General features: G+C 35.7%; 6 protein-coding genes across 10 annotated transcripts; 4 read left to right on the top strand and 2 right to left on the bottom strand.

Moving 5' to 3' along the window:
• The first annotated feature begins 22108 nt into the window (after positions 1-22108).
• On the top strand, positions 22109-22708 carry LOC109186233. Its single transcript, XM_019336160.1, has one exon. It carries the CDS (start codon positions 22109-22111, stop codon positions 22706-22708), a length of 600 nt encoding a protein of 199 aa, XP_019191705.1.
• Positions 22709-36021: 13313 nt separating this feature from the next.
• Positions 36022-39042, top strand: LOC109186232. The gene is made up of 4 exons (XM_019336159.1): positions 36022-36655; positions 36745-37177; positions 37496-38146; positions 38847-39042. Exons 1-4 carry the CDS (start codon positions 36022-36024, stop codon positions 39040-39042), a joined length of 1914 nt encoding a protein of 637 aa, XP_019191704.1.
• Positions 39043-39113: 71 nt separating this feature from the next.
• On the top strand, positions 39114-42514 carry LOC109186139 (inositol oxygenase 2-like). The gene is made up of 9 exons (XM_019336058.1): positions 39114-39328; positions 39416-39557; positions 39769-39850; positions 39963-40170; positions 40759-40871; positions 41481-41673; positions 41766-41844; positions 42053-42134; positions 42277-42514. The coding sequence occupies exons 1-9, from the start codon at positions 39298-39300 to the stop codon at positions 42301-42303; spliced, it is 957 nt and encodes a 318-aa protein (XP_019191603.1). The 5' UTR covers positions 39114-39297; the 3' UTR covers positions 42304-42514.
• A 5055-nt stretch (positions 42515-47569) lies between these two features.
• On the top strand, positions 47570-61847 carry LOC109186463. 4 transcript variants are annotated; one of them, XM_019336452.1, is made up of 22 exons: positions 47570-48548; positions 49382-49497; positions 50195-50403; positions 51399-51518; positions 52040-52168; positions 52262-52387; positions 53202-53257; positions 53333-53435; positions 54005-54122; positions 54256-54465; positions 55164-55491; positions 56250-56343; positions 57266-57374; positions 57533-57804; positions 57941-58068; positions 58530-58764; positions 59301-59489; positions 59594-59883; positions 59952-60141; positions 60221-60463; positions 61213-61304; positions 61390-61847. In XM_019336452.1, the coding sequence occupies exons 1-22, from the start codon at positions 47728-47730 to the stop codon at positions 61535-61537; spliced, it is 4326 nt and encodes a 1441-aa protein (XP_019191997.1). In that variant the 5' UTR covers positions 47570-47727; the 3' UTR covers positions 61538-61847. The 4 variants fall into 4 exon arrangements, with proteins under 4 accessions (XP_019191997.1, XP_019191996.1, XP_019191995.1 ...); XM_019336451.1 differs by having other exon boundaries at positions 53157-53257; positions 59955-60141; XM_019336450.1 differs by having other exon boundaries at positions 53157-53257.
• On the bottom strand, positions 58289-70645 carry LOC109186465 (ATP-dependent 6-phosphofructokinase 6-like). Of its 2 annotated transcripts, XM_019336456.1 has the most exons (14): positions 70220-70645; positions 70093-70139; positions 69893-69932; positions 69601-69663; positions 69368-69505; positions 69121-69279; positions 68964-69017; positions 68796-68864; positions 68584-68713; positions 68215-68483; positions 68048-68096; positions 67810-67964; positions 67499-67712; positions 58289-58306 (listed from the first exon to the last, which is right to left on the bottom strand). In XM_019336456.1, the coding sequence occupies exons 1-13, from the start codon at positions 70331-70333 to the stop codon at positions 67539-67541; spliced, it is 1461 nt and encodes a 486-aa protein (XP_019192001.1). In that variant the 5' UTR covers positions 70334-70645; the 3' UTR covers positions 58289-58306; positions 67499-67538. The 2 variants fall into 2 exon arrangements, with proteins under 2 accessions (XP_019192001.1, XP_019192000.1); XM_019336455.1 differs by lacking the exon at positions 58289-58306 and having other exon boundaries at positions 67323-67712; positions 70220-70636.
• Positions 62050-64998, bottom strand: LOC109186466 (AP-4 complex subunit sigma). The gene is made up of 4 exons (XM_019336457.1): positions 64636-64998; positions 63101-63187; positions 62470-62538; positions 62050-62383 (listed from the first exon to the last, which is right to left on the bottom strand). The coding sequence occupies exons 1-4, from the start codon at positions 64774-64776 to the stop codon at positions 62249-62251; spliced, it is 432 nt and encodes a 143-aa protein (XP_019192002.1). The 5' UTR covers positions 64777-64998; the 3' UTR covers positions 62050-62248.
• Positions 70646-71364: the final 719 nt, after the last annotated feature.

Below are 71364 nucleotides of genomic sequence, written 5' to 3'. Positions count from 1 at the left end.
ATAAATTTAAAAATTAAAATAAATAAATAAGATAACGGTATCATATATCCCTAACATAACATAATAAAAAAAAAAAAAAAAAAAAAATATATATATATATATATATATATATATATATATATATATATATATATAACTAACATAACCAAGGTTATCTTAGATTACCTAAGATTGTGATTCCCTTCAAAATCCTATGTGGAGGGAATGTGACATTCCTTGGGAATGTTAGATTCCCTGAGATAATATGAACCAAACACCGGAATGTGAGCTTTGGAATGTCACATTCCCTTGGTTATCTTATATAACCTGAACCAAACGCCCCCTTATTTCTTTGTGAGACTGATTTGATTTTACGGGGCGTTTGGTTGGGAGGACGGGATTAGAGGAAAAATGAATTGTAATTTGGTGGGAAAATATAAAGTGAGAATAAAGTAGGAATTCAAATTACGTTGTTTGGTAAGGAGAAATAAAATTATTGGAATAGAGAAGGAAATAAGTGGTATAAAGACTAAAATACTCTTGTATAAAAATAATAGTAATAACAATCAAGGGTAATAATGTCATTTCATATATTTTTTCCTTTCTCAAATTCATTGAATTGCAATTTATGGGGATACCCCATGAATTGCAATTCACCAAAAGGAGGAAATTGCAATTCTATGAAATTGTAATTTCTTCCAACCAAACAATGTAATTGAGGTTTGCACTGAATTACAATTCAACTACAACTAAATTATAGTGAACCAAACGCCCTGTTGGTACTCTTCTTTTTTTTTTTTTTTTAAGTGATCGAATGTTAATTATTTTTTTTTTGTTAGGTAATGAGAACATTTTATAGTCATTATTATTGATATTATTAGAGTCATTATTATTTGACAAACAATTTACACATGTTTCAATTTAGTATTAAAGTTAATCTTATGACAAAGGTTATAGATTTGAATTTTTGTGTCATTCAATAAAAATAAACTATAGTCTATGGGAAGTCATATAGAATTGAAAGTTATATTATTAACTTGTTTATCAATTGATCTTAGTTACTATGTTAGTATATAGAGTTAATTCCATTTTTTTTTGTTATAGATTTATTGGTAGCCGTTTATTTTTAGTCATTCTTTATTAAAACATTCTCATTTGGTTCTAGTATTATTATGGTATGATTATTTTTAGTCTTCCGTCAACAAAATCGTTGAAATGTCGTTAAATACAAAGACATTTTAATTTTTTTTAATATAAAAAGTAGGTTGAAGGGCTATATTTTTATGTTTATTTTTTATTTTTTTTTAAAAAAATCATAATCGAAGATCAACATTTCTTTGTACTAAATGCTATTTAACCTGTGACGGTAATAATGTTACCGGAAATATAATATAAGAGTAACGAATAAGAGAGTAACAATAGTTGTATTGCCTTTGTCTCAGTATAGAAAGTACAGTGTGTCCTGCTCAGCTGAGGGAAGTTCTGTTTATGCTAGGTCCTAACGGTAACAACATGAAGAGACATCCTTGGGGAGCTGAGCTAACGGCAAGAATATGAAGAGTCATGAATGAGGCGTTGAGGCTTTAACTCTCTCTCTTCAATGGTGGCATCAATGGTGGCTTCAATGACATTAGATGTGACACCTGTTGGAATTCTAACCGTTGGAGCATCCATGCGGTGTCGGGTCAACTATGGTGCCGGGTCAGATGCACACTTATGATCCGGGTCGGGTGCTAGCCCTATTATCCTGTCACCAGTCCCCCCTACTTCTGAGTCTACGAATGTGTTTGAGTTGACTTGGGAGTAAGGCTGAATCAATCGTGATACTGTGCCATCCTGATTGAGTTAGGATATGCGATTTTGTTTTCCAGATCTCTTCCTGCCTAAGCAATTTGAGCACCTTTCTATCAGCTCTTGTCACCATCCGTCGGTTTCTGCGGTTTAACATTACTTTTTTTTTTTTTTTTTTTTTTTTTGCGGAGTGGGCCGGCTTCGGGTTGGGGCGCCGCCTCAGCCTGGCTGAGGCGGGTGCCTCGCTTTGTGGCCGAGGCACTGCGCTTCGGTCACGGCCGAGAGGCGCACTTGGCCGAGGCGTGCGCCTCGGCCGGGTGGCTGGGGCGTCGCCTCAGCCACTTGGCCGAGCCGTGCGCCCCGACCATGTGGATGAGGCGTCGCCTCGGCCACTTGGCCGAGCCGTGCTCCTCGACGCCTTTTTTTTTTTTTTTTTGAGTGGCCGAGGCGTGTGCCCCGGCCACTTGGCCGCGGTGTGCGCCTTGACCACTTTTTTTTTCGAGTGGCCGAGGTGTCGCCTCGACCAGGAGGCCGAGGCGTGCGCCTCGGCCTTGGGCTGAGGCGCGGCCTCAGCCGAGGCGCTATCTCGGCCATCTAGCCAAGGCGTCGCCTTGACCAGGAGGCCGAGGCGTGCACCTCGGCCTTGGGCTGAGGCGCGACCTCAGCCATCTGGCCGAGGCGTGTGCCCCGGCCATGTGGCTGAGGCGTCGCCTCGACCTTTTTTTTTTTTTTTTTTTTCGAGTGGCCGAGGAGTCGCCTCAGCCACTTGGCTGAGGCGTGCGCCTCGACCCCCTTTTTTTTTTTTTTTTTTTTTTTTTCGAGTGGCCGAGGCGTCGCCTCGACCAGGAGTGGCTGAGACGTTGCCCGACCCCCCTTTTTATTTATTTATTTGTTTTTTTTATCGAGGCGCCGCGCCTCGGCCTTTTTTTTTTTTATCGAGTGTAGTGACGGCCGTGGTTGATTGAATGTAGTTTTGAAACCCTTTTTATTTGAGAGCGAAGTAACCTGGGCGGACCATGATTACTAAATATTGTTTACAGGTCTGGGCGGGCCACGACTACATCGTATTACTGATAATATCTAATTAAATTTTCTGAGTTCCGTACCCGATCGATCATCCTTGAAAATGGTGTGGACTTGTGGATTCTTTCCGCCAATCTTTTTGCATGCTTTTACGTAACAACTGCGGGCTGCTCGCTGGTTTCCTCTGACGACCCTTATCCCATTCGGAGTAGGGAACTTCATACACAAGTGTTCCACCGACACTATGGCCTTGAGGTCCTCCAGTGCCGGCCTCCCCAAAATGATGTTGTGCGCATAAGTGAGTCTTACCACGATGAATTCCATGTCAAGTTTGCGAATGTTAGGGCTCGTGCCTATCTCTACTGGTAAGGCCATCGACCCCTCCGTCTCCACTGAATCACCCGTAAATCCAGAGAGTGGGGTACGTACTTCTTTGAGCTGGTTCCTAGGTATCCCTAACTTGGTGAAGGCATCGTAATACATCACATTGACTGAGCTTCCCGTGTCGACTAAGATGCGGCGGATAATGACATCGTTGACGTCCATCTCAATCACCAGTGCGTCACGATGGGGTAGCGGGCCCTCTGGGAGGTCATCATTAGAGAAGGTGATGGCCTCCTGTCTCTGTTTCTTTTCTCTAGGAAGACTCGCCACTTCTCCCACGTATATCTGTCGGCTCCACTTCTTTCTTTCTGCGGGCGTGTCGCCCCCTGTGGGTCCACCATAGATAAAGTGTATGGTGTGCTTCTTTTGTCGTCTGGGCGCCACCTCAGTTTCTTTCTCGCTATCACTCTGCTCAGATATTTGGTCGTGGTCTCTTTTTTTGGCGTTTGAGGTGGACGGCTCGGTGCCATCCTCATTCATCCAGACATTTTTTTGTGGATTGTGTTGCGGCTGTTGCTGCTGCTTGGATCGCTTGACGAAATGTCGGAAGTAGCCCTGCTGGATGAGATCTTCTATTTGTCTCTTCAAAATGTGACACTCATCCGTATCGTGTCCGGCATGCCTATGAAACCTGCAGTACTTTGTTTGGTCTGCCTTTAGGGAGACCTTCATGCACTCCTCGGGGAATTCTACCATTCCCATCTCCTCAGCTTGCTTTAGAATGACACTTACGGGATGGGTAAGAGGAGTTAAATTACGCAAGGGGACCAGGCGAGGTCGTTCGTAGTCTCGGTCCTTCCCTGCGGTCGGGTGGTTCGAGAGTGGTGCCTGGCTGGGCGGACCAGCTTTCCCAGGTTTCCCGTTTTTCCTGTCGTCCTCCTCATCTTTCTTTTTCTTGTCGACGTCCTCTGCCTCGGCATAGTGGCTAGCCGTCCTCATCAAATCTTCGTAAGAACGGGGGTGGTGGGCGTTCAGCTGCTTGTGGAAATACCCTGATCTTAAGGCATGGATAAATATTGGGATCGCCGCCTTGGAGTCGAAGTCGTAGACATTATTGACTTCCTTTTTCCATTTGATCAGGAAGTTTTTTAGGCTCTCGCCTCTATCTTGCTTCACTACACAGAGGTGAGAGAAAGGTTTCTTACGTTGTATGCTTCCGGAGAAGTATGTTAGGAAGCTCTTGGACAACTCCCCAAAGTTTTGGATCGACCCATCTGGGATGGTGTTGAACCAGTCTTGGGCCGCTCCATCCAGGGTGGACAAGAACGCTCGGCACATGATGGCGTCCCCTGCCCCGATCATTACCATAGCAGCCTTGTACCTCGTCATGTGGACACGTGGGTCAGTGGCCCCCGTGTACTCCTTGATAGCGGGCAACCTAAAGTCCCTCGGCAAAGGTACGTCCATGATGCTTGGGGAGAATTGTGCTGTCATCCGTACCTCGGGTTCCGGCGACTGCTCCCGTGCCTCCACCCTTCTTGCTAACTCCTCGATTCTTCTCTGCAGCCTCTCGACCAGGGCCGACTCGTCAGGGTGCCGGCGCGGGGCCGGCTGCCGCTCCTCCATGTGTCGTCGTGGAGCTAGTTCAACAACGCGTCGCTTTCCCGCCGAGTGCCGTCGCAGAGCCGACTCTTCGACGCGTCGCTCCTCCAAGTGTCGACATAAGGCCGACTCATCAACGTGTTGGCGTGGGGTTGGCTCCCGAGACTCGCCCACCTCCTCTGTGGGTGATCTCTCGGCTTCTCTGTTTTCGTGTTGGCGAGGACCTCTGGTAGAAGATCCCTCGGCCCGTGATCCTAATCTTTGTCGCACGGGCGCCCTTTGTCCCAGTCGTTCTGGTGCAGATTGGGAAGGGCCTGGTTGTCGTCTGGCCGGTGCACTTCTTTGGGTCTCCACCCTTATTTCCTGGGGCCGCGGCGGGGGCACTTGACCTTGCAGTCCCACCGCCACCTGATTTAGCGCCGCCGTCACTGCTTGCTGAATGACATCGGCAGTCGCCTGGAGGTTCATGACTTGGTTCGCCCATCCATTGTGGGGTTGGTTTCGGAGATCTCCTCCATTGTTGAGTTGGTCTCGAAGGTCTCCTCCATTGTTGAGTTGATCTCGAAGGTCCCCGGGCCTCCCGTTGTTGAGATGTTCTCGGAGGTCCCCTCCGTGATTGTTGGTGAGTAGGTCATGGAGGTCACCTGAGGCGTTGCCATTGTTCACGTTGCGAGAACCGTGGGAGCTGCGGGACGCCATTCTTTCAAGCTTGCTGTTGAAAGAGAAAAAAAGTTGTGTTGTAGCCTGCTTGAGTATTGGACTCAGGCTCTCAATGAAAGCACCAATGACGGTAATAATGTTACCGGAAATATAATATAAGAGTAACGAATAAGAGAGTAACAATAGTTGTATTGCCTTTGTCTCAGTATAGAAAGTACAGTGTGTCCTGCTCAGCTGAGGGAGTTCTATTTATGCTAGGTCCTAACGGTAACAACATGAAGAGACATCCTTGGGGAGCTGAGCTAACGGCAAGAATATGAAGAGTCATGAATGAGGCGTTGAAGCTTTAACTCTCTCTCATCAATGGTGGCATCAATGGTGGCTTCAATGACATTAGATGTGACACCTGTTGGAATTCTAACCGTTGGAGCATCCATGCGGTGTCGGGTCAACTATGGTGCCGGGTCAGATGCACACTTATGATCCGGGTCGGGTGCTAGCCCTATTATCCTGTCAACCTGTTTTATAAATAAAGGACAACAAATGGTCATGCTACTATAATACTAGGACTAAATATAAATGTTATGATAAAAAATAACTTAAAGTAAAATATCACATATATATCTTAGACAAAAATGAAATTAACTCTATAATATATATCGTAAATATGATTAATTTGTAATTGTGTTATTATCGTATTTTATTTATTTATATAACACTTTAGATATTATTTTTTGTTTGATTTCAAACTATTTTTTAATTTTCATGTTCAAAAGTCGTTTGTCAATCTATAATTTAATGAACCTTTAAGAATAATTCAAGTCCACATTTTTATTCATATATTTTATGACTAAATTATTTGTATTGGCTTGATCAAACCTCATCCCAAGGTTTTGCTCCAAACCATACGCTCACACCAAACCATACGCTTCCCATGTAAGCACAAAATACAAAAACACACTGGACAACCCGGTCAAATTGGTAACACTATTGTCGTCAAAATATCTGCTAAGTTTTTGTATTGTACTATTTTGTTTAATTTAGTCTTTATGAAATATAATCAAAATAAATTACATCTTTATAATTTAAGTTATCAAATAATCACCTACACAAATTATAAAGACGTGTTAAAAGTTTTTTTTTTTTTTCCTGAAATTCCGAAGCAGACAAAGAAGATAGCGGGAATGAATTTCTTTGTGAATACCTTTTCCTTTTTTATACTTTAGTACTTCAGACGAATGATTATTATTAAATATTTTTAACTATCTTAACACAAGTTTAATATGTAGCTTGGTGAGGGAGATCGAGCACATTCTTGCCCTTATTGCTTTTTGGCCCAAAAACCATTGTTTTATGCCACATCACAAAACATGACATGGCAATTCCAACGCCATGTTGGCACATTTAACTGAAAAAACAAACGGTGTTAAGTATTGTCTTTAATTGTCCTAAATCTTAAAGTACATGAATTAAATTGAACAAAATTAAAGTACATGGACTAAATTGAACAAAATAATACAGTACAAGGACCTAACAGGTACTTTGACCCACTATTGACTATGTAATTACAAATTACAAGTTTAATCTTCAATATAAATACTTGGAATAAGGGTCCAGTAGACCATCGAACTGTACATAATAATGCAATTAGGCCATTGAACTTAAAAAAAATAGATGATTGTGATCCGAGGGACCTTATATATATATATATATCAGAGAAGATATAATCGATAAAGATAAACCTATCACTTAGGGACCTATGTTGCAATTAAATGGATGTGAAGGTGAATATATAGATGATTGTGATCCGAGGAGTGGCCTAGTAAAAAAGATGAGGAATTATTCATGTTGGAGGAATTATTATGTGACAAGATTAGACATTTTGGGGCCTTTTCTTATGATTAGTCCGGGATAGTATGGATCAAATTACCAGAGAGATTTTGTATTGTAATGTTTTGTTCTATTTAATTCATGTATCTACAATTTATTTAATTTAATTTTTATATTATAAAATTTAAAATAATCAATCAATGATAATATTTAATATCGTTTATTTTTTTTGTTAAGTCTGTCCACGTGACAATAACATTGTCATATCAAATTTTGTGAGGTGACATATAATAATTTGATCATTATTATTATTTAATGGTAAAAATTAAATGTTAGGATTTGAATACTGACAAAATCTGACTTGACAATATCATTGTTATCTGACAAATTTAACGAAAAAATAAACGGTGTTAAATATTATCCTTGATTATTTTAAATCTTAAACTACTAGATAAAATTAAACAAATTTTAACTATAAGGATCTAAATTAAATAAAACACTATAATATAAATATGTGCAATTCATAGTTTATTTTAGATAGTGGACCACAGGCGGCTCAATTGTAAAATTTAAAGAAGACCAACTAATAAAATAATATATTTTTAATTGTACTTGCATTTAGTTCAATTTGTTAATTATAACAATACACCATTTTATCACCATATATACATCTTTTTCTGTCTTTTTCATGTTAGTTCACATATGGTCATTGTCTTCTTTTGGTCCATGCACAATTCTCCTTCTGGTCCAAGGAACCATTAGTGATGGCATGACTACTACATCAACGACTTACGTTTTTTTTTTTTTTTTTTTTTTTTTTTTTTTTCTTTTTTTTTCTTTTTTAAATTTACGAAAAAACTCATAAATCGTTACTCAGAATTGTCTTAAGTAAAATATGCCTTGTGATTCTAGCTGACAGAGAATTATATTAAAACAAATTAGCAACTAACTCAAACAAAAAGACCATGGATAATTTTTACAGGTAACTGAATTTGGAACCTTGTGATTACTAACTTAATTATCAGACCAACTTGATTAGGTTGCTCGCTACACGACTTATAATTTTAATTGAAAATTTTTAATTTCTTTTAAATAAATATATAAAATTTTGAATTTGAAACTTATTGATCGAGGTATTGAACTCTAGTCTAACTAAACAAGCCCAAGAGAAGCAAAATATGAGAAGAGCATGCCTTAGATGACCCCGAGCAACCCACTGTTTAACCTTAGAGTTGGCCAAACCAAGGCCTGGCTGAGGCCCGACTTTTAAGTTGGCTTGGCTGGGGCCATGCTCGGAGGATATGAGGTCAACGTCAGTTGTGTCCCATTTATAAAAGAAGAGTCTGATTTACACTGTTTATTGTCCGAGCAGTGTTGGAGGCTTCTAGTATAAATAGTTGTAACTTTTTCTAATTAAAGACACATTCTTCCTTACAATACACACGATGAGAACTGATTGTATTATATTTTCTGAACTTGATTACAATGAGATCAGATGATGTGAATATATAGAATAGAGAGTCACAGTGTGACAATGATAAGAAGTAGAGAGTCACAGTGTGAAGAGGATAAGAAGTTCTAAACAGACTCATATACATAGAGTCCTAATACTCCCCCTCAAGCACAGTGTATACTAGTAACCTGTAACTTGTCCCTTAAGGAAGAAAATCTAGGTCCAGGCAGAGCTTTGGTGAAGATATCAGCAAGTTGATCCTTTGTGGAGATGAAGTTGACTTGGATATCGCCCGAAGCTACTCGATCACGAACAAAATGATAATCAATCTCCACATGCTTGGTGCGCGCATGAAAGATTGGATTGGCACTCATATATGTAGCTCCTAGATTATCACACCATAATTTTGGAATTGAAATACCCGGAATCTGTATCTCACGCAATAATGACATAATCCATAGAACCTCAGCACAAACATCTGCAAGAGCTTTGTATTCAGCCTCAGTGGATGACCTGGCAACAGTTCTCTGTTTCTTGCAAACCCACGATATAAGATTACTCCCCAAGAAAACAGCAAAACCACTCGTGGATTTTCGATCGTCAGGACAACCAGCCCAATCAGAATCAGAGAAAGCATGAATGTCTCTAGATGAGCACCGTCGTATGCGTAAACCATGATCAACTGTTCCCTTAACATACCTGAGTACCCGTTTGAGCTGCTCCCAGTGTGATATGGTGGGGGCATGCATATGCTGGCATAACTGATTAACTGCAAAGGATAGGTCAGGTCGTGTGACAGTGAGATATTGCAGTGCTCCAGCTAGACTCCTGTACTGTGTGGGATCATCATATAGATCTGAATTGAAGGGGACAATTTTCGAGACAGAGATAGGTGTAGAAAGGGGTTTGCATTCAGACATTCCAGCCCGTTTTAAAATATCATTCATATACCGTTGTTGAGATAAAATAATCCCATTGTCACTCTTAACTGTTTCAATACCCAGAAAAAAATTTGGTTCACCAAGATCTCTGATTTTGAATGTAGCAGATAGTTTGGACAAGAGCTGAGACATAATACCTTGATCACTTCCCATTACAAGAATGTCATCCACGTACACCAATAGATAAACCAAAGCAGAGTCTTTAGAGTAATAGAACAGAGAGACATCTGTCTTGGATGCTTGAAAGCCAACCGATAGTAAGAACGTATGTAGTCGATTAAACCAAGCTCTGGGAGATTGTTTTAACCCATACAGAGATCTTTTTAACAAACAAACATGATTCGGGAAGTTAGCATCAATATAACCAGGGGGTTGCTTCATATAAACTGTTTCAGCCAGATTACCATTCAGAAAAGCATTATGAACATCTAGCTGTTTGATAGACCACCCAGATGATAATGCTAGAGATAGAAGGAGTCTTACAGTCGTAGGCTTTACCACTGGACTAAAAGTGTCGAAGAAGTCCTGACCTGGAACCTGATTAAAACCTTTCGCAACCAGCCTGGCTTTATGCCTTTCAATAGCACCATCAGCCTTTCTCTTCGTACGAAACACCCATTTACAGCCAATAATATTCATACCTGCAGTGGGTGGAACTAGAGACCATGTGTGGTTATGCAGGAGAGCATTGAATTCTTGGTCCATGGCTTCACGCCACTCAGGATATTTGACAGCTTGAGAGTAACATGTGGGTTCCGTGGGATGCACTTGAGCTGCTAGAGCAAAAAGAGGAGCATCTGCGTTGCTGCGAGTGGCCATAGAGTGAGTACGGACATTGGGCCTGATGGACCGCCCACGTGGACGGCCTCGCCGGCGAGCAACAGGCTCCACATGATCACCCGACGAGGCAGCCTGTCCAGGATCCACGACTGGTTCGAATGAAGCAGGTAGCGGCGGTTCTGGCAGCTCATCATCGGACACGGCAGGAATAGGTGTGCTGTGACTGAGAACAGATTCCACCCAAGGTCCAGAAAACGGAGTAGATAGATCCTGCAAAGAAGTTTTAGTAGCAAAGGGGAAAACTTCTTCATCAAATCTGACATGCCTGCATGTGTAAATCTTATTAGTATGTAAGTCCATGCATCTGTACCCCCTAAAGGACTCAGGATAACCTTGGAAGACACATGGAGAAGACCTGTATGACATCTTATGACGATTATATGGTCGAAGATGAGGGTAGCATAAACACCCAAAGACACGAAGAAAAAGATAGGAAGGAGGGGATTTATGTAACAGGAGATGAGGACTGGAGTTATTTAATACAGAAGATGGCATTCTGTTAATTAAATAGACAGCAGTCTCAAAGGCAAAATCCCAAAATTTCAAAGGAACAGAGGCATGAGCTAGAAGAGCCAGACCAGTTTCAACAATGTGACGATGTTTTCGTTTAACACGACCATTCTGTTCATGTGTATAGGCACAGGATTGTCTATGTTGAATTCCTAATTGAACAAACAAAGAATGCAACTTTTTGTACTCAGCACCTAAATCAGACTGAATGGCCTTTATTTTGCAATTAAAGGACCGTTCAACAAGAGTACGAAATTTATCAAAGATGACATAAAGATCAGACTTTAATTTCATAGGAAAGAACCATGTATAACGGGAATAGTCATCCACAAAGATCACAAAATAACGGAAGCCAGAAGTAGATAAAGTGGGCGCAGGACCCCAAATGTCTGTGTAAATAAGATCTAGGACTTGAGAACTAGAGGAAGCAACACGGGGGAGGGGAAAACGGGCAGATTTGCCTAATTGACACGCATTGCATAAAGAATTATGACAACGAATATTATCACAAGACCCACTAACCAAACAAGAACGAAGTATATGGCTAAGAACACGGTTATGAGGATGACCTAGACGATTGTGCCAAGTGGAAGCCGAGGCACGAGCGGAAATAAACGCTGACGGAGACGAACTAGGTAATGAAAGTGTGTATAGTCCCCCCCGAACTATTGCCCCGAAGAAGTATTTCCTTGGTATTGATATCTTTTACAACAAAAAAGGAGGGGTGAAACTTAAAAAAGACTTTATTATCGGATGCAAACTTCTGAACAGATAATAAAGAATTAGACAAACGCAGAACGTGAAGTATATCAGACAATGTAAATGATCTAGAAGGGGTATTAAAAGAGGCATGGCCAACATGACTAATAGATAAACCCATACCGTCACCGACACGTAAAGTGTCATTACCAGTGTACTTCTCCGATGTAGAAAGGGCAGCGATGTTCGGAGTTGCATGATTTGTGGCTCCAGTGTCCGGAACCCAAGTATGAGAATTTGACGAGGTTTTAGCAACTAAACCATTCTGAAACACCAAATTAGCCTGAGAACCCGGAGCCCCTGAATATCGCCGAAAACAGTTGACTCCCGTGTGACCGAAACTTTTGCAAATTTGACACGGATCATTATAGCGCCAAAAACAATTGGCTCCCGTGTGACCAAAACTTTACAAATTTGACACGGATCATCATAGTGCCAAAAACAATTGGCTCCCGTGTGACCAAAACGTTTACAAATTTGACACGGATCATCATAGCGCCAAAAACAATTGACTCCTGTGTGGCCGAAACCTTTACAGATTTGACACGGATCATCGAAGCCACGTTGCTGACCTCCACGGTAATTAAGGTTGCCATCGCAGCGCTGCATCTTCTTAATTTTATGAATCACGAAACCCTAGCTAATTGATACCAGATGAGAACTGATTGTATTATATTTTCTGAACTTGATTACAATGAGATCAGATGATGTGAATATATAGAATAGAGAGTCACAATGTGACAATGATAAGAAGTAGAGAGTCACAGTGTGACAAAGATAAGAAGTTCTAAACAGACTCATATACATAGAGTCCTAATACACACAATCCATCAATTACAAGCACATAATCTTTGTACTAATCAAACAATTATTTCAATACTACAATCATTCTCGTCCTCTTCCTAACATTATATTATCCTTATTCCTCTTTTGTAGTAATTAACACAAATCCCATTTTAATTATCTTCATCTATCACTCATAAACAAATTAAAGACCTTTTTTAGATCAATTCAGATAACACTTTTTCATTAAAGTAATCAATGTTTACTGTGATTATTAATTATAAAACATAAAATTCCATTTTTATTGAGAAGCAATGACTGAAACTTTGTTTTGTTTTTTTCTCAAACAATTTATATCAACTTTTGTGGATGTAGTACTTATGATTCCCTTAAGATAAGAATCGAACTTCTCAAACCCTAATTCTAGCAGTCATTCAATCCACTTACTTTTGAAGATTGGCTGCCTTATAATACAACGCATGCTTCCATTATTAACACATGCTAAAACCCTATTTGTTTGAAGCTAAGCTTCATGATGAAGACGGGCTTTAACATTGAATTTATTCATTTTTCGCAGATCATAATCATTGCATTAATAAATATGTTGAGAATATAATAAATATATTCAACATACAATTTATAACTTATAATCGGATTTAAAATATTATGAATTATGAATTATGAATTGACGTTGTTAAACTATGAAGTATTTGTCTACTTAGTTTAAAATCCCACTTAGTGAAAGATTCAATTGACAATGGCCCTGTTTGGTAAAAAATTGGCCTATAGGTTAATTTTGGCTTATTTGACAACTATTAATTGTTTGATTTAGTTAAAATATCAATATAAATATTTGGTTAATTAGTTTTTTGCAACTCCAAAAGGTTAAAATTTAAAAAGCTACTATAAGCAACTTTTTCAATTAACTTTTTGAGAAAATAAATTATACCAAACAACTATCAGCTAATTTACCAAACACTTTTCTACAATCAGCTAATGTTATCAATTATTTATACCATCTAATTAACACAATCAGCTAACAGCTAACCGCTATCAGCTAACAGCGATTTTACCAAACAGGGCCAATACCTATTAGTTCTTAACTGTTTCGCCTTTCTTTTTGTAAATTTGATGAAAAATGAGACTTAAAAGTTATGATAAAGAAATAATGCTTAATTTCATCAACAATGATCTATAAGGTTATTTTTGCTAATTCATATGATCAGTTTTTTCTTTTTAATCGTCGAATATAATAATATTTTCATATTCAGTTCTTAACTTAATTTTACAAAATATAATATGTATAATATTTTTTGGCCCTCCCATTATATATGTGTAAGGGCACCTCGGCCCGACAGAGCATATGGGAGGATGTAAATTATGGTAACTCAGCTGAATCACAAAGGATAGACCTTTGCTTATTGCGCAAGGAGCCCGGCCCCTCACTTTGAGAGGTTGTTCCCACATTGTGGCTAATGAGACTCGATCACGGGTCATTCTTCACATACTTTACCCTTATGATCAACTGAGCTGCCCATGCGGGCAATGTGTGTGTACTAGTTCAAATGTGAGTAGTGCTTCCTGTGCGGTTTTACACTTTTACCATTAGATATGTAAAAATACACCACACACCAAAAAAAAGCACTACATCGCACCATATTTAATGGTGCATTTTCGAACACTTTGTGGTGTATTTATGCATAACTAATGGTGAGTGATCACACGTGAAGCACTGTCCGCGCGGGAACTTGACCGTATATATATATATATGGGTGTGGGTGTGGAGTGGGACTGAGATATTTATCCCTTATCCCCACCCTCGCCCATACTTGTTCCCATTATGCAAATTTTGTGGATACTTCACCCATAAGTCCTAATTAGATTAGCGATATGAATAATTCTTTAGGTATAATACAATTGACGGAGCAATAATTCAGCGAGATAATAGTTAAAAGTAACTGGTTGGCATAAATTATATGTTGCATTCTCGAATTAAAGGCTATTTGAGTTGGATAAGCACATAAGGTAGATTAGGCATGTAGGGTAGGGCACACATGCCCGAAGTTAGGCTTACGTTTAGTACATAAAACTGGATGAAAACGAACCGACAGGAAGTGGTATATTATTGATGTACCAAAACATATATATATATATATATATATATATATATATATATATATATAAATTACGTAGTTATTAATGTCTCAATAATTTTGTACCTTAGAAGGAATCAATAATATATACATTTATGGCTTAACAACTCGAACAAATGCAAGTGACTAAGGGGACACGTATAAGGGTTTTCATTGTTGGCTATAAAGAAGCCATGTGCCCCCCGGCAGCCAGTTTTGAAGAGACCAGCATCTCACGTCTTTTGTTAATCTTTTCTTTTTCTTTGTTTTTTATTTTTTAACAAAATATAAAGGGGTATTGCTATATGAGTACATGGAGTACATGCCACCAAGTGTCATTCCATTTATTTACCTTTTGCTACTTCTTGGTTTCGATGCAGTAGATGCCCAACGATTTGCGTAGGAATATATTATTCAGGACAATTTTAGTCAAATTGATCGACAATTGATTTGATAATTACAAGATTTTATGTTTCATTCTCTATATGAGCTGTCTATTCACTTTCTTGATTTGAACTAGTCAACAACGGACAACATCTACTGATTTGTCACATTGTGATATTTTGCTGGTTAAAGTCACAAGACGAACTTTACATAAAGTGCATCTTTATGTATTAGTTGCAGGCTTTTTCAAATTGAAAATCAAAGAATTATATTATTCTCGTCACGTAAAATTATTATTAGGTTTTGACAATGAAATATTCAACACACATTCGGTAATTATCAACCAAATAAGGCATGTATAACATTAAAACAACCCTAAAAGTGAGATTTTTTTGGTAAGATTTTTGTGTCTAACAAGGAGGGACAACCGGACAAGGGGAGGAAAAGGAAAATGGAAAACAAGGAAGAAGAAGAAGAAGAAAAAAAGCATATTAATGCGCTTGTTGGGCGCAGTTGTGCATACGAGGCATACCAATGTAATTTCCTTTTTTTTTTTTTTTTTTTTTTTTTTCTGTGAAGCTCACTAAAATTTCTTGCAAAATCATTTTCTTATCTCTTCATCTCTGGTAGTGAATTCCAATTCCCGTACAAATACTTTTGGTTGGTAAGTATGCTTTAAACAAGCTGACAATTTTGTTTATTTATTTATTTTATTATTATTTTTTACTTTCACTCTGAACTCTCTCAATCTTCCCAAAAAACATTATGAAACATTTATTAACCTTGGAAAATGTTCATTTTCTTTACGTTCACTGATAGCAATATATTTGAGTGCTCGGATATATTTTTGTAGTTCATTGTATCATGGTAATTGACCCTTATATTACCATTGAGAGAAAATGATTAATTTTAAGGAAAATGAGTTTCACACGTCTTGAATTAACCCCTTTTTTTTTTTTTGAATAAATTTTTTTTTTCCCAAATTTCTAGCAGTCAAATTATTAGTAATCTATTAGATGTAAAAATGCTTTCATAATTGACAGAATTAATCCTTTTTAGAATGTTTTTTCAACTTTGTTTCTTGAGGGCCAATGTAATTTAAGTCATATCGTCTTAAAAAATTTATATATTTCTTCTAAATTTTAGTCATATAATACCCCTTTTGTGCAATATTATTTGAATTACAACTATCACTACATTGAAAATTCTGAAATACTTATGGATTAAATTTCTCACTTAAATATTTATATGGATTTTATTGATTTACTAATAGTTTTTTTTTTTTAAATAATTTTTGTACTATGGCGCCAAATTTATTATTGCACATTTCCTTGACTTGGTGTAACTTGTAAAATGGATTTGATCGATTCATTGAATGCTACAAACTGAGTACATACCTAATGCCAATAAATTTAGACAACCATAAATTTAATTTCAACAACTTTATGATTCTGTACGACACTTGACAATTAAAAAAAAAAAATGTTGGTTGTAAAAATTTATAGCGACCATTAAATATTAATTTCAGTATTGTTGAAAATTTATTATAATTGTGATAAATATTTTTTTAAAAATTAAGTTTTCTGTCTTGACTAAGTCTGTGTAGTGGAATTGTGTGAAATGATATCATACATCGATTGCACAAGATATTCTAGAATTATACTTATTTTGGGGTAAAATATATACTTTTGAGTTAGTTCTTGTATTGGAGTTCGAGTATTGTTTTGAGTATCGTAACATTGGTGTTGTTGTTGAAAGGTCAGTACGTGGTGGGAAAGATCCACCTGGAACCTTGATAAGGTTCAAAGGGAATGAAGAAGAGTCGATATGGTGAAAGCTATTATAAAACAAGTTGTTTGCTCTATTCTGGTGCTAGCCTAGTGGAGGGAACGAGCTAGGAAAGGGCTACCAAGAGCCTTTGCGTGGATGTTGGCCAAAACTTCACTCTTGAGCGCAGCTAGCTTTTGTGATAAAGTTAAAATTTTGACTTGACATAATAGATTGCACAGTGATCCGAGAGTACTCAGTAATTAATTTCTCCCTAGTGTAGAATAATTTTGAATGTAAATAATTAAAAATAAAAAGAATAAGTCAATTAGAATTGGAATAATGTTATTATAGTCAAAACTAAAAGTGAACTTAAGTTTTAAATTTCTGTAACAAACAAACAGCAATAATAATAATCCTTTATATAATAAAGCTATATGGTTTGGGAAATAATTAATGTTACAATTAATGCCACAACATCCTTTATTATAAAAAAAAAAAAACACAACATTTAAAAAATAAAATATCTATATATTATATAATCATATAAAAAATATACTTTTGAAAAATAAAATAGCTATATATATTATATAATCATATAAAAAATGTGTTCAATTAGAGTTTAAATTTACACATACAAAATTTGAAATTTGCTTTCCAAATGTAATTATCTTAGTTATTATTCGTATTGTGAAAATTATAATATAGATGAAATACAATTAAGAATAAATCAATGTAATTATGTAAATTCTCGTTTATTTGAATATGCACATAATTAGAGACTATATTAACCATACAAAATTATAATTATAATTATAATTTTAATTTTAATTGTAATTTTGTATTCTATAAAAATAATAAATACTTGACCAATGGAATTATATTAAATAATTTAAAATATTTTAGTTTTTTTTTTTATTTATATTTATAATAGCATAATTTTTTCCCGTGCATCGCGCGGGTGAATTACTAGTACTAATAATAATAATAATAATAATAATAATAATAATAATAATAATAATTTGGCTGAAGTTTGTGTGCTGACTGCTAACTGTAATATTTTTAAATAATATTGATATTTCCATTTTCATTGGTAGGATGTTTTGTTGGTGCAAGCAGATCGAGGATCTATAGGAAAGTGATAGTCCAACCTTAAAGCTTCAGATAACCTTAATACTATGGAACTATCAGAACTGGTAATGGCACTTTTTGTTCCTCCCTAAAAGGAAACAAAACTGTAACTAAATATTGCATAAATAATATAATATATTACAAAAAATTTTAACAGATACGATAGTCAATAGGGGCTTATAATCATCATTTAAAAAAAATGATACTTCTATTAAAAAAATGGTTTAAAAGTTTTCCCATGAATTATAGTGCATGAGTCTCTATAATGTATTTCACTAGTGATTTTTTTGAGTACTTATTTCACTAATGATTCTTTTACCATAGTTGTATTTTATATAGAGACAATTCTTAAAAGGTTGAATTCTTTACATAAAGGATCCCTCACATTTCGGTCTAACAGAGTATTTGAAAGGATGTAAATCATGGTGACTTAATGATTCAGCAGATAAAGTTAAATGTATATTACAGTTATTCAATAACTTAACAGATAAAATTAAATGTCGATGCACACAAACAATCTGTTCACTTTAAATATAATTCATATTCGATCCTTGGTGTAAAAGAAGGAAGTGTTCTTATTACTCAAATGGTTGGTCAAGGAACAGAAAAAGCATAAAAAAAATGGTGAAGATAATGGATTTGGTTGGTCAAAAATAGGAAAAAGAGGGGTTAGTGGGGGCTAGATCACGTGACGAAACCACGAGGTATGTTTATAAAGGATGCCACCAAACGGGGGACACTTGGCCCATTCCCTACACTCTGACAAAACCGAATCTTAGCGCGCCGTACAAGGCGCCTGAGCACAACGTCGTACTGCGATTCACCACGTTTCCACCTTCCCACGTGACCTGCCGGTCCCCTGTTTCACACGTGTCCTTGTTTTCTCTATCCGCTATCTGTTTCTCTTTTGTTCTTTTATGGACTATAATACCAGTATACCACGCTTATTACTACGGATTTCGTATTATTTAATGAATCATAATGATGAAGTTGACAAACTTTTTTTTTTTTTTTTTTTAATTCTCATAATTTTGTATAAATTAGAATTGATTTTAATCTCATAATTTTTTTTTACAAATTAGTATTGATTTTAGTAAAATAATACGTAGTAATTTTGTTTGGTAATGCATATTCATTAATCAGATAATGTATTTTTAAAAAATAAACTTTTAATACAATAAAAACATATTTTGTATTAGTGGTTCATTTTACAAGACAGACCATGGTCCATGATATAATGGTTGCGATCTTGTGATTATATTGGGACCACTTAGCACAACGCAAGCCCAATACTGGAAAATCATAGCACTATAGTTTATGATTACAAACTAATTTAAATTCAATAATAAAGTAACAAAAATAGATATATAAACATAATGACTAGATCAAATGATCAAATCTAATAATAAAGTATGAAAGTACTCAACCAAACGGCACTCAATATTTTTCTTTGTCACATTCGCAAGAATTTTTGTACTCTATTTTTGGATTAATGGAATAACGTATATATAGTCAAAATAAGTTCGAATTAGCTCAAGCCAAGCTCAAGGCCCATTGGACTTTCAACTACTGCCCATGGTTGAATCGTTTGGTTTCGAAGTATAATTGAATCCCTCTCAATTATAATTCAAATTACACTAATTTTATCTATACATTTAATCAAATTGAAATTGAATCATGATCACTTCTTATCTTCTCTCAAATGTACTAGTGAGCTAAACTCGTGTGGGCTTGAATCATGACCACGAATCACCTCTAAAGGTGTGTTTAGTTTAAGATATATCAGAGTTTTATGTAAGTGTTATCTTGAGGTTTTTTTTTTTTTTTTTTTTTTTTTAATTGTAAATTTATTTGATGTGTTGGGTTTATGTGGGTTGGCCTAACATGGACCCGAAATAACATTAAAAAAAATTGGCAAAAAAATAAATTGAATATGAGAATTTTTAGGTAAAAATCATGTGCTTATTACAATATTGTCGAGCTAAATTTATTATATTTCAAGAATTTTTTTTTTTTTTTTACATAAGTTGATGGATGTGATTGAGTGAAAGAGATTCATCTCTCCTTAATCAAATGTCAATGATTCGATTATTGACTTTTAGAGTCGAAAAAAAAAAGACATGGTTTAATCAATAGAAAGATATTAGACATTAATTTTAGGTTAAAATAAGATATGAATAATTTTGTCACAAAGTTAGTTATTTTTTTTTCTTCCTAAATGCTCCCAAATGCTTTGTCGGGCCGGGGTGTGGGGGGCCCTTAGGGTTGGGGTTCAGCCTTTTGGAATAAAATCCAAGGAATAGAAATACCGAGGCATGAGATTCTAATTCTATAAAAATGAGGGAATTGCAATTCTCTCCAACTAAACTAAAGAATTTTAATTTCTTGCCTTCCGAATTAGTTGGAAATGGAATTATAATTCGTTCAAACCAAATGCCACATAAGAAGATAAAACAGCTTAGGTATTCATAACTCGTAACTAACCTACTCAACCGACATGGCGTTTGGTTCACTGTAATTTACCTGTAGTTGAATTGCAATTCAGTGGATGCCCCAATTACAGTGTTTGGTTGGAGGGAATTGCAATTCCACCAAATTGCAATTCAATAAATTTGAGAAAGGAAAAATATATGAAATGACATTACTACTCTTGGTTGTTATTACTATTATTATTATTACACAAGGATATTTTAGTCTTTATACCACTTATTTCCTTCCTAATTCTAATAATTCTATTTCTCGCTACCAAACAACGCAATTTAAATTCCTATTTAGTCACACCTTATTCTTTTCCCACTGAATTATAATTTATTTCCCTTCTAATTAATTTCTTCATTTCAACCAATCGTGTCGTTAAATAGGCTTGTTCCGAGGGTGAAGTTAGAATTGTGAGCAAAGATGTCAATGTAAGTGCAGATACTGAAAATCTTGGCAGGTTGATTTGAAAGGGAGAGGCAGCCGACGACAATGCTTAACTTGTCTTTTCCAAGCTTTCAATTTACTTATTCATTATCAACTTATAGGAATAGGCAGCAAATTGTGAAGGGTATTCATTCCTCAATCTTTTAAACTGGGTAAAAGACAAAATAGGAAACTCTGGGTCATTCATTAATGGAAAAATGGCACTTTTTCCCCTTTTGTTATATACCTATAGCACTTTTTCCCCTTAAATTATTTAAGTGGCAGTTTTTCCCTCCTGATATATTAAATGGACATATTTACCCTTAAAATAAATATTTCATTTATTTTTCTTCTCCAACAAATTATAACCACGATTTGAAAAAATAAAATACATTAAGTGTTAAATTTAGAATAAGAATAATACGGCGAGACTCCTTAGTTACTCAAGAAACTACGTTGATATTGAGGTAACTATGACAGGTAATCCGGCCTGGAGAATGACGTGTTACTATGGTTATTCGGACCGTAATAGGCGTGCTGAATCATGGGATTTGTTGAGAATGTTGGCGGCAAAATCGAATCTCCCGTGGGTGGTGGTGGGGGATTTTAATGATTTGCTATACCAGTATGAGAAGAGAGGGGGAAATCCACATCCGAATAGCCTTCTTCGCCTCTTTAGACGGACTGGATGGTGAAGAAGGTACGACTACCATTGCTCCTGGCAGTACAAACGGGGAAGGCCAGAATGCAAGGACCGATAATCAAAGTGGGAATCACAATCTCCCAAGAATTAGGACAAATCATCAACCTAATGCGTTGAACGCGTTACCCCAGAAGGCACCAGCCATCATTACTACTATGGCGCAACCATTCAATACCCCCACCCCTTCACAAGCCCATCGAGGTGCATTTAGGAGCAGGGGTGGCATACGAGGAACATCGAGGAGAGCGGCCGCCGAAAGGGAACACACGGTGGTTCGCGGCTCCTCTCGAGGGGGGTGCACCACCAGTACGGTGGTCTTTCGTCCAAACATTCACTTGAACGCAGCCCCAATGGAAGTGCTAGAGGAAGGGGAGACTAGTGCCCAACACGAATTCGTAGGATTGCCGACTATACCTCCGGAACCTCCAGACGTCTCTATGGGGCTGGTGGAGGACCGTGTTGGCCAGAATGGCCCTGATACAACTTCTGCTGCTTTGCGCTCCTGAGCGCCCCGCTTCTACGCCCCTGCGCAGATTAGTTCTTTTTCGCTTTTGAGCGTCTCTGCCTTTTTCTTCTTTTTGTTTTAATGATTTGTATGGTATGGAATTGTCAAGGGGCGGCGTCAGCAGGCTTTCACCGCACCCTCAAACAACTCATTTGGGAGCATAAACCTTCCATCGTCTGCTTATTAGAGCCTAAAGTATCGGGAGACCAAGCAAATGCCATTTGTGCAGGCTTTGGTTTTTCCGAGTGGGTTAGAGTAGAGGCTTTTGGATTCTCGGGAGGAATCTGGATCCTCTGGAAAGAGACCTTACTTGTTAACATAATGTTTACTCACCCTCAGTTTGCTGTTTTACAGGTTGGAGAAGGAAGATCAGAACCATGGTTCCTTTCGGTGGTTTATGGTAGTCCAAACCTCCAACTGCGCAGAAGCCTTTTCTCTGATTTGTCTAGCCAGAGCCTCGGTATCCAAGGCCCCTGGTTGACAGCAGGTGACTACAACACGGTAGCATCTCAAAGTGAAGTTAGCAATCCCGGAACGTTTAATTCTACAAGATGCTCGGAGTTTAACGAGTGGATCTTTCGCGAAGGCCTAATTGACCTAGGATTTGAAGGACCAAACATCACTTGGAGGAGGGGTATTAACTCGGAAACATTCAAGGGCGCCCGATTCACCGATTGGATAGAGCACTAGGCAACTTAGAATGGAAATCAAACTTTCCAAACACCGTTGTCCAACACCTTCCGATGGTATCCTCTGACCACTCTCCCCTTTTAATTAATACTAACCCATCTCATGCCAATGTTAGCAGGAAGAACTTCAGATTCAATTATGCTTGGACCACACACCCAAAGTTCGTAGAATTAGTTAGACAAACATGGAAACCAGGAGAAGACTTGGAATACAATAAACGAGCTATGGCCAAGGCATTCTATGAATGGAACATACACGTTTTTGGCAACATATTTCGAAGGAAAGATCGCATCTTGGCTAGAATCAAGGGAGTTCAATGCAGTCTAGGCCTCAGAGTCACCTCAAATTTACTAAAGTTAGAGAAAAAGCTTCAAAAAGAACTAGAAGATACCCTCTACCAAGAAGAACTTCTTTGGTTCCAACGTTCAAGAGAGGAGTGGATAACGTCAGGCGACCAGAACACTCATTACTATCACATGGCTACGGTAGTTAAGAACTGCAGCAGTAAAATCACTAAGTTGATAGATGACTCAGATGCTTGGATAACTGAAGAATCAAGTATAAGGAATCACGTGAAGGACTACTTTTCGAGCCTATACTCTAAGGGAGCAGCCTCACCTCCCCAAGAATGTCTCAGCAGTCAGTTTCCTGCTATTTCTCAAGAAGATTGGGCACACATTGAAAAATCAATCTCCACGGAAGAGATCAAGGCAGCCCTGTTCAGCATGGAACCTTGCAAAGCTCCGGGCCCAGACGGCTTTAGTGCGGCTTTCTATCAAAATTCATGGGGTGTAGTAGGTGACTCTGTTGTCAGTTTTGTCAAGAGATTCTTTGAGGATGATATTATGTTGGACTATTGCAATGACACATCAATTGTGCTCATCCCAAAAGTGACCTCTCCGGAATCGATAAAACAGTTTCGCCCCATCGGACTCTGTAACGTATCATATAAGATAATAACGAAAGTCATGGCGTCTAGGCTCAAGGATATTTCCAGCAAACTAATTGGTCCACATCAGACAAGTTTCGTCCCTGGCAGACAGATAACTGACAATATCATGGTCTTCCAAGAGGTCCTCAATTCCATGAGACACAAAAAAGGAGCTTCGGGATGGATGTTAATGAAGATTAACCTAGAGAAAGCTTACGACAGGCTGAGCTGGGAATTTATCGAAGACACGTTGAAGGATATTGGACTCAGTCATAGCTGGGTCAGGAACATCATGAACTGTGTGACCACGTCAAGGCTTTCTACCATATGGAACAATCATCAGTCCGACTGGTTCAAACCTGAGCGAGGAATTCGTCAAGGAGATCCAATATCCCCCCTCTTGTTTGTACTCTGCATAGAAAGACTTAGCCATCTGATCAAGGAATCAGTGACCTCAGGTAGGTGGAAAGGATTCAAAATTAACAACCACGCTCCTAACATTACACATTTATTTTTTCCAGACGATTTGGTTCTCATGGGGGAAGCTACAACTCGTCAAGCTGAGGAAATGAAGGCCTGCCTGGAAAAATTTTGTGTTAGCTCTGGCCAGAGAGTTAACCTACTTAAATCTGCAACCTTCTTCTCCAAAAACATACCCGAAGATCTACAGCTAGAAATTGTGAATCTAACAGGGATTCCCAGAGTTTTGGACCTGGGCAAATACTTAGGAGTCCCCTCCATTCATGGGAGATTAAAGAATGAGTCATTTGCAGGCATCCTGCAAAGAATCCAATCAAGACTTGCAGGCTGGAGATCCCGAACATTGTCCCTGGCCGGAAGGATGACTCTTGCGAAATCAGTTCTTTCAACAATACCATACTATACGATGCAATCAACTCTTCTACCGGCCGGCGTTATCTCTTCAATTGAGAAACTAGTGCGAAGCTTCTTATGGGGGGGGGGGGGGGGCAACGGGGATTCAAGTAGCTGCCACCTCGTCAATTGGGACACGGTAACTAAGGATAAACGCAATGGAGGCTTGGGCATAAGGAGATTGGACCATATGAACCAAGCCTTTATGGCTAAACTCGGTTGGAGATTGGCGCAAAATGAAGACTCATTATGGGTTCATCTGTTCAAAGCAAAATATGCAGTAACCACACCTTGCTTCTCGGACTGGGCACCGAAGCCGAATATGTCGAACGCCTGGAGAGGTATCCTGAAAGCAGTCCCCATTCTGCAGAAAGGAACCAGGAAAATTGTTAAAAATGGCAAGAATACGAGCTTCTGGTTAGACACCTGGATAGAGGACTATCCATTGCAGCAAATTGCACTTTCTCCCATACCACAATCAGAGCTTCTAAAACCAGTAAGTAACTACTGGGATCTTACCCTTGGCTGGAATTGGGCCACGCTAGAAGGGCTGCTACCAGAGGAAACTCTCAACAAAATCGCAGCCATGTTTGTTTGTCATAAACACGAAGAACCCGACTTTTTAGGCTGGTCGAAGGAAAATAGCGGATTGTTCTCGGTAAGCTCAGCATATAATCTGGCCTCAGACCAGGCTCCACCGCCACAGGCAGCGAAGTGGAACAACATTTGGAGATTGAAAGTCCCCAACCGCATCTCAGCTTTTTTATGGTTAGCTAAACACGAGAGACTCATGACGAATAGCAACAGAGTAAGACGCGGATTCTCAGCGTGTGACAAATGTTGGCTATGCAGAGACGTGGTGGAAGACACGGAACACGTGCTACGAAAATGTCCAGCAGCGGAGGAAGTCTGGAATATTATCTTTCCTGCCCAGATCACAAGCCCTGAGGCGTTTATTAATTGGCTGGATGCAGGAATTGCAGGAAGGAGCAAGGGCAGAATTCCCATTAACACCAATGTAATATTTGCCGTAACGTGTTGGTGGCTATGGAAATGGCGCAACGAGGCTATCTTCAGAAGTTCAATCAAACCGCTAGCCATCAAAGTTGCCTGGATCAAAACTCAAATCGAGGAGATTAACAATGCTTTTGCCAGAGCTAAAGGTGCCAAGTCAAGTCAAGCATCTGCCAAATGGAACTTAATAAAATGGGAAAAACCAGAAGAAGGTCGGATCAAAATCAATGTCGACGGGGCCGTTGATCTAAGCTCAGGTATGGCAGGTTGTGGCGGAGTGCTAAGAGACTGGAATGGGCAATGGTTAGGAGGTTTCATGTCAAGTCTCGGTATTTGTTCACCAGTGGTAGCAGAAGCCTGGGCCTTGTTAAAAGGCATTCAACTAGGTTCCTCAAAAGGCTTTACGAAACTGGATTTCGAAAGTGATGCCAAGGAAATCAAAGAGGGCATCCTTAGCAACAGAATCACAGATACCACTGCCCAAAACATACTCAGAGCATGCAGATTTGAGCTATCCAAGTTGGATGATTGGTCCATTACAAGCATCCTAAGAGAACAGAACCGGGTGGCGGACGCATTGGCTTCCAAGTCCAGAGGCTTACCAAGAGGAAATCAGATCCTTGTAGCTCCACCAGCCAGTATTGGTGGCTTTCTAGATGACGACGCTGATGGCCCTCCTGCTTGGCGATATGCCAGTGTATAAATTGGTTTACTTTGGATTTCCCCCTTCCGATTTAAATAAAAAAAAATGGTTGTTAATATTTTTATAATTATATTATTGTACATTACTTTACAAATAATGCACTATTATTTTTATAAAATTGACCCTTTGTTTTTTTTAGTTTTATATATTTTTTAATTGTCAGATCTATTATATCAATGATTAACATTTGTTCACATTTTTTCCAGAAACCCTTATTATCATGGACAGGGTGACCATACAAGCCCCCAATTTTGTAAATAAATATCATTTATATAATTCATTATTTTCCTCATCAAAAATAGCACCCGATATGCAAATAAACTCATAACACACATAAAATGATTACTTGTTTTGTTCGTCTTAATCAATGAAATACTTTAATACAATGATATAAAAAATTATAGTAAGTCGTCATTCAATTTGCGTATTAATTTACGTATTGATCTTATGAATATATCATATTGAAAACGATCAGTTTTGCTTTATTAATGCTCAAATCTCTTCTAAATATAAAAGCAGTAATAATTAAAGTGGTATGAGAATATGAGATTGATGTTAGATGTGACCAATTAATATAATATGCCCTAATTAAGTTTCGTAATGAGTGTTGATATTGACAAAAAGAATTTACTAGATAAGTATGATGGATACTCTAGCGGCTAGCCACCGTTAATATATGTAGAGAGTTTATATCACTTTCGAGGGTGATTTCACTTGCATGGGTGATTGAACTAGTAGCTAGAGTATGATTTTTTTAATACTAATAATTCTTTTAAAATAATTAAATGTGTAAAAAAAATTATAATTAATGTCTAAATGAAAATGTTTCTATACTCGAGAGGATTAAAGTGAAATAAACTCTATATGTATTTTCAATTTATTTAAAAAAAAAAATATTTGGAAGCAAACTATGTAATTACCTTTATTTTACAAACTAATATAATCTTCATGTGATGAATGGATTTATTTATAATTAATTTATAATGGCTAAAAATAAGTTTATTATATAAATATTATATTATGAATAGATAAACAATATTGAAGATGGCAAACATGTCAAACAGTCATCAACTAACAGCTACAATCAGTTAATTACTGTTATCAACTAGTTATACCATCTAATTAACCTAATCAGCTATCAGTTAACTACCATTTACCAAACACAGCCATTGTGTTAATTGTAATTTTTTTATAGCTAATTATTTTATTGTGCGTTTTTTTTCTCTAAAATATTTTAATTGTAATGGTTATTTTTGAAACATTAATATTGATAAATTTAAATAAGCATTGATTTGTAAATGATAGATGTAAAAATATCTGAATTGCATATATTTTACTTGTTAAATGTAACAGTTCAATTACATACATTTTAAATTCAATGACCCATTTATATAAAAGTTATAATTTCAATAATTTATTTGACACTATATTTTAATATTTATAATAAATACATGTATAACATTTTACACACCGGGCATCATGTGTTAATAAGAAAAGGACTGACAAGCCAATTCTTTCCTTATTTTCTTCGCTTTTTGGAAAGTAAAACGTTTGATAGTATGAATTTCTTTCGCATGCATTATCCTGTCTTTTTTTTTTACTTTTCAAACACAATCCATATCACCTCATATCCTTCCTCTAATTTCTATATGCTATATTCTCCATCCATCCAAACATAACACCTTAAGTTCAACGGTCCAAATATCATAATTTCATTTTCGTTACTGTTATTGATTTTATTTGTATCTTTAAACGATTCAATCAATTTTCGATTCAAACTTGGCCTATTAGTTACTATTGTTTACACTTTAATGTGTACGAGCCTTGGAACAATCTAGCGAGTCTTGTCACCAAAAATCTAGGTGGTGTTGAGTCTACATTATAAGTTGTGTCAATCAAGACTTATTCGTAATACAAATTGTGCATTTTGCATAATGTAAAAGCTATATAATAGACTTTTTGATACATAGGAAGAAAAAAAAAAAAAAAAAATAAGACTACAAGAAAAGTGGCTTGGCCACTCCGCCAAACTCAACTGTCTATATTTTTCGAAGAGTAAATACCTAAAATGGTCCCTCGACTATAGCTAAATTCATAAATTGGCCATCGACTTTCAATTTCAACCAATTAAGTCTTTAACTTTGTAATTTTGACACAATTTGGTCCTCCATCTATTTGACCATTTGTTGACTGTGATCGACGATCTCCAGAAGAACCTTCAGCTCTCGTCGGAGCACGTGGAGGCCTCCAGGATGACGTTGCACTGGTTCGGAAACACGTCGTCTTCTTCGCTCTGATACGAACTCAACTACATTGAATTCAAAGGGATCGGAGGATGAAGAAAGGCGACCGGATTTGGTAGATTGCTTTCGGCAGTGGATTCAAATGTAACAGTGCGGTCTGGAAATGCAACCAGAACCTTAAAAGACCGACGATGGACCATGAAATTACATATATATCTTCAAAAATCACAGTCAACAAACGGTCAAATAGACAAAGGACCATATTGTGTTAAAATTACAAAGTTAAGGACTTAATTGGTTGAAATTGAAAATCGAGAACTAATTTGTGAATTTAGCTATAGTCGAGGGACCATTTTGGGTATTTACTCTTTTTTGAACACCATATGACACGAACTAGAGAAAATAGGCTGACCCATTTTCAAACGGTTTATAAAATACATAACTCAACCTGTTAGGTGGTTGGTTGGCTGGTTAATTGCGTTAGCCTGCCAACCCACTTATAATTTAACAAAATATATAGTTACGAATATTAATTTTAATATAATCTAACACTTAGCCTGCCAACCCACTTATAATTTAACAAAATATATAGTTACGAATATTAATTTTAATATAATCTAACACTTATTCCAATTAAATAACTTGCACTTTTTGGATCAAATTATGTGTTTGTTAACCCAAGGGTCCAAATTAATTAACCCAACAACAAGAGTCTGGAAAGCTTTCAAATATGAAATATAACAAGATCAGTACATAATGTATTTATTTAACACCGGAAGTTTTGGTGCTAAAAGAATAATTTTACTCGTATTGGTTGCACAAAGAAGCCCAATATTCTTTAGCATATTACATATATGAAGCAAATTGGGCCAGTTCGAAGCAAACCAAACGGGTAAGAGAAAACCCATAACAATATGCTAAGGTGATATGATTTAAGTGGCAAATTATTGGTCCAAACATGTTGTGTTGACTATAATAAAAAGTATATTTTTAATATACTAAGTGTACATTATTTGTGTATTGAATGTACATTATACAAAATAATATATTTTCAGTACTCAAATAATGTACTTTCTCTAAATACGATGTATATTATTAATATACTAAAAGTACGTTATTTTATTAAACTTGGTTTTTTATGAACATATAAAAGAAATATTATAAACATACTATAGAGTGAATAAGAATACATATGATGCATGTAAATTTAGTTTAGTGTTTATGAACATTAATATTTATGTTTATGGATATATGGAACACATATTACAAACATAACACAAGTTGATGTTATTAAATATGATGTATTGTTACTATCTTAGACTTAATATAAAACGTCGTTTTAAACCAAGATCCACCATGCAAAGTGGACATTGGTTCACGATATAATTTGCCTATATGGATTAATCTTAACCATTCATTTGAGCTTATCAAACAAATAATGGTTGAAAAATAAAGAGAAAATATAATTAATGAGATATTTTTATAATTATTACAAAGTTTGAATGTGTATTAAATTAACTTTACAATGTATCCACTAATAACTAGTATACTCAATTTTATTTTATTTTTGCAAGATAACATACTACCAGTGGCAAACAAAACTTGTACAAGTTTGGTGCTCGCAAATATCATATCCTACTTGCAATTTCTCAAACGTAAACAAATTGGAATTTCTGCTGAAATAGGACTTGTGGTTTACAAACTCCAAGTTGTAGGAAGATATGGTTTCTCTCATGCAGCTTTCTGCTTTCCACTGTTGGAAAATTAGCTTAAAATGGCACAAAATGACATATTAAGTGGTTATTTTGTGGTACAATTATCAGTGGGGTCCACTTCTGATTTGAGTCGGTCAAAGTGGATTCGGATTCTTCGTAGTAAGACGAAGAGATTGATATATTGTACGCTTAAAACTGATAATGGGTGAATGAGATATTGATTCTCAAAGTATCCCCAACGGTCTGTTACAGGTGTTAGAGGTACTGCTCTTTACACAGTAGAGAAACAAAGGAATTCCAATAGCTTTATCCTCTCAAAACTCTGCTTTAGCCTATCTGTGTTCCAGCTTTGTTTTGTTTGCCGGGTTCTTTGTTTAGGTGCTTAAACAAAGAATCGTAGCACGTTTTATCCTGGAAAACCTAGGCTACAACGCTCCTAGTACTTGTGGGAGGTAGCAAATAAGGTTTTAAGGAAAAGAACATTACGTTCAAACTCGTGCTAACCCTTACCCAGTTTTTCCACCTCTTTTCCTTCCCAGTTTTTCTGTTTTCCCATAGAATAATAATCTTTCCGTAGGATTATTATTTTGGGGTTTTTCAACCATATTATCCAACATCCACTTGCCATGCATTTTTATTGATTTTTTTTTTCACTTTTCTTTTTGCAATAATGACCATTTTACTACAATTAACGGTCACGAAGGTCTATTATTTCACCGTAACAGCTAATTAATTAATTATACATAACCATGAAGTCACAAAGGGGTTAGGAAAAGGCACCCCTCAAAATCAACTACAATATAGCTCTAGAATACGTATTATACATGTATAAGCACACTAAAATATGGCAAAATCTGGTTTGGATGGCAAAATTTGTTTTGGAACCACTTATAAGTTATAAGCCACCTAATTTTCACCACCTTTAAGATTTCCACGCAAAAGTGCCTTTATTTATTTATTATTTAAAAAAATTATATTCATATATTATTTGTAGCATTCATGTTTGGGTTAGCTGTAATAAAACCTACACAAACAATTTAAATTCGCTTTCAAAATTAGTTTCTACTTCCACATCAACTAAAAAAATATAATTTCGTTTATGAATAAAAAAGTTATTCTCTTTTCACCGATTATCATTTTCTAACAACATATAAATTATTTGTAAACATTAAAAATAGTGGATAAAAAGAAATGATAAGATAAGTTCTTACAGATTCATGAAAAAGATGGTTCTTATTTGATTCAACTATGAAAAATATGGGAAAAAAAATAGTAATAAATATGGCTCCATGAAAATCAAGTAAATCCATGGCAAGTGGAAAGCTGTACGACAGAAGTTCAATCTGCCAATGTCACAGGACGAAGATGTCGGCTTCAAAAATGTTCACGTTGTATAAACGTGCGAAAGTTACATTTTATCTGGCTTCTAAGAACCTCACATTATTGTTTTTTTTTTTTAAATTCAAAAACGTTTTAAAAATTTATTTTAAAGCAAATATTACATTTTCAAACTTATAATTCAAAGCACCCTTACCCTAGCTCATTGGACAAATTTATCATTAATATTGTTAAGAGTCTCACATTGTTAAAATAAGAAAGAACTTATGAGTTTATAAGGTCATATGTTAGACTAGTTAATTGGTTAGATTTAATTTTTTAGTATAGTTTGACGAATGTGGTGATGATCTTTTGTGGATCAACTATTTACGGGCTTATCTCTCACTTTAACATTAAAATTAAAAAACAAAATTCAAATTACATGAAATTATTTTTAAAAAATGAAATAAAAGAATTTGTTTTATATAAATGTTCAAATGAATTGCATTACATAAAATTATAAATTTTTGAAAAATAAGAATAATTTTTAAAAATTAAAAAAAAAATTGAATACATTTAAATTATTAAAATTATGATTAAATAAATTACATTCAAATACATTTAAAATTATTTTGAAACAATTTCAACTATATAAAAACTAAAAATTAAACAGAAAGACACACAATTATTTATGTAAAGTAAATATATAAATATAAATATAAATATAAATAAAATATATATATATATATATATATATATATATATATATATAAATTTAAAGTAAATAAACTTTATATAAATTAAAATTATATAATATGATAACTATAAAATAATAAAATATTTTTTTAAAAAAAAAAAGTTAAATTGAGCCTACCTTGCGAAATAGGCATTGTGATGCCACGCTTTATTGGTAGTTTACAAATTTAGCAAGCTTTCATTACTAAAATCACAATTTTATTGCATTAAAAAAAAAAAAAATCTTTTGTGGGTAATAACAATTCACACCCTTGAGAGGGATGCTTGTGGTGGAAATGGCGTAATGCTTTACCACTCAAGGCAAAATTTGTCGTGTAATATGAAGGTAGTAGCAATTTTGATTCGAATTATATGATTAAAACTGAATATTAGTTGCCCAAGTTACTGGTAATGACACTTATTTTTTTTTTTTTAAATTTAATTTAGGTTGGATTGCTAGCTGGAGCGATTTATTTGTTTTGTTTTATTGGAATTTGTCAATTATGAAAAATCTATACTGATTTATCTTATTGTTATCTTTTACCGGCTCACAATGTAAAATTTACCTCGTGCATAATATCAAATAATGGTTGTGGACACTAGTGACTAAAAAAAATTAGGTTCTGTTTGGTAAAAAATTGGCCTATAGGTCAATTTTGGCTTATTTGACAACTATTAATTGTTTGATTTAGTTACAATATCAATATAAATGTTTGGTTAATTAACTTTTGCATGGGCATCAACACACCTTCACGTCAATCTAATATCTGGGAACCGTCTGGTCAACATGAATGAACTTTGAATGTGGATGCAAGCGTTAAGCCAGCCACTCTACAAGCAGGCTACGGAGGTATCCTCAGGAAAGCGAATGGACATTGGATCCGGGGCTTTTGTGCTAAGTCCAAGCATGAAGACGCTACTGTTGTTGAAGCGGAGGCCATCTCTAATGGCCTTGCATGGGCATGGAAACTTGGAATCAGGGATGTTGAGGTACAATCTGATGCCAAGAGGGTTGTTCAATGGATCACTAACGATGCAGAGTTAAGGGGCCCAATCTGTGTCTATACAGATGATATCCGAGACTGGTTTATGAGAAACTGGAAATTATCAATCCGCAATATTGCCCGAGAACAAAACGAGAGCGCGGATGCTGCTGCCTTATTAGGAGCGAAAATGGACGCAAACTGGAGAGAGCTTGAACAGTGCCCTATTGGGATGGAAGAGCCCGTCGAGAGATATAGCATGCACGCCAGATGGCTGTGCAATGGGATCAGCTAAGCTACCCTGGGGTCCCCCCCTCCCTTTTGATCTAAAATTAACTTTTTGCAATTTCAAAAGGCTAAAATTCAAAAGGCTACTCTAATCAACTTTTTCAATTAGCTTTTTGAGAAAAGAAATTATACCAAACAGCTATCAGCTAACGGCTAATTTACCAAACACTTTTCTACAATCAGCTAATATTATCAACTATTTATACCCTCTAATTAACACAATCATCTAACAACTAACAGCTAACAGCTAACAGCTAACAGCTAACATCCATTTTACCAAACAGGCCTTAATATTTTCCTTAAAATCTTATAAAGGCTTTTAATTTTGAAAATATAAAATTCTAAGGCGACAAATGTAACTTTCGCAAATATCCACGAGAGAGAGAGAGAGTGCTGGCAGTGACATTTAATCCATTATGTGACATGAATTTCTTCATGATTCACACAGCAAATTCTTCACGTTGAAAATGCAGTACTTGTATGGTTGGTTGTATGCAACCTACAAAGATTCTTGCACAATTCTTATTACACCGACAATCTTTTTTTTTTTTTATTTTTTTTATTTTTTTTATTTTTTATTTTTAAGAGCAACTTAATTTATTGAATCCAAAGCAAGAACATCAAGACCGAAAGAAGGAGGGGTGATATATCACTCTTTCAGATCAGACAAAGAAACAACTTTCTTAGTAAAAGCATGGGCTGCCAGATTCGTAGACTTCCTAGTAAATTTGAAGCTCACATCACTAAATTGCATTGCAGTTTTTTTAATATAAAAAAAGGAAAATGACACTTTTCTCCCTGAGTTATATACTTATAACACTTTTTCCCCGTCAATTATATAGGTAAGCACATTAGCCTCCTCAATTATTCTAAAAGTGGTGATTTTTCCCCCTAATATATTAAATTGACATTTCTACCCTTAAAGTAAACATTTTATTTATTTTACTTCTCCAACAAATTATTGCGTATACGTAGGGATCACCACGGTCGGTTCGAACTGAACCAGACACTAGCAATCGAATTAAAAGTTTCCGGTTATGATTCAGATCTAGAACCCAATATTTGGATTTCAATTTATTAAATTTATGAATCAAAAAAATTGGATCCTAAACCGTGAATCGACAGTCCCGGATCCAATTCGCGATTTTGAACCATCTTTATTTTAAAATTTTATTTTTTATTTTAAAATAGTCTAACTTCAACAATAAATTTATTTTATTTTTTTTTTCAGTTCGGAACATGAACCGTCTGTTCCAATTCGCGATTTTGATAAACTCTAAATATCGAGTTTCGATTCTAAATTGTAATTGAAATATTTCAGTTTGGTTGCTATAGTGTTTGTTTGGTTTGAACCAAATTATGATCATAATTTGTTGGATATGAAAATATGTCCATTTAATATTTCAAGAAAAAAAACAGCCACTTAAATAATTAAAGGGAGAAAATTGCTATAAGTATATAACTCAGGAGAAAAAGTGTCATTCTCCCTATAAAAAATAATAATACCAAACTCTGAAAGAAAAATATCAATATGCAAAGTTGAATAAATTAATTGAACATCCATTTTAACGTCTACATGATCATAATTCATTTCCTTGACCAGCTCATATTAAAAATATAACTCGGGTTATAAAAACAGTATAAATTAGGGGTGTAAATGAGCCGAGCCGCTCGCGAGTCGCTGGTGAGCAGTTCGGTCAACGCTCGGCTCGAACTCGGTCAAAATCGAGCTCGGCTCGAGCTCGACAAGCTCGTGAATTAAACGAGCACGAGCCGAGTTTAGGTATTGTAGGCTCGCGGCTCGAAGAGCCGCTCGCGAGCCTTATAATATATTATATAATATATAATATATAATTATATTATATTATATTTAGTATATAAAAATAATAATTAGGGGAGGGAAATTAAAATACTTTAATAATTATGTATGGATAAAAGTCATAAAACAAAGTAGTTTAAATTTTAAATCAAACAGGTCAAATTTGAGATCAAAATTGAGCTCAAATTCGAGCCTAAACTTGAGCTCGAATTCGAGCCTGAACTCGAGCTCAAGTTCAGGCTCGAATTCGAGCTCGAGCTCGAGCTCGAGCAGCTTCACAATTGCCGAGCTCGAGCTCGAGCATCAATTCACGAGCTCGAGCTCGAGCAGTGCTATCATTAACGAGCACGAGCATGAGCCTACCCATGCTCGGGCTCGGCTCGGCTCGTTTACACCCCTAATATAAATCATTGTACGGTAAATGGTAATATATTTTGTAAATATATATAGAGCTGGATAACAGGTATATTGTACCTCATAATAGGTATTTACTATTGAAGTACAAAGCTCACATTAACGTTGAATGGTGCAACCAATCACAGTCAATCAAATACCTCTTCAAGTATGTCAACAAAGGTAATGACCGTGTCACAGCTGAGTTTTATAAGACCACAACAGATGATACTGGAAATGAAGTTGTAGATGAAATAAACATGTACTATGATTGCCGTTACATTTCATCTTGCGAAGCAATGTGGCGCTTATTCAGTTTTGAGGTTCAATACAGAACCCCACCTGTTGAGAGGTTAAGCTTTCACCTGTCGGATTGCCAATCAGTTGTTTTCCAAGATGATGATAGCGTTGACCGTGTTCTGAATAGAGAGACAGTTGCACAAAGTATGTTCAATGAATGGTTTGTAGCAAATCAAAAATACCCAGAAGCCAGGTTGTTAAGTTACATTGAGATGCCTACAAAATTTGTTTGGAAAAAGGACATTCGTGAATGGCATCCGAGAAAGAAAGGTTTCACCATTGGTCGCATATTCTATGTTCCACCAGCATCTGGTGAAATATATTATTTAAGGTGCTTATTGAATGTAGCCCGTGGTCCTACAAGTTTTAAAGATATTAGGACATATAATGGGGTTGAGTATACTACATCTAGGGATGCATGTTATGCTCACGGCCTGTTGGATGATGATAAAGCGTATATTGATGCTATAGTAGAAGCCAGTTATTGGTCTACTGCTCATTCAATGAGGAAATTGTTTGTTGTGCTATTAACCTCGAGTTCGATGATTAGGCCGGAAAATGTTTGGAATGAGGTGTGGCAACATTTGTCAGAGGATGCTCAACATTATCAAAGAAGAATACTACAACAATCAGGTTTGAACTATTCCACATATAGTTTGATTCACTTAGTAAAAATAATTTGTATTATTGAATTGTGACCTGTTTTTTATCAATTGGAACAGATTTGGTTTTAACAGATGAAGAGAAGAAAAATTTTGGATTAATTGAGTTGGAGAAATTGCTGGAACTACAGAATAGATCTTTAAAGGACTTCCCCCCGATGCCTATTCCAGACATTGTTAACACAAGATTGGTTCAAAACAGATTGGTGTTTGAAGAAGTATCTTATGATCGTGAGTTTTTACAACAAGAAGCTCAAGAGTTGTGTGCTAAGTTGACGGAAGAGCAGAGATCTATATATGACACCGTTTTAAAAGATATTTCAGGTAATCTGGGTGGATTATTTTTTGTGTATGGTTATGGTGGCACTGGCAAAACATTCTTATGGAGAGCATTGTCATCCACTTTACGAGGTAAAGGGAAAATTGTTTTAAATGTGGCATCAAGTGGTATAGCTTCATTGTTGTTACCTGGTGGACGAACTGCACACTCAAGGTTCACAATACCAATTGCAATAAATGAAGACTCAACATGTAACATTAAACCAGGGAGCCAGTTAGCTGATTTATTGACACAAACGAGTTTAATCATTTGGGATGAAGCGCCAATGATGCACAAACATTGTTTTGAAGTTCTAGATCGAACCATGAGGGATTTGTTGTGATTTGTAGACCCTCATAGTTCTAACAAGACATTTGGTGGTAAAACAGTAGTACTAGGTGGTGACTTCCGCCAAATTCTGCCAGTAGTCCCTAAAGGTACCAGACAAGATATTATATTTTCAGCTATAAATTCATCATATTTGTGGAACAGTTGCAAGGTACTGAGGCTCACGAAGAACTTGCGTCTGAATACTGTCAAAGACACGGTAGAACAACAAGATTCAGAACAATTTGCAGATTGGATAGCTTCTATTGGCGATGGGAAAATTGGTGGACCTAATGATGGTTATGCAGAAGTTGAAATACCCAATCATATGTTACTATCGTCAGATGGTGACCATATTGAAACCATTGTTAGAAGTACATTTCCTATGTTTGCCAATGGTAATTCTGATGCAAGTTATCTTCAAGGGCGTGTTATACTAGCACCTACACTGGACGTAGTGAACTCAGTGAATGAATATATGAGTGAGTTGCATACGGCTGAAAGTATAACATATTTTAGTTGTGACACAATATGCAAAGCTGATGCAAACGCTGGAATACTGGGTGATGTACACACACCGGAATTTTTGAACGGCATTAGAGCTTCAGGCGTACCAAACCATTCATTAACTTTAAAAATTGGCTCACCAGTCATGTTGTTAAGAAATGTCGATCATTCAGTTGGATTGTGTAATGGTACGCGGTTGGTAATCACCAAGTTAGCAGACCGTGTAATTGAAGCCGAGTTAATGGATGGTGCTAACAAAGGAACAAAAGTGTTGATCCCTAGAATGTCAATGTCACCATCTGATACCAGGTTGTCATTCAAGTTTCAACGAAAACAATTCCCATTGATGTTATCATATGCAATGACTATTAACAAAAGTCAAGGTCAAACATTATCACATGTATGATTGTTACTTAAAAAACCAGTTTTTGTGCATGGTCAGTTGTACGTGGCTGCTTCTCGAGTTAACAACCCAGGTGGTCTTAAAATATTGATTGCCAACAACTCAAATTCCTCTATTACATCAACAACCAACGTGGTATACCACGAAGTTTTCAATAATTTGTAATTTTGTCACTCTTATTTTTCTATATTGTATGTTAAAGTAATTTCTTTATTGTTTATATTTTTCATTTTATATTCCTGTTCTAACTTTTTATATATTACATCATCTCTTAAATTTTCCACACAATTACACAATAAGATGAACAATATTCATCCCGTGCATCACACGGGTATCATACTAGTATATTATATTTTGTGAAATATTTTAAAGATTTTTGAGAGGGAAGAGTTTGACCTAATTTATTAGTTTGACCTAATTTATTACCTAATTTATTTGTATATGGAATTGATGAGTATGGATAGGTGTCAAGTTGCAGAATTGGGAGTTGTAGCCAGTTAAGCTGAGTTACGACGCCGTAGGATATGACTCAATTCCGCGTCAATTGCAGCTGTGGGTCCCCCTCTATCCTTATTTTTCTTCCTATTTTTACGTCTATACACGTAGAGCTGACTCAGCTACTCATCCTGCTTGCCCACCGCTCTTATTACGCCCGCGCCTCACGCGCTTCTGGGTCGAGATATTTTTTCTTCCCAAATCCAATGGAAAAGAGCTACGGGAGTTCTTTTACACGCGCAGGGAGTATCGTGGGTGGCTACTAGTCACGTGTGTTGGTCTCTTTGGACGGATCTTCGGGGATTAAGTATAAACCAAGCTGGAATTCGAGATTTTCAGTTAAGGACTCCAAGAGATTTTCAGTTGAGGACTCCAAACTTTCCAATTATCAAGGAAGGACAATTTTTATCCCACTATAAATACCTTCCTTTTCAACCCCTCTCCCCACATCCACAAATCGTACATTCGTTTTGTATTATTCCTTCCCATTATTATTATTATTATTATTATTATTATTATTATTATTATTATTATTATTATATTATTTGCGAGTTGTAGGAAAATGACAATCCTCATCGATCAGCCTGATCATGGTATATTAAATTTTCTTGTTCTCATAGAAATTTTATTTAGCAGTATTTACGTGTTTTATAACGTTAAAGTTTGTTCCTCGTTATTAGGATTACTAGTCGAGGATAAGCCAATCCCTTTCGATGGGAATGAATTAATCCTAGACGGAGGATTTGGCGTGCCAGAAACATTGTCATCCAACAATGGTGGATTTGATGCTCCGGAAACCAATGCCTTTGGCCACTCATTTAGGTAAGATAGTTATATAGTCTGACCTACTATAATCAATTACTATCAAGAAAAAAAGTATTAGGTAAATCATATATTCTGATTCTAATCACAAATGATTAGAAAAATTTACGTAGGTGGCTCATAGCTGACTTATTTAAATCAATTAGGCTAATAAATTCTTTCACTAGGAATCTAATAGAAATATATATAATAGTTTGTTATGGTTTAACAGGGACTATGAGGCAGAAAGTGAGAGACAGGAGTCTGTGGAGGAGTTCTACAGGGTCCAACACATCAACCAAACCTATGACTTTGTAAGTGGTGGCAAAGCAAATTAAACAGGGTATTTTTTGGTAAGCTTAGGATGTAGGGTGACAAGGGAAATTAATTAACAAAGGAACAATATATATAATAATATATGTGTAGGTGAAGAGGATGAGAGAAGAAGTGTATGGGAAGTTGGATAAGGTGGAAATGAGCATATGGGAATGCTGCGAGCTATTGAATGATGTTGTGGATGACAGTGACCCTGACCTGGATGAGCCACAAATTGAGCACTTGCTCCAAACTGCTGAGGCTATCAGACAAGACTATCCTCATCAAGATTGGTTGCATTTGACTGCCCTCATTCATGGTACATACATAAACCCATCACTTTTTTTTTTTTTTTTTAAATCAAACTGTTCGACTTAATAACCACAATGTTACAAGTTCAACTCTCAATATGAGTAGCCTATTGGTCTTCCTGGGTTGAGCCCATCAACTGGAGCAACTAGGTTGATTTATTCCTTTTGTAATCCTTTGTGACAGGGTCCTGCTAGTTTAATTTATTTTATTGTGGTCCTTTGTCCGCTATAGTCGTAAAGATGTGGCGGGATTTTATAGATTATTTTTACTCCTATAAAAATGTCTACATCAATATTGTATTTTTCGATAGATAAATATCTATATGCTTATTATACTATACTGGCATATACTGCCAAATATCCCTGGATTCCTATATATTTTAGTGCCCTTTGTGTTTTGTAAACTTTAGGGTGTGGCAAGGATGTCAAATCAAGATTCATATGTGCCTATATTGATGAGAAAGATGGCACAATCTTTTCACCCTATATAATTTGTGGACCCTACACAATGATTATCCCAGACCCCTTTAACATATAAATTAAGATTTATATTTTATTTTGTGGTGAATATAATGATTAATTGAGGGTGCTTACAGATCTTGGAAAAGTCCTGCTTCATCCAAGTTTTGGAGGGCTTCCTCAATGGGCTGTTGTTGGTGACACATTCCCTGTTGGATGTGCTTTTGATGAATCCATTGTTCACCACAAGGTAAATTTAATTTTACTCTTACCTTCATAATTCTTCTAATTCCTAACCTTATTTATATTTGGATTACACAATACCTAATTACAATTTTAACAATATTAATAATATCAAGTACAATCATATTTAGCATACAAGCTAATTAGTATCCGGCCTTGACACCTTGTAGTATTATATGATACTAGATTTTAATGATGTCTATAGTATACAACCATGTATTCTATACCATACCAATTACTATTAATTAGCATCAACTAGGTATACCAGATTTTAGCCCACGGGCTTAACTCAATGGTTCAGTAGGTAATATTTGGGATAAGAGACTAATGTTTGAACCTCGGCAGTGGCTTATGTCCAAAGTGGGCGGATTCCTTCTGCGCCCTGTCATTTGGTATTGAGTCACCGTGATTTACATCCTCCCACATGCTCATCGGGATGTTGGGAATTTAACCTTTTGAGAGAAAATTGTATACTAGATTTTGACCTTATATAGTATACCCAATGATTATTACCCGCAGAAATAAGTATACTACATAGTTGTATACTAGTGTTGATCAACATCTTAAACAAACAAAACTTTAATTATATGGTTGTTATTTATTTTTTGTTTTACAGTACTTCAAGGAAAACCCAGATTTCAAAAATCCACTTTACAACACAAAGAATGGGGTATATGAGGAGAGATGTGGACTGGACAAAGTGCTAATGTCTTGGGGGCATGATGACTACATGTACTTGGTGGCCAAACAAAATGGATGTACATTACCTTCTGCTGCATTGTTCATCGTCCGCTACCACTCTTTCTACGGTAATTTTTTTTTTTTTTTTTTTTTTACTGGCTCTGATTGATTTTCTTATACATATTTCATAAAAATAATATGATTTTTTTGGGTTTCACAGCACTGCACAGGGCTGGGGCTTATACACACTTGATGAATGAGGAGGATGAGGAGAACATGAAGTGGCTCAAAATCTTTAAGTAAATTTATTTTCCATATTTCCTTTACTATTATTATAGTGAATATTTACGATGCCGATCAATACTAGGATATTTTGTGCCAGTACTAGAATACATGATACAATTCAAATATTTTATGTGATTATTTATGGTATAAAAAGATACTTGTGATGATCAGCACATAGAAATTTCCGTCTAATCATTTGTATTTTTTTTATTTAAATCACAGCAAATACGATCTATATAGCAAGAGTAAAGTTCGAGTAGATGTCGAGAAAGTCAAGCCGTATTACCTCTCACTTATTGAAAAGGTGAATATATATTTTTGCTTTTTTTTTTTTGGGAAAAATTATATTTTCTATAGTTATATGATTAATTGTGGTTCTTTTTTTTTTTTTTATTAAAATTTAAATGTTGCTGATTTGGATTTTTATTAAAATTATTTTATGGCAGTATTTTCCAGCAAAACTCAAGTGGTAATAAACGAGGCTGATGGAGAAATGAGGGTTAAATCAAGAGGGTACTATTGGGAATTAACTGTGAAAATTATTGTATCCATGTACAATAATGTTTATTTGCAGAATATTTTTTCCTTGTAATCTTATATTTCCATTCTTTTCTTCTTGCAAAATAATTGAAAAAATGTTGGATAATACCAAATATTTGCCGGATCTCATATCTCTATTTACAATTTTTTTTTCCCACTTGAAATAATGAAATATTTTATAATTTGATTATTACTTCTAAAATTAAGAGATACACACATAAGTAAATTATTTTAAATATTAATATAAATAAATTTTGGCATTCAAAAAAAAAAAAAAAAAAAAAAAAATTGAGTTGACATGACATGCCACAATATGTTAACGCGTCAACAATGAAATCATTATATGCCATAAAAATTAAGGTACATGATTTTAAAAGGGGTGATCAAATGAGTATAACTATAATTCTTGTATTAATGATCACGAGTTCTTGTCTGTAGACAATATAATATACAAGAATAGAATTTATTCAATACACATTTTAGGATAGCAGACCAACTCGAAAGCCCGCTAACTTGCTTAAGCCAAAAGTCTCAAGCCCTAACTCATCCCATTGCGAGATAGTTTAGGACTAGCCTGCAAACGACCAATCGTTAAACTCGCATCACGGTGCGCGCAACACTGTGCGTCCCCCAAAACGACGTTGTTTTAGGAGGTGCAGAAGGGAGTCGACGTGATTATGTGTATTTATTTATATCATATGTGAATTTGTTTATATAATTATGTGTATTTTTTAATACGGTTATGTGTTTGTTTATACAATTATGTGTATTTGTTTATACAATTATTTATATTTTTTATACAGTAATATAAAATGTCGTTTTGCATCAGAATGCACAATGCAATGCGCGCCCTGGTGCACGATATAAATTGCTGAATGGTCCTAAACTGATCCCTAACAAGGCTAACATGACCTCAAGTGTAGGACTGAGGTCTCAATGGAGAGATATGGGCTTTTGGTGTTTGTGCCTCATCCATCTTAGAACCACTAAGGGCCGAAAAAGCAGACGTTATGCCATGGAACCGTGTTCACCATTCATGGTGAACACGGTTCCAACGGTGTTAGTACATCGTTATCTTCTTCTTCTTCTTCTTCTTTTTTTTTTTTTTAAATTAATTGCGTGACTTTTCTTCTTTATTTTCACATTTTGTGGTTTCACTTTAATTTGAGGTGAACAAAAATTTCGGACATTCATAAATTATGAATTCATGCCTGCACATTCACTTTGGAACCATGCCTACACATTCTCGTCCGAAATCACGGACATTCATAAATTATGAATCCATGCCTGCACATTCACTTTGGAACCATGCCTACACATTCACTTTGGAACCATGCCTACACATTCACTTTGGAACCATGAGATTATGAATTTTCTCTTATAAGATTATGAATTTTCTGTTATGAGATTATGAATTTTTAGTTATGAGATTATGAATTTTCTGTTATGCGATTATGAATTTTCTGTTATGAGATTATGAATTTTCATTACATTCATAATTTCGGACATTCATAAATTATGAATTCATGCCTGCACATTCACTTTGGAACCATGTCTACATATTCCCGTCCGAAATCACGGACATTCATAAATTATGAATCCATGCCTGCACATTCACTTTGAAACCATGCCTACACATTCACTTTGGAACCATGAGATTATGAATTTTCTGTTATAAGATTATGAATTTTCTGTTATGAGATTATGAATTTTCAGTTGTGAGATTATGAATTTTCTGTTATGCGATTATGAATTTTCTGTTATGAGATTATGAATTTTCATAAAATTCATAATCTCATAACAGAAAATTCATAATTTGATCAAACGGCGCTGTTAACTCCACATCCGCGAAATTTTTTTTTTTTTGCCTAAAAACGACGTCATTTTGCCTTGTGTTCACCATTCTCGGTGAACACGATTCCATGGCATAATTTGCGCGAAAAAGAGGGATAGGCAAATGTCCTTATTCTCAACAAATATTAAACTAAATATTATGAAAAAAAAAATGAATCGTAAAAATCAAAATAAATAAATATATAATAAAGATATATACACATACATATATGTGTATATATAATAAAATTCTATATTTAATACATAAACAACGACCTTTTTATTTTTATTTTTCATTTTTTTTTAATTTTTGAATCTATAGTTCAAAAGTAGAAGAATAAAATGGTAATGAGTTTTGTAATTTCTAAAAGATTTGATTCAAATAATATATATATATATATATATATATATATATATATATATATATATTAAGGCAAGCAAACATGGTAATGAGTATCAAAACCTATAGTAAGATGTAAAATTTCCCAACCAAACACATCCTATGTATATATGCTATTGGCAGTTTGGCACCAATGATCCTGTAGTCTAGTGACACCAAGTTGTTTTTTTATATGGGAGATTGTGTGTTCGAGCCTCAGTTAAGACGGTATTGATTTTCTTTGTTTAGAAGGTTGAGAAAGTGTGATGGCAATTTGGTTTTTTGTTTTTGTTTTTTTTTTTTGTTTTTTTGTTTTTTGTTTTTTGTTTTTTGTTTTTTTTTTTTTTGTTTTTTTTTTTTTTTTTTGCATTTTGGTCTAATTTAAGGTACATGGTTTTTGTACTGTGTGGTTTAAGGTGTGTCAGATATTAGAAAACTTAAGTGTGTCGATCTAAAGCTTTAGGTGCGTGGTTTATGTGTTTAAGGTGCGTCAGTTGTTGAAACTTAAGGTGCGTTGACTTAAAGCTTTAGGTGCGTGGTTTTCCTTCTTAAGGTGCGTGATTTGTATGCTTAAGGTGCGTCTATTGTTGAAATTTAAGGTGCATCATTTTAAAACTTTATATATGTACACACACAAATAAGAGCTAATAAAGTTATGCCTATAACAGGAACTAAAAAAATGTCTGTTAAATTATTTGATCGTAACTCTCTTGTGGGGGAGAATTCTGAGATAACCCGGGTTCCATTCCAACTAGTGACGATCTCTCTTGGGCCAGCTCCCGTGCTTCCAGAGCGAACAAGGATTAGTCGGGTGGACATGGACCACTCGTAGTTTACACCAAAAAATAATCCCACATTACGTTATTATAAACTTTAGTAACCGAATATTCCATTAACTATTTATTATTTTTAACTTACTCATTGATTTATATAAGAAAAGTCTTAGGTCTGAACCCCATCACAATCAAAGTTGGCATAATTGTTAAACATATATTACGAATATATAAGAATGTATTAAAAAATATAATATAAAATTTAACATAAATTTGATCAAATAATTAGCCCGACTCAATACATAGCATTCAAAGTTGAGCATCAAAGATTATAAATAAGTAATATTGAAAATTTTACTGCATAATAATAATAATAAAAATTATAGTATTAAATTAAAACACTCAGTATGGAACTAGTTATGGATTAAAGGCAAAATAAGCATCATTATTGACAACAATTACACTCAGTATTCGGACTACTTGTACAATCATTGTTATCAAGTAAACAAGTTACAGAACTAGAACAAGAGATACTACTCATTAACCTTCTACAAATATAATGAAAGTTAATACATCCAATGGTCCTCGAGTATTAGCCATATACCAGTTGTGGTCATTCGACTTTTTAAACGACCACGAGACGTCCTTTATCTTTTCAAGAATAACCACATGTTGTTCTCCCGTTAAGTTTAATTTGGTGTCAAAAGGGTGTTAAATGTGAGGGTAATGTTGTCTTTTCACCTAGTTGCAGAGCTCTTTTATGCATCTTCTTCTTAAATTTTTGTTTGCTAGTGCTTGGAGCTCCAGAATAATTCCTTACCCCAAACGCATCATCAATTGGGTTCTTAGACGGGGTGGCACTGTCAAGCTACGTCGGTGTTTCTTGGTTTTAGCAAAGCTTGGCAGTTCAGCGGCTTCATTCTCTTCCGGCGAAGCTTGTGGGAGTGTGTGGTGGTTGGCCCTTCACCAGTAGGCTTCGACGTTGGCGACGGGTTAAACCTCCAACAGTGGCGTGTTCCTCGGTTCGATGTAAGCTAATTAGGATACATTACTGTGTAAAACGAGAGCGAGGCTGCCATGAAGGAGATACTAAAGAACAAGGGGCAAACCATGGGAGGTATTAACTCAATATAATAAATATTAATATTTTGTTCAATACTTTCAAATGAGAATCTATGACACATATCTCACAACATATGAAACATGTAGGGGAGAAAATTTGCAATTGCGAAATATTAATAGGCGCTTACAATATCAAGAGTTCATAATACAACTCAGACGCTAGCGTTATATAAAATTACAAATATCTATTTGAGTAAAAAATTATAATTAATTTCTCATATATTATATTGCATTCATATACTTTGAATTATCAATTTAAATAAATAAACTTAACATTTAATTACTTATGCATGAACATTTTTTATTATATAATTATGCATTAACTTATTTAAAAATAAACATTGGACATTATCTTTTAAAAACTAGTTTTATAAAATGTATTCGAATGTGATGGTTGTGAGTAGTTATGCTGTGCATCCGTATGCACCATGTATGGTGCATACGTTGCAAAAACGACGTCGTTTTATTAAAAACGCGCGTCTCTCCTTAAAAAAAATTCAGGTTCGATTCCCAGCAACAACATTATGTTGTTCATTCATTCTGGAATTTTAATTCATAGATTATGGAATTTTAGTTAATTGATTATGGAATTATAGTTCATCGATTCTGGAATTGTAGTTCATCGATTCTGAAATTTTAGTCCATAGATTCTGGAATTTTAGTTCATTCATTCTGGAATTTTTAGTTCATAGATTAGATTCTGAAATTTTAGTTCATAGATTTTGGAATTATAGTTCATCGATTCTGGAATTTTAGTTCATTGATTCTGGAATTTTAGTTCATATGTTGTTGCTGAGAATTGAACTTGAATGTTTTTTTTAAAGGGGAGACGCGCGTTTTTAATAAAACGACGTCTTTTTTGCATCCTTATGCCCTATGCAAGGGGCACAACATAATTTGCCGGTGGTTGGAACTTGGAGTGTTGGATAATCGGAGAGTTTAAGGAAAGCGCAAAAAAGAGTCAAACGGATATACTTAGGGGTGGGCCCCACGATATCTGTGATATGAGAGCGGGCCCACATTGCGTCACATTTTCCATGCTGAGGCAGCCTACTCTGTCCCCGAACTCGTCGCGCTTTCTTTCCAAAAATTTTGTCAGCTCGGCTCTCTCCATTCGTTCATTCCTTGTTTCCTCCCTCACAAATTCGCCTAACATGAATTTTTATTTTTATATATTAATAATATAATCTGAATTTTGCGCATTTTCTAACTTTCCTTTTTTGCGTTTCCGTTTCTGATGAGTTTTCCAGATGGGGAAACCATGGATTCGAATTTTAGTTATACACATTTTCGTCTTCGATCTCTTGATTCTCCGCTCCGCGTTCGGTTCCTTGTCCGATTTCTCGATAATTGACAACGACTACTCGGATCTCTCCCACGGAGATTACTCGCCGCCGGCGCCACCGCCGCCGTCTCCTCCGCCGCACCCGCCTCCCCTCTCGTGCGATGCCTTGGAGGGAATCGGGTCTGTGAACACCACGTGCGAGCTCAATTACAGCTTGAACTTCACGGGGGACGTGTACGTTGAGGGGACTGGGAATTTCTTCATTCTCGAGGGCGTGGTTTTGAGTTGCCCTATTTTCGGGTGTTCCATTCAGGTTAACATCACGGGGGAATTTAGGTTGAACGCCAACGCTCGTATTATAGCTGGATCGGTGTATATAGTTTCCGGGAACACCACTTTGTTGGGTGGTTCGTTGATCAATGTGACTGCATTGGCTGGTGACCCGCCGGGGAATTCCAGGGGGACGCCCAAGGAGTACGAGGGTGGGGGTGCGGGTCATGGGGGTAGAGGGGCTAGTTGTTTGATGGATATTACGAAACTTCCGGAGGATGTGTGGGGAGGGGATGCATATTCGTGGAGGTCACTAAACCAGCCCTTTAGCTTTGGGAGTAAAGGGGGGAGCACGAATAGGGGTGATAATTATGGAGGGATAGGGGGTGGGAGGATATGGCTGGAGTCAACACACGTTGTGGATGCTCAGGGTTCGCTTTTGGCTGATGGTGGATATGGTGGGATCAAAGGAGGAGGTGGGTCAGGGGGGAGTATTTTCATCAAGTCCAAGAAAATGTAATGTAATTCAAACCTAAGTTATACTCAGTTGCTATATGAGGTTATTATTATTGTTATAACTTATAATTTATCTTTCCAAACAAGAGGAATAGAGAAAGCATGCTGCTTTGGTACTGAAAAAGGGAGTTTCAAAATAACCTTTGTTTTTTTTGTCAGGGAATAACCTTTGTTTAGAACTTAAGTTTCTTATTGAAGATCACAAATTAGAAAAAAAAAAAAAAAAACATATATCAATTTAGAGAGACTTAGTTTATTTGATGATTAAACATCTGTCAGTTAGTATGAAGTGGGAGTGAAAGAAGAATAAGAGAATCAACTGGGAGCCATATAGAGTCTCAGAATCCTTGCTCCCTCAGGGAATATCAGTGGAAGAACCTTTTGAGGGGAAAATCAAGAGAATTAAAGTTTAAGCCTATTTTTTCTACGGAATGAAAGCATATTCTTGGTGACTATTGGAGATGAATTGTTTCTTGGATATATCTGGGTTGTACTATCTTAAGAATTTCATTCTCTTTCTTTATTCATGGGTGAGGGGTTGGGATCACATTGTCTTGATGCTCTATATTCCCAATTATCCCTGAATAAGTCACTTTGTGAGCTTCAATGTTTTCTCTTCCTCTCTTGCCTTCATAGGATTTCTTCATTAACTACTTGTAAAAAAGGATTTCCATGTATTTATTGTCTCTCTATGGTGTTATTCTATCTTTCCATTTTATTTGATACATTTCCAATTTTGGTATTAGTTAAAAGCACCATCAGTTTAGAATTTTTATTTATTTATTATAAAATAGTCTTTGAAAGTGTAGCTACTGATCGTTCTTTTTGAGCAGGACAGGAAGTGGTAGAATAAGTGCTTCTGGGGGCATTGGATTTGGTGGAGGAGGTGGTGGAAGAATTTCTGTAAATTCATTTAGCAGGCATGATGACCCCATATTCTTTCTTCATGGTAGGAGTGCAAGGCCAATTGTCAACATTTTTATTCCTCAAAAAGCAACTCCCTCAAGCTTTCTGTCTCTAATCACCAAAAATGTTTTGTTCATGATCTGTGTACATGTTAGGCTATTTGTATTGAGTTTAAAAACCACAATTTTGCAATGTTGCTCACTAGATTTTATGGCTGTATTTGTGGATATGACATATGTGACCAATTTGACATATAGATAATCTTGGCTATGCAAACCCATAAAAATCCTTTAATGTGGAAGTGCATTGTGTTATTTATTATTTCTCCTGCTGTTTTGGCTAGGACATATTTCCAGATTCTTCTGAGGATATGGAATCACCTATGCCTCTCATGTGGGTCTAACTTATTTTCTTGCCATCCTTTGTAGCTAGTGAATATGTTTTTAGTGGATTAACTTCCAAGATTTGCTGCAACATTGTGAAGCAACTTTTCATTAGGACTTCTGTTTATACTTTTCTTGCTTTGGCTTGTTCTTCGCTTGTTGCAGACCTTTTTTTTCTTCAATATATGTTTCTTTCTAATAAATTTTGTAGTATTACAAAGCCGGAAAGTAGCTTAATTTGAGAATATTGGTCAGGGGTGTGTTGCTTTTGTTGAGACCCAGGACTTTGTTGATCTGATTGCACTGCTTTGGGAGAAAGGCATTGCTTTATTCTATTTTATCTTTCTATATTTGCAGGGGGAATAAGTTTGGGCTGTCCTGCAAACTCAGGTGCGGCAGGGACATACTATGATGCTGTCCCACGAAGACTAGTAATCAACAATCACAACATGTCGACAGACACTGATACCATTCTCTTAGATTTTCCTAACCACCCACTCTGGACAAATGTTTATATCCAAAATCATGCCCGAGCCACTGTTCCTCTACTTTGGAGTCGTGTCCAGGTTATTGAATTTATTTCTTATTGTTCAGGAGGCACATTTCCTTCATCATTCTAGATATACACTACTAATCTAGTATTGCTCTATTTAATTAAAGACTTAAAATTTCCTTTGATGTTGCATATGAGAACCAGATGGGGAAATATGTTGATGATGAAGCTATGTGTCAGTCTACAACTGAGGATTCAAATTTGTTTGTTTGTTTGTTTGTTTTTTTTTTTTTTTTTTTTTTTTTTTTTTTTTTTTTTTTTTTGTTTTTTTGTTTTTTTGGTTCTGATTTGACCAGATACATTCAGTAGTGGAAAAATTGGTTTTGTTTTTGTAACAGTGAGCCTAAATCTAAGTTCAACATAGTCTTACTGAAATCACCAAAACAGAAGGATTTTGGGTTTTTAGGTTATTTTTGGGGCATAATAAACAATTTTGTCACAATTATCACTTTTAACAACTAGGAAGATACGTGTGGTTTTTATGATATTAAACGTGTCACTTACAGATATCTATGAAAAGCTTAGCATGCTTGTCATTGCTTCAGGAATTAATTGTGATTATTTTTGTGCTGTTACATAAATACATAATGCATCATATAGGCTTATTTAAAAGCCTTCCGATCTATAGAATGCTGCTACATAAGGCAAATATTCTCTTCAATGTTGCAGGATATGGCTTTTAAATGATTTCTTGAAACTGCCAAACCTCCAGCTAGGTTGATTAGAAATGTATTTTTAGTCTGCTTGAATCTTTTAATACTTAATCTTAACCTTGTCCTTGTAAGCTCATTTGGAAGTTGAAACTTGAAACTACAAAAAAATTTATACCATAAGGTTCGCCATCAAGCACACTTTCCTGCTCATTGAATACCATTTCTGTTCCATGATATCATACTCTTAGCAGGCTACTTCTATACCTATATTTTAAGAATCTGCTGGGCTATTGACTATTTTTCATCAATCATGGCAGTTTAAGCTTTTAGCGTGGTGTTCATATACTATTTACAGGTTCGAGGACAGCTTAGCTTATCAAGTGGTTCTGTTTTAACTTTTGGGCTTGTGCATTATGCCTTATCGGAATTTGAATTGATGGCAGAAGAGCTATTGATGAGTGACTCAATAATTAAGGTGAGTCTTTTTATTTTTCAATGTACTTTTATTTGCTTTAATTTCTTTTGTTCTCTTACATTTCTCAGTTATGACAACATATTAAAGTTCATTACTAGAATCTGTCAACATGTTTTGGATGTTAGACTCTGTAGCTAGAGTTTTTTTACTGGGCCTATGAGAATACAATTGAATTATTATTCATACCAGCTGAATAAGGGTGGCCATCTTAATTTTAATCTGTCCTAATGCAAGTCTTTTGTCCAACCTTGATTATTTTATCCCAAGTTGAGATATGGCTTACTTGGACTCTTTACTTTCACCCTAACTTAATGCCATTTGACACTTCTCAAACAAACATGGTTTGATATAGATCCTCAACAAAGCATATATGACTTATATTGTCTTATAAAGAAGCACTGATGTTGAACTTCTTTCAATAACCACAAAATGGAGCAACATTCTTCTTTCTTTATTACATATTTTTAAACTTCCTTATTTTTGGTGGTAAGATATGTTTTTATTACACCTGTCATTTTTAGATCCGTGGGGCTTTGCGGATGTCTGTGAAAATCTACTTGATGTTGAATTCCAAAATGCTTATAGATGGTGAAGGTGATGCAAATGTTGCAACATCTTTACTTGAGGCTAGCAATTTAGTGGTTCTAAAGGTATATAATACTTTGCATCCTTCTTATCGTTTAGTCTTTTTGATTTTGGATATTTGCTATTTTTAATCACATTTGTGAATCAACAATGCTCAGGGTTCATCCATTATACATTCAAATGCAAACTTGGGAGTTCATGGACAAGGTTCATTGAACTTATCTGGACCTGGAGATCTGATTGAGGCTCAACATTTGGTTTTATCACTGTTTTACAGTATAAATGTAAGACTCAGAAATTTAAACATGCCAATTGTTGAAGCTTGATATCTGTCACCATTTACAGCATATGTGTAAGGATCAGAAATTGGTTTTATCACTGTTTTACAGTATAAATGTAAGACTCAGAAATTTAACATGCAAGTCTTTTGTCCAACCTTGATTACTTAAACACCACTTCTTTACTTTGTGAGTTTGTTTGGCTGCCTTTCCAACCAGCATAAGAATAGTTTACCATTCTAATCTCTGTAAAACTTCGGTATAGAATATAGAATTCCTTTGTGTGTGTGTGTGAAAAGTGTGTATGTGAATTAGCATTGAGTAGGCAAATTTTCTAATTTAATTAATGATTATAAAATTGTGTACACTTGGTAAGGAAAGCAATGCATATTTGAGTTTCTCTGATAGAGTGATAGGTTGAAGAATGTGAATGAGAACTATTGCTTTTGTGACAGTTGAAAGGAGAAATAATTCATAGGACGAGAGAAGGAAAGTATTTGAGAAACGTTTTTAGATCTTGTTGTCAGTATTCCGAAATGCATTCACAGTCCAATAATAAAATAGACAAAAAATTAATGCAATTATCTGCTTGATGTTGCCCCTTACTCTACCATAATTGCTAATTAAAAGGATGTATATTCCCTTCTCTATCATATTTGGACTTGGCTGGGGACACATGGGAAGGGAATGACTTTTCAAAACCGATACTTGTTCATTGAATGCTATTAGTTCGAAACACTGATTTTTTGAAATTTCTTTGCCCCTTCTTGTCAAGCTCAATCACCTGCTTATGATGTGGATTGTCTATTTCTTTGTGAAGGTTGGGCCAGGGTCCATTTTGCGAGGTCCATTAGATAATACAAGCATCAATCACATGTAAGTGTTGTGATGCTTCATCTTCCATGTTATGTACTGCAACTATTCTTTTTAACTAATTAACTTCCATTAAAGTAGTGCACCACAGCTCTGCGGAGAACTCCAATATTGCCCCATTGAGTTGCTTCACCCACCTGAAGATTGCAATGTTAATGGTTCATTATCCTTTACCCTTCAGGTTTGCTTCTAACCATGGCCGTTCTATTAAAAATAGGGGCCTTGAGAGGCAAGATATATAATTCTGAAAGACCTCTGAAAGATCTTATAACTGAGGTAATTGAGTCCAAATCTATTTGGACTTCAAGTTATTGTATTCTATAACAAAAAAAAAAGTACTCCGTAATAAATTATTTTGTCCAAATATAATGCATAAAATTTCAACAAAGAAAAAAATACAATTCAAAATTTAATTTAAAAGTGACATTTTTCGTGCATATTTAAATACAAAATTATTCACCAAAATTTGAATGCCAATTCATTCTAAAATTTTATTTTCAATTACAATTTAGACCAATCTATGGATTCTAAAAACATAATTATCAAGTATAAAAATAATGACTTTATATATAAAATAAAATATTTCTTTTTAAAATTTTTGGAGGCCCTGTGCCGTCACCCTGCTTCTAACAATCAGGTTCCACACTTAAGAGTTTCCTAAATTTGGACTTCCTTATATTACCAAGTAGCATTGTGTTTAAATTGCTCTGTGTGTTCACATTTAATGTATGACCTGTGTTACTTGTCAAGATATGCCGTGTTGAAGATGTATTTATTGAAGGCTTTTTAGAAGGGTCCGTAATTCATTTTCACTGGGTTAGAGCAGTTCTCGTAAAGTCTTCTGGAACAATAAGTGCTTCTGGTCTAGGTACTTCTTTTGTTTATCTTCTATTTAATGTTTGTCTAATTGAAAAAAAAGTGTATATGTAACATGATGAGCATCAAGTGCCTGCCAGTACTCGAGTTATTGGGCTAAATCATGCTTCTGGATATACATGCAGGTTGCAGTGGTGGGTTGGGCAGTGGTGAGCTCTTGCCTAGTGGTCTTAGTGGTGGTGCTGGACATGGTGGCAGAGGTGGTGATGCTTATTACAATGGCACGTATATGGGGGGTGGTCTTACTTATGGTGATGCTGATTTGCCATGTGAACTTGGTAGTGGAAGTGGAAATTGGAGTCTGCCAAGTGCTACTGCTGGGGGTGGCATTCTTGGTGAGCTCTCAAATGATGTCTCTAATCTATGCACTGTGGAGCAGCTTTATTTTATATTGTTTTGTTTTTTTAAAACAACTATGGAGCAGTTGTTATTTTTTAAAGATAATTTTGCTTTACTTTACTCTTTATCTTGTACCAAGAAATTTTCACACCGAGTCACTGAGGCTACTATACTTCAATTGTTCAAACTATGGAGAGGAGTTGATAGCCCCTGGAACATATTCCACTGCATCCACAAAAGGAGAAGCAGGCTTGTTATTCTGTAGTTTTAGTTCATCTGGAAATTTATCCATTTATAGATTTTGATACAACAAACTCCATAATGAAGTAATGAACAATAAAAGATAAACACCTAACATGTAGTGATAGCCTTGTTTTTAATACTTGAGACAAAAAAAATCAGTGACGTACTTTGAATAAATATTCTACATATATTTTATGAAGTGAAGGACTTTATAGCCATTCACCCTTGAGAAATTGTATTAAATTTCATTCTGTGTTCAGTGCCATTTTGGATCTTTAAGAAGCACAATGAACTGAGTGATTTGGGCACTTTAGATATAATTTTTTTTTTTAGTTTCTTGCGTAGCGTTCTGTCATCTTTATCATTATTGAATAAAAGGTGCATTTTTCTCATTAGAAAAATACATAGATAAGGCTACTCTGATACATTTTAATAATCTTTCTTGCAACAGTTATGGGTTCATTGGATCATTCTCTGTCGAGCTTGACGGTCTATGGTTCAATTCAAGCCAATGGAGAAAGCTTTGGAAAGTTTATCAGAGAGGATGGGAGTAAGGTTGCTTCAGAACCAGGTCCTGGGGGTGGATCTGGAGGAACAATTCTTCTGTTCATTCACTCTTTGTTCCTTGGTGATTCTTCTACTATCTCAGCTGTTGGAGGTCATGGTAGTACTAATGGTGGTGGTGGAGGTGGAGGGAGAATTCACTTTCATTGGTCAGACATTTCTGTTGGAGATGAGTATGTGGCTATAGCAAATGTGAAAGGAACTATTCTGGAGAGGTTTGCAACTACCATATAAAACTTGAGTGGATTATTTGATTTCTTTTCTGTGCTCTTTTAAGTCTGAAGACGATTCGGTAATAAGAATAGAGTTAATACCCAAAATCGTCCTCGACTATAGTGGTTTTTCTCAATTTCGTCCTAAACGACTTTGGTGACCTAATATCGTCCCAGACTTTTGTGTTTTGCTCAATTTAGTCCCAGACTTTTGTGTTTTTGCTCAATTTAGTCCCTCATTTGTTATTCTGTCCATTTGGTGTTAAATAAATAGACAATTCCGTAATTTTAATGTTGGCATCTCTTTACTCATAGACATGTGAACTGCAAAATCTTTTTTTTTTTTACGAATTACTCCCAGAATTACTCCTAAAACTGCGAATATAAAATTTGATTTGCAGGTCCGGGAGTAATTCTGGGTGTAATTCGTACAAGAAAGATGAATTTCGCACTTCACAAGTTGAAAGTAAAGAGAGATCAATATTGACATTACTGAATTGTCCCTTTATTTAACACCAATTTGACGGAATAACAAATGGAGGACTAAATTGAGCGAAACACAAAAGTCTGGGACGATATTAGGTCACCAAAGTCGTTTAGGACGAAATTGAGAAAAACCACTATAGTCGAGGACGATTTTGGGTATTAACTCAATAAGAATATATTCATACAGAATAGAGGGTGTCAAATAGTTTATCTTTTAGTTTCTTGTGATGTTTATTTTTTCCCCCTCATTTTATATTCTATTATCGATACCACAGAGGAGGAGTTGGTAGAGATCTTGGGAAAGAAGGAGAAAATGGAACTATTAGTGGTAAAGCCTGCCCAAAAGGGCTTTATGGAATATTCTGTCAGGTAAGTTACAATTTCCAATTGTATTTCTATTGTGAATATTGTCTAGGACTTATGTTGTATACCTGAAGATTTACACTAGATAGATGTTAATTTCATCATACTAAAAATCTAAAATACACTTGATGTATATAGTGGGCGAAATTGAATTTTAGGGTTGGACACTCTGTTAGTTTATTTAGCTTTTTAATGCTGCCATTAGACTAGATTGGTAATTGATTGTATCATATTTTGTCTGGCGATAGATGATTCACACCTCAAAAGTAGGTAACTTACATAATACAGAGTATATTTATTGGAGGACCATGTCTTGCTCAATTGATTGTATTTGGTTTGTAATACTCGTATCAATTAATGTGATAATGCATTGATTTTTATAGACCATATCAAGTTTATCCTATTTTAGCAGCCCAAATGAAATTACTGATTATTTCAACAACCCAAGTGACATTACAGTTTGTATTGCAATTACTTTCCTATCTTCTACAATAGAAATGAACTGACAATTTAGTAGTATTATTATAATAATAATAATAATAATAATAATAATAATAATAATAATATATCTTCAAAATGGCTAATAGTAAATGTGTAGTAAAGGAAGGGTAAATGTTTTTAAGCTTAAATATGAAATGGACTGTTTAAACGACAGTTTATGTTTCTTTTCCTGTCAAATGGTTGTCTTATCAACTAGTTTCAAACTTTCCAGTATATGTCATATAAAGTGATATGAGTATTTGACCTGCACCTTTTAACATAAACCCAAAATTGTTAACTATGTTGATGCCATCTTTCTGTCAAATAAAAATTTGTTGCCTGTTGTGCCAAAACTGTGGATTTTTTTGTTTTTTGTTTTAAAAAAAACTTTCATCTCATAAAGTTTATTATATAATATCTTCATATGTGTGTGAATGCAATAATGCAGGAATGCCCACTTGGAACATACAAGAATGTAAGTGGAGCTGATAGAGCCCTTTGTCGTAAGTGTGAATCTCGCGATCTTCTGCATCGTGCAGTGTATGTTGCTGTTCGAGGTATTTCTTTTTTATGATTGTTAGTATGATTATGCACCCTATTTTTCTGATTTCTTGTGTTTAGTAGTTGTTCATTAGTTAGTTTCATAAATACTAGTTGTTCTTGATGATTGCACTTTCAAATGTTAACTTTTTGGGATGTTGCCTACATTTTACAGGTGGTGTAACTGACACTCCCTGTCCATACAAGTGCATTTCAGATAGATATCACATGCCACATTGTTTTACGGCACTTGAAGAGTTGATTTATACATTTGGGGGCCCATGGCTGTTTGGTTTAATTCTTTTTAGTCTCCTTGTCCTGTTAGCTCTGGTTCTTAGTGTTGCTCGTGTGAAATTTGTTACTGCTGATGAACTACCTGGCCCACTGGCTGCTCGCCGTGGATCTCCAATTGACCGCTCATTCCCATTCTTGGAGTCACTGAATGAGGTAGTGTTTTCCAAGTACTTTGTTATTTTCAATAGTATGAAGTTTTCATTATAAAGAAACCCCTTAGTCAAGATTTGATTGTTTATGGTACTTCTGTCCTTTTTAAGAATTATAAATATGATTTTGTTTAATTTAGGTGTTGGAAACAAGTAGAACTGAGGAATCCAGTACACATGTGCACAGAATGTATCTTTTGGGTGCTAACACTTTCAGTGATCCTTGGCATCTTCCTCATTCTCCTCCCAAAGAAGTTTCAAAAATTGTGTATGTTTTCTCTTGCTGCATGACTAATAAATTTCTCTCTTCCTCTTAAAGGGAACTTTAAAAAGTACTCCCTTTGTCCCATTTTATGCATCTAGTTTGGTTAACGAGGCTTGACTGAAATTATTTACAATTTAATTTTTCATAATATTAAGTTTAGAATTAACATATAAGTTTTATATATTTAGAAAATATATTAAAAGCACTATTAAACACAAAAAATCAAATTAAAAATAATAAGAAAATACTAAAGAAAATAAGCAAAGAAGAAAGAGTCAGTTTGACCAATGAATAGTAAACATGACAGGTTAAATGGGATAGAGGAAGTAACTTTATTTGTGTTGTTAATGTTGTCAAGAAGATGGAATTTTTGACATGCCAAATTGAAATAAAAGGATATTTCATTAAGTAGTTTGTGGATATATTTTAACCATATCTTCTTGTATCTTTATCGAATACCACAGGTATGAGGACGCATTCAACATATTTGTGGATGAGATTAATGATTTGGCTTCTTATGAGTGGTGGGAAGGATCAATCTATAGCATCCTTTCTATTTTTGGGTACCCACTTGCATGGTCATGGCTGCAGTGGCGTCGGAAGAAGAAAATACAACGCCTTCGTGACTTTGTTCGGTCAGAATATGACCATGCTTGCCTGCGGTCCTGCCGTTCGCGTGCACTCTATGAGGGTCTCAAGGTTCTTACCTCATCAAATTTGTTTTTAGTTGATGCATGTGTTGCCAGTGTTGGGCCATTTTTAGTCTAGAACATTTTCAAAAAACTTATCTTCCTGGTTATATTTTTCTCAACATGCATATATGAAGATTTAAATGGCTAGAAAATTTCATAAGATTTTTATAAATAAAATTAGGAGCACTATTTGTACCAGTTTATGGTAAGACATAATACATAAATCTGTTGTTTCACTCCTCAATCTTATCTGGGCAACACCTAGGCATTCTTAAACCTATATCCCTATTGCCTGGGTGTGCCTTGACTTTTTTGTCTAGCTTGTGGAAAATTTTATTCGTATTGTGCTGCCGTTGAACTTTTTAATTGACCTGACCTCTGTTTATATCTTTTATTCTGAAAATTCAGTATGCTGCACTGATTGATAGGGAATTAACATCGGATTCTCCCAATACCATCCCCACTATGATCCAACATTCCAACCTATTGTCTTTATAACATTAAAAAAATCGGTGTTCATAATGTATTATTTCCTTGTTATAGGTAGCAGCTACTTCAGATCTTATGCTTACATATATAGACTTCTTCCTTGGTGGAGATGAGAAAAGAGAGGACTTGCCTCCTCGCCTTCATCAACGGTTTCCAATGTCTATAGTCTTTGGAGGAAATGGATCATACATTGCTCCTTTTTATCTCCACAGTGATAACATACTGACTAGCCTTATGAGTCAGGTTTGCATAAGAATATCACATGCTTTGGACTTTCTGGGACTTAATTTCCCATGTCTTCATTTCTAAAGATTTGTCATTACCATTGCTCTTTTACTAAATTGCAGTCAGTTCCACCTACAATGTGGTACCGTCTAGTGGCTGGTTTGAATGCTCGACTTCGTTTAGTTCGCCGTGGGCATCTAACAGCCACATTTTCCCAAATTGTTAACTGGCTTGAGACCCATGCAAATCCGTGTTTGCATGCCCATGGAATACACATTGATCTAACTCGCTTTCAGCCTTCATCCTGTGGTTATCATCAATTTGGACTTCTGGTATGTGCTGTGGAAAATGAAGCTGTGCAGCCATCAAATGAAAGCCCAAGCAAATCTCTTTCAAATGAGAAACAGTCACGGTATGTGTTTGCAAGTGATCTTTGAGTTGTTGTTAGGCATTTTTTTGAATATCTTTTCTATTATGTAGGTTGCCTGGCACCCTCTGGAGGAGAGCATTTGATCTTGTTAGAGTTAATAATGAACATGCTTTAACACAGAAAAGGATACTTCCTGGAGAAATTTTGAATTCTTGGAACGTGAAGGCACTTAAAGAGAGATTAACTATTGGCTCTCTCTCTTATTATATAGTTCGTAACACTAAACCTGTTGGCCATCAGGTACATATAAAGAATCTTAATTGCTATCAAAATCTGTTTTGACTTTCAAACTCATGTTCATTAATTCTAATCATTGCAGGATCTTGTTGGTTTGGTCATCTCAATACTCCTCTTAGGAGATTTTAGCTTGGTCTTACTAACATTACTTCAGTTGTATTCTATCTCACTGGTGGATGTGGTTTTGGTTTTGTCTATTATTCCCATGGGCATACTTCTTCCTTTTCCAGTAGGAATTAATGCTTTATTTAGTCATGGACCTAGGCGTTCAGCAGGTCTTGCTCGAGTTTATGCACAATGGAATATCATCTCAATTATTAATGTGGTAAGTGATACCATCCCATGCTTTCCCCTTTTCTTTCCTTTTTTTTTTTTTTTTTTTGTCTGTATTATAACCTTATGTTCAATTATTTCGATTATAATCTCTATATATTAAAGCACAGTTGAGTCAGTAATTGGGATGGTGTACCATTCTAGTATTTACATGTATATGTAAAACTTGAAGATACACAATATAGTTCTAAGTGATTTTCTCTCTATGAAACAAGTAATAAATATGGAGAGTTACACACTTGCTCAAGATGGAGGCCATGAAAGTGGATTCCCGAGAGTGAGTAGTTTTTCTATTTCTGATGTACCAAAAGATGTGTTAGCTGCTTTTTCTTTTGGTCAAGAAAGAGGCACCTTTTAATTCAGCCATTCAGAGTGAACGCCTTCAGTGCACTCTTACTTTTTAGAACAACAACAACAATAATAATTTGCCTTCAATTCACTTTGTTGAGTGTTGATGCCAAAAGCAAAGTGGTTTCTAAATGCCAGCTTTAAATGTTTGAATAGTCAAGAAATTTATTTAGGAGATTATAGGAGATTATATTTTCTTTTGCTCACAGAGTTGCTAGTTTATAATATTGTTTTTAAATTGAAATATACACTGCCTGCCAAAGTGGCAAGTAAGGAGGACTTTAATTTGTTTTCATAGCTAAGCCAAGCATCTGGATTCTGGAGAGTATGAATAAAGAAAATTGGGTATGGAACTGTAGATTTGCCTATTATTCTCATTCATTATTGCAACAGGTGGTGGCACTTGTTTGTGGATTTATTAATTTTGAGAGTCAATCCTCGTCATCAACTAAAAAGCTTACCGTCCAGTCCTGGAATTTTAGCAAGTAAGGAAAGGAGTTGGTATTTAAGCTAACCTTTTTGGTTGAGAGAGAGTTAGTGAGTAGGGTGATAATGTGAATGTGGGTGCAGGGATGAAACTGGATGGTGGATGCTGCCTTTGGGACTTTGTCTGATGAAAATCGCCCAAGCTAAACTGATTAACTGTCATGTGGCTAACCTCGAGATTCAAGACCGCACATTGTACAGTAATGACCCCGAAGTGTTCTGGAGCTCATGAAAGGCGGCATTCTCAATCTAATTCTGATTCTGATTCTGAAGCCAACCATATAAATTTAGAGTTAGTTGTTTGTGTTATTGTTTTGGTTATTTGTTGAGAGTTTGAGTTTGTTCTCCTGCCTAGGCTATTTTAAGTTACCCAGTCTCTCATAGAATGAATGTAAAGTAGACAAACTTGATGTGCAGAAAGAAAGAAAGAAAGCTTTTTCATACATGTAAAGTGAGTTTGTTCTCCTGCCTGGGCTATTTTAAGTTACCCAGTCTCTGATAAATGAATGTAAAGTACACAAACTTGATGTGCAGAAAGAAAGCTTTTTCATACATGTAAAGTGGTAACTTGTTTAATCATGGAGCCTCTCATTTCCTGGTGCGCTATTTATTTGTTCTCTACTCTTCACAAATGCAATTCAATTTTGTTAGCTCACTGAAGTACTTACTAATAATCACAAAGGGGAAATTAGCATTTCTAAGCCTTATATGTAGGATATTTTGAATGTTAAATGTGAGGCAAAATTTAAAGATAAGAGTGATGGATTAAATACAAAACTCCAAAAGTGAAATTAACTCGTAACTGGCAATGGAGAATGACCAATTTATGTCCTGCAATATCAACACCTATTTTGCCTTCAAAATGTAATGTAATATAACAAACTCAATAGAAGCTGAGAGTTACTAAGCCAATGCAAAGTAGACACACAAACAATGATCAAGCTTATGATGCTTTGTCCACTAGCTGTATGGGAGACAAAATGTTGGACTTGCTCGTCTCAACAATACACCCGTTCATCACCATCTCCTCCAGCATGAAGTGCGCTTTCTCCAGATGAAACATGATATCCAACTCGCACTAGTAGTAATCCACATAGGAAACAATCAACATAAGAAAGAATATATTACCATAATATACACATCATATATTGGCCATTAGCTTACCACGTTGCCAAAATGACGATCCATTGTTTCAACTAGCAGGTGAATGAATTCCAAAATTGCAAGCTCATTCTGCCAAGTGTAAGAAGATTGGAATGTTAATATATGCACTTCTTCATCATTAGCACATGACCGATCACATTCTTGAAAGTCAAGGAATACATAAGAAGATAAGATAGTCACGGTTTATATGGGTGGCACTACTAAAGACACAAAATTCCTTCCATGCCACACATAATAACAGGAATAAAAACCTTTCTTTTTCTTCTCTTCCCACAGAATGAAGATCAGAAATTGAAAGTCTAACTTATTTGACAAATGAATTTAGAAATAAGAAACAACTGTTCCCACCCAATTGGCTTTTATTTTCTTTTCTTTTCTTCTCTCCCAACAGAATGAAGATCAGAAATTTTATGCGTAGCTTATTTGACAAACGAACAAAGAAATAAGAAATATCTGCTACACCCTATGGGCATTTAAAAAAAAAAAAAAAAAAAAACAATACGCAGCATACTGAATACTCCACTTCATTGGCTGTTGATAAACCAAAAACAGATGTAAAGAGAAAGTATGCTTGACGATTATCAAGTTCTAAACCCATAAAGATATTAAAAATTAATAAAAGTGAACTTACTTCTTCATTGTCAACTCCAACCATGAAAAATAGTGACGCATATCGCCTGTAGACTATTTTGTAGTTACGATGCTCCACGAATGAACACTGCTTACAGAATCCAGGGAAAACTGAGTTGTTGAAAGTGTATAGAGAATAGAAAAAAGCGCAACACATTCAGGAGTAAAGACAGACATGGAAATCTATACTTAATAAACGTACTAAAAGAAAAACTATCATTAGAAAGTTGATTAGTAATTCAGTAGAATTGCAGCCTCTTTACTAAGCAAATCAATCAAGCCATTCATAAAGTCCTTGCCACTATCAGAGAAGGAATTATTTAGAAATTAGAACTTTAAACAAGAACCTTGTACAACCAAGCAGCAAACATGACTCAGCCTTAGAGCCATTGAGTGCCAATATATATGAAATCACCTCCAGCTTTGTGATTGTTGGTTTAAGTTTCCCAAGCGCAACATAAATTGGGTATGAAAACAATGACGCTAAATATGGGGATATAATGGAAATGTTAAGTTGAATGGTCTAATTAAGATGTGTGGAATGCCTTCTTGATCTTTATTTATTGTTTTCACAGTGGTTGAATACAGAGATTACCCAGAAATTACAAGTGTGATATTATAGTGGATAAAAATGCCGAACCCCAACTCTATCTCCCTCCTTCGAATTTATACTCACGTTTCCTCCACCTATCCACATTGTCAACTCCCCCATCTCCCCATCAAACTTTGCACACATGCTTGGTACTGAAACTGTCGTGTCTTCTGCTCATGCTGTACATCAATCCCAACAGCTCTTGGGTAACCGTTAATAGATGATCAGTCAATCTAACCAGGCTCGGTTGTTTTGTAGCCCCAAGCCCAGGCCCAAATTTCTTTTGGCATATATCCCAACAGGGCTCTATGCCCCTTTGGAAAAAAAAAAAAAAAAAATTGGGCTGGACTTGGGGCTGTGAAACCGCCAAACCTGGTTAGATTGGTAGATTGTGTATTAACGGTTACCCAACACTAGTTGGGATTGATCTATCATTGTATCACAAGTAGTCTATGCTCCTCTAGAGGCTTTAATGCCTCAAAAGCTTCAGCACTGCCAAGATATACCTCACCTTGGTGATTAATCAATTCTCCTCATTCCAATTCTAATAAGCTGGCTTTCAAGTCTCCATTTAAGTCAAGAAGTCTGATTCTTCAATCTTAAAAATCTAGTTTGTAGCAAACAACACAACATAACACGACTAAACAATACATTCTTCTAGAAATTAATATCAAGAAAATTCAATCCTAGACTTCATAATGTATATAGTCTCAATAGCTAAAAGAACAATCCATTCAAAAATCTCCCGGCCCCATATCCATATCGCAAAATTTCCATCATAAAGAGCTTCCCTGAGCTATATTTGCAAAGCTCTATACAAATCAACAATAACTAACATATAGGGTGTAATGAAGGCCAGGATCCTAATTCAGAACAAAATCAACCTTTCTCAACAATTAAACAATGTAGAAGAGAAGAGATCGGTCCGGGTAGAGATTACGTACCTGTTGCTCATTCCGCGCGAGACACTTGCGAACGATTTCGCCCTCAAGCGCACGCCTTTCTTCGATGGTGAGGTACTCGTAGTACTGGGCTAGCCGAGTCTGCCCTTGCTTGTTCACCATTAGTATGAATCTGATCCCCATCTCCTTCTTCCTTCCTTTCTCTCAACGCGATCTCCCCGATTCACCACCCCTTCACTCGCTCGGTTCGGCTATCAAATATTATATACTCCGTATATATATATATATGATCGATCGTATACTCGTATCGAGAAGGTCGAAAATCACGAGTTTGAACAACGTTGGTAAATTCAATCCTACTTCAGCTGGGAGCTAGACGATTCTGCAGCCTCCTATGAGGCTATGATGTATTTGTCTATTTGTCAAAAAACCAAAAATATATTTTTAATATAAATTTTAAAATAATTAAATAGAGTAAGGAATAAGGTTGAAATTGGTCCGCGAACGTAACGTGAAAATAAAATTAGGTCACTGAACGAAAAAAAAAAAAAAAAAAAAAAAAAAAAAAAAAAAAGTGCAATTAAGTCACTGAACACTTAAAAAACGTGCAATTAGGTTACTGAACACTCCAAATATATGCAATTTCACCGGATAGCAGATTATCATCAATTTTTCGCTTAGTGGCCTAATTGCATTTTCAGATTAGGGAATTTTAACCTTATTCCATAGAGTTATTATCATTTGAGGTCCTCCGAGTATAGTGGTTTTGTCACGTTTAGTCCTAAACTTTCAAATTGACAGTCGTTCGACTTTCAAATTTAATCATTCGTGATCCAAGTTGACCACTCATGGTCATCCAACTTTCGAAATTTAACCAACCATGGTCCTTTCAAGAGGATCACGGATGGTTAAGTTTCAAAAGTCGAATGACCATGGGTGGTTAACTTGGACCATGAATGGTTAAATTTGAAAGTCGAAGGACCACAAATGGTCAATTTGAAAATTTAGGACTAAACGTGACAAAAACCATTATACTCAAAGGATCCCATGTGGCGTTAAGTCTAATTAAATAATAATTACGAAGTACCTTTGAATTTATATAGGAGTAAATGAGTAATAATATATAACACGAAATTGATAGGGTGTATTTAATCGTGACCACTTTATAAGTTTGGTGGTATTTAATTTAGATTCTTAGCATATCTAATGCATACTACATCAATTTGAAGTGATTCAAAATTATGGCCCTGTTTGGTAACATTATCAGTTAATTTTAGATTGTTTGATCATTATTAATTGTTTGACTTGGTTAAACAGCAAATATGAGTGTTTGGTTAATTAGTTTTTTTTTTTTTTTTTTTTTTTGTAATAGGTTATTGCTTCAAAATGCTACAATTTAAAAAGTTGCTCAAATTAATTTTTTTTTATTAGCTTTTTGAGAAAATAAATTATATTCTTGAAGGTCATTTTGCATGTAATATGTTATAAGTTAACAACTAATTTACCAAACATCTTTCTACAATCAGCTAATGCTATCAGCTAGTCAAACTCGCTAACTCAATTCGCTAACAACTATCAGATAAGTCAATCTTCTATCAACTAACAGCTATTTTCCAAACACCCTGATGTGGTAAATATGATGGTTCTCGCAAATACGTACAAATATGGTGGTCGAATCGTAGGTGGATCTTTCTCTAGTCTACTTGTTGATTTAAGACTTAAGCTCGGTAATGACGCAAGGCCATAAGTTCCCGAGCTAAATGAGGCTAAAAATAGAAGTGTCTAAAAGTCTTTCCCACTAGCATTTAATGCGGTATTTATAGGAGGTTAAAGGGGCACATGTTGGTATCTCGGCATGCGCGACACATGGTGCCTATGCACACGGGCAGGTCAAAAGTCATGATGATTCCTCCACGTGTACTAAGATTACTGACTTCCTCATTCTTGCGGCCATCGGGTTCGAACATAGGAATGCCGCCAAAGGCCTAAGTAGAGAGAGTCTGGTGGCACCTACCGACCTAAGCTTGTCGGGGCGAATCTGAAAGGTGGTCAAATATTGGTATTGACCTTACCTTGCTGAGTATTATTATTTCAGTCGGGGCGTCGGTAATGCTTGAGAATGGTCCTTCCTCTTGATCCGATCGGATACTGAGCATATACACATAAAGAAAGAGGAAGTATACCCAAGAATCGAAGTATTCCCTATCAACCCCTATATTTTAAGCTAAGAGATTCAATTATAATTTTCAGATTACAAGCTTTAGAAAATTTAGCACATATCATGATCAAAATTTAGCTTGAAGTTGCTATGCTTGAGCAGTTGAGCCTTGAGGGCTGAGGCAACACATTAGAGCTCTACAATGGCCATTCCTCAAGCCATGCAAATCAGAATAACGATTCTCCATTTTTGGTAAACAAAAATTGGGAGTAAACGCACAGGCAATTGAATGACGGTGCATCAAAACCCAAATTTTAGCGTGACACAATTTTCTTATTAGGTTTTAAGTTTACTTTATGTGAAAGATTTCTGTCCGATTAACAACATAACTCATGATTCAATTGTCTTTCAAACATAACCTGCTGTATTTATTTTTTTCTTTTAGACAACAAATTTTGATCATCTAAATACAATAGATGAATATTTTCTTCTTGTTCATGTGACAAGCTTTTCTTCCCCTTATTCTTGTGACAAGCCCCATAACGTACATATGAATAAAAAAAATAAAATAAAATAAAAACAAAAAGCTCATTCTTATATTATTGAAGTGTACTTGACTTCTGAAACTTTGATAATTTTGATCTAACCTACATAGATCAGACACAACTTCTTTCCCTTATTTATACTACAATTACAGGTAAGAATCCATATATGACCTTACATAATAAATGATAAATCAATAAAAAAAACTCTTATCAGTACACAAAAATCCTCCTACTAAGTAGCCTCAAAGACAAGAAGTTGCAGCAGGGGCATCATCCAACAACTTGGGTGGCTCTTCCTCCTCCTTTGATTCAATCACATCTCTTGTTCTCAAGAAACTTGGTTGGTTCGTCGAACACAGAAGCCTCGCCCACATCCTATCCGTGATCACGACGTGGTTTTGGCCCTCAGTGATTCTCTGCACATCCCACAGTTAACAAACAGTTAAGAGTTTGAAAAAAAAAAATGGAACTATGAAACAAGTTATGTACAATAATGTTGTGTTTTTTACTAACGTTGTAGGGTATGTAAGCGTGTCTGCCGTTTACAGATCCAACCGTGAAGCCCGTGTAGCCCGCCATTGCTCCATGGACTGCACTTTGAGCGAGAAGCGTGCAGTAAACGTTGTCTGATGCATTACTCGGGATAGCCCGGATCATGTAGGTGGGATCTGTCAATAAAAAATGGCTCAAAAATTGGTAAAATAATGAAACATATCTGCAGATTAGATGGATTTTAGCAGTGAAAACTGACCTATATATTTGAGATTAATCGGCATTTTCTTCTGCTTGGAGAAATGATCCTGAAATAAGTCAAAAAACATTGCAGCTCAGGTAAGAAACCATGTTTGTTTGTTTGTTTGTCATAGGATTCTTTAGGTTCTGATTTGCAAATACTAAACAAGAAGTCAAGAACTTTACCTTAATCTTCTGAGACAGCCATAGCCCAACATCTTCTAAAACCTTATTTCCTGAAGCATCCTTCTGATTACCAGAAGATAATAGGTTCTCAGAAAGCAGCTCCTGTCCTGCACCTTCTGCTACTACAATCACCATGTGGTCATGTTCTTTCAGTGTTTTCTCTATGTACTCGAAAAGTCCCCCCGGCCCCTCGAGATAAAACGGGGACTCGGGGATCAAGCAGCAATCAACATCTCGGCTGGCAAGCGTGGCATACATGGCTATAAACCCTGCATATATATACACTCCACTGTCAAAATTCTGCACACTTCACTAATATAAACCATTTGGAATATATATATATATATATATATATATATGAAGCATTACCGCTATATCGCCCCATTAACTTCACGAGACCGATGCCATTCTCGGTGCTCGTAGCCTCCACATGTGCAGCACTGATGGCTCGTTGTGCTTCCTCTACAGCAGTGTCGAAACCAAAAGATTTGTCTATGACCTGAGAGACGAAGAAGGCAAAGAAATGAGCATAGCTAGTATAGCTAGCTACTTAATTGTGCTAAAGTTTTATGGCTACTTACCGGAATATCGTTATCAATTGTCTTAGGAATCCCAGCAACTGCAACCTGGAGACCGCGCCTTTTAATTTCCTGCAACACATCAAGAACATACAACATATTCAACAATCTGGGAAACTAAAGAACATCATTGTAATCCTAGAATCCTAGATGGATGGTTTATTGGTATACCTCAAAAATCACTGATGCTCCCCTCTGAGTGCCATCTCCTCCAATTATATAAACCTTGAAGAAACAAAGACACCATTAATCATCTCAACTGGACATTATCAAGGCCAACAAATCAAGAATCAGGCCGGGAAAACATTTAATTTGTATATATCCTTACCTGATTAATCCCGCGGTCTTGAATGCAGTCGACTATCTTCTTGGTATCGTGCCCCCCTCGAGATGTCCCAAGAATGGTTCCCCCACGTTTATGGATATCATTTACAACCTTGGGTGTTAAATGGACCAAGTTTTTCGAGTAAAAGCCTTTATATCCTCCCTGCAGACCCAAAATTGGATTTATTAGACCCAAAAGAGAAAGGCAACAATTCAAACTGCAAATTATGTCTGAAGTAATGTGTACTTACATCTATTCCCATAACTTTCTTTACACCATACATGTGGTGCAAGCCACATACTATTTCTCTTATCACTGTGTTCAGGCCGGGACATAATCCTCCACATGTAACAATACATGCATTCACCTCATCTGACTTGAAATAAACCTGAAATAATGATGTCAAAGATTTAGTTTAATTTGATTCACACCATGATGTCCAATTTCTTGACATTTTACAAACCAGACCACCTTAAAACTCACCTTTTGGCGCGGTCCTGCACGACGAAAATGCGTTCCTCTTGGGCTATCCTTGCGAACAACTACCTGTAAAACAATTACTGAATTAATAAAGATACAAACATATGGGTTTATAAGGCCATGAGTTAGATTAACTAATTGATTAGGTTTAATTTTTTATAATTTAGCGTGGTTTAGCCCATGTGCAACTATTGTACCCCAAAACTAAGCAGATTACTTCAGCACAAAGATTTAGGTTTTATAACTAGTACCAAGTTACTAGTTTACTATTTGTTATTTATGGAAAAGGACTGACCTTTTGGGCAACTGTGTCATCCACGTCGACAAAATACTGCCTGTAAATTAAAAAAAGTTGTAAAAACATCAATCAAAATTGGAATCTTGGAATCTTGAATTCTCCCAAAAAAAAAAAAAAAAAAGAATCTTGATTTACTATTTTTGGGGGGAAAAAACAGCTGAAAGACATGAAAAGAACAAGAATATGAAACAACTTACTTAACAACAGAATATGAAGGATTGTCTTGCAAAGGGTTGGGATATGTCTGCAACAGAAAACACAAGAAAATTAGAAAAGTCCGAAGCTTTATGCCGTGTTCTGTTTAAGGAGAGAGAGAGAGTATACAGGGAGGTTGGGAACATAATCCGACAAGTGAGGAACATCCTCAAGAACATAACCGTCGTCGCCGTTCACCGTCTTCATCAGCTTCGGCTGCACTGCGAAACCCTCTGATCCCATTCTAAACTTCACAAAAAAAAACACTCAAAGAACTCAACTTTATTTCTCAAATTCAACTCGATCACGATCACGATCACAACCGGCGATACTGTTCAAAGCCACCACAATTCGCCGCCACCAACACACTTTATATTTGACCTCTGTTAAGTTTCCTCTCTGTATATATTTTGAAAGTAGGTGTATGTATGACTGAGAGTTCTATGTTTCTCTCTCTGTGTGTATATATATATGTGGAGGGGCCGAGGGGGTGCTGGAAAACTCTGACTCCTGCTATGCTTTTCTCAAGTTTAGCAGCCTATGAAGAAAGTTTCCAAAAACGTGTGTAGGGGTAAAGTGTGCGTCTGGAAGAAAACAAAAACAAGTGGCTTCAATTTTCTCGTGGGTTTGTCTTTTCTTCATATCAGCTCATGAAAAGTAGGAAAGTGAACGGGAGAAGCTAGGAAGGTGGAGGGAAATAACTAAACTACACTAAATTAAATTAGCAAATTTGCGGGTGACATGTAGTGACCTCTTGTCATAAGATCAAGCATTAGTGGAGGCATTGTTAGACACATTGTCGAATTACGTAAATTGACTCCCAGTGAGAAGTCTAACTTATAATCTTGTGGTTAACTGTCTGACTAACTTAATTAAAGTTAAAATATTTTTTTTATGATGGAAGGTTCATTTTTAATGTTCTAAATATTTATTTTTTGAATTTTTATATTTAGGTTATTTTTAATATATTATCTATAAATAATTTTTCAATATACTAATAATTTTCCGTGTCCGCATTGCAATCTAAATAGTATAATGAGTAAATACTCAAAATGATCCCTCGACTATAGCTAAATTCACAAATTGATCCGCGACTTTCAATTTCAACCAATTAAGTCCTTAACTTTGTAATTTTAACACAATTTGGTCCTCTGTCTATTTGACAGTTTGTTGACTGTGATTTTTTAGGATATATATGTAATTTCATGGTCCATCGTCTGTTTTTTAAGGTTTTGGTTGCATTTCCAAACCGCACTGTTACATTTTAATGCACT

Source organism: Ipomoea nil, unplaced genomic scaffold (genome assembly GCF_001879475.1).
Source record: "Ipomoea nil cultivar Tokyo-kokei standard unplaced genomic scaffold, Asagao_1.1 scaffold1407, whole genome shotgun sequence".
Taxonomy (NCBI): Eukaryota; Viridiplantae; Streptophyta; class Magnoliopsida; order Solanales; family Convolvulaceae; genus Ipomoea; species Ipomoea nil.
The sequence above is the reverse complement of the archived record's forward strand: the minus strand, read 5'-3'. Positions and strand labels throughout refer to the sequence as shown.

Bases quoted from the DNA above. Each gene is read 5' to 3' on its own strand.
- LOC109186233 (XM_019336160.1), top strand. From the start codon at position 22,109: ATGGTATGGAATTGTCAAGGGGCGGCGTCAGCAGGCTTTCACCGCACC.
- LOC109186232 (XM_019336159.1), top strand. From the start codon at position 36,022: ATGTGGCGCTTATTCAGTTTTGAGGTTCAATACAGAACCCCACCTGTT. The intron at 37,178-37,495 runs GTTCACAATACC...TTTGTGGAACAG, and splicing joins GGACGAACTGCACACTCAAG to TTGCAAGGTACTGAGGCTCA. The intron at 38,147-38,846 runs GTTGTCATTCAA...CTATACACGTAG, and splicing joins ATGTCACCATCTGATACCAG to AGCTGACTCAGCTACTCATC.
- LOC109186139 (XM_019336058.1), top strand. From the start codon at position 39,298: ATGACAATCCTCATCGATCAGCCTGATCATG. The intron at 40,171-40,758 runs GTACATACATAA...GGGTGCTTACAG, and splicing joins TTTGACTGCCCTCATTCATG to ATCTTGGAAAAGTCCTGCTT. The intron at 40,872-41,480 runs GTAAATTTAATT...TTTGTTTTACAG, and splicing joins AATCCATTGTTCACCACAAG to TACTTCAAGGAAAACCCAGA.
- LOC109186463 (XM_019336450.1), top strand. From the start codon at position 47,728: ATGGGGAAACCATGGATTCGAATTTTAGTTATACACATTTTCGTCTTC. The intron at 52,388-53,156 runs GTAAGACTCAGA...CTTCTTGTCAAG, and splicing joins CACTGTTTTACAGTATAAAT to CTCAATCACCTGCTTATGAT. The intron at 58,765-59,300 runs GTTCTTACCTCA...TCCTTGTTATAG, and splicing joins CACTCTATGAGGGTCTCAAG to GTAGCAGCTACTTCAGATCT.
- LOC109186466 (XM_019336457.1), bottom strand. From the start codon at position 64,776: ATGGGGATCAGATTCATACTAATGGTGAACAAGCAAGGGCAGACTCGG. The intron at 63,188-64,635 runs GTACGTAATCTC...TTCTGTAAGCAG, and splicing joins TCGCGCGGAATGAGCAACAG to TGTTCATTCGTGGAGCATCG. The intron at 62,384-62,469 runs GTAAGCTAATGG...GATTACTACTAG, and splicing joins ATCGTCATTTTGGCAACGTG to TGCGAGTTGGATATCATGTT.
- LOC109186465 (XM_019336456.1), bottom strand. From the start codon at position 70,333: ATGGGATCAGAGGGTTTCGCAGTGCAGCCGAAGCTGATGAAGACGGTG. The intron at 70,140-70,219 runs GTATACTCTCTC...TTTCTGTTGCAG, and splicing joins ATTATGTTCCCAACCTCCCT to ACATATCCCAACCCTTTGCA. The intron at 69,506-69,600 runs GTGAGTTTTAAG...TCATTATTTCAG, and splicing joins GTGCAGGACCGCGCCAAAAG to GTTTATTTCAAGTCAGATGA.